This window comes from Pelodiscus sinensis, chromosome 23 (assembly GCF_049634645.1).
Source record: "Pelodiscus sinensis isolate JC-2024 chromosome 23, ASM4963464v1, whole genome shotgun sequence".
NCBI lineage: Eukaryota > Metazoa > Chordata > Testudines > Trionychidae > Pelodiscus > Pelodiscus sinensis.
The window spans coordinates 1,773,793-1,844,896 of NC_134733.1; the positions used below are offsets into that span (position 1 = coordinate 1,773,793).

General features: G+C 50.1%; 1 protein-coding gene across 1 annotated transcript; it reads left to right on the forward strand.

The window, feature by feature from the left end:
* Positions 1-17,945: 17,945 nt before the first annotated feature.
* On the forward strand, positions 17,946-47,340 carry LACTBL1 (lactamase beta like 1). Its single transcript, XM_025184961.2, has 6 exons — positions 17,946-18,121; positions 19,441-19,550; positions 24,042-24,199; positions 31,124-31,371; positions 37,168-37,273; positions 44,262-47,340. Exons 1-6 carry the CDS (start codon positions 17,962-17,964, stop codon positions 45,238-45,240), a joined length of 1,761 nt encoding a protein of 586 aa, XP_025040746.2. The 5' UTR covers positions 17,946-17,961; the 3' UTR covers positions 45,241-47,340.
* The last annotated feature ends 23,764 nt before the right edge of the window (positions 47,341-71,104 follow it).

Sequence of the window (71,104 nt, forward strand, 5' to 3'; positions counted from 1 at the left end):
GGCCAGCTCAGAATGCTGCTTCCCACGGCCGCCTTTCCCCCCAGCGAGCAGTGACACTGGGTGCAGGGCCAGGCGCTCCGGGAACCCAGCCTGCCGCTTTCAGGCCACTGGGCGCTTTCCCCTGGGATGCAGGCCATGCTGCCGCTCATGGCCGACATGCCCACCACAAGGGTGCCAAAGGCTCGCCCTCTGCACAGGCAACACAGTGGGAGCAGTAAGACTGGCGTAGGCTCTGGAAAGCGATTAGTCCCCTTTGTTTGCCACTGGGAGGCCACATCTGGAGCATTGCGTCCAGTTCTGGGCCCCCACTACAGAAAGGGTTGGACAGAGTCCAGTAGGGGGCCAGGAAAATGACGGGGGCTGGAGCACATGACCTGCGAGGAGGGGCTGAGAGCGTTGGGCGTGCTCAGTCTGCAGGAGAGCAGAGGGAGGGGGGTTGAGAGCAGCCTTCGCCTCCCTGAAGGGGGGTCCAAAGAGGCTGGTGACAAACAGAACAAGGAGCAGTGGGCTGACATTGGTCTAGGTTGGAGATCAGGAAAAACGATTTCCCTAGGAGAGTGGCGAAGCGCTGGAACGGGTTCCCTAGAGGGCGCTGGAATCTCCACCCCTAGAGTAAGGGCGCGCAAGAGGCTGCCAGCAGGCTGGATCTAGCCTGCCAAGCCACCAGATCTGGTCTGCTGCTGCCACGCCAGAACGCTCAGGCAGAGATCAGCTCATGTTTTAAGAAGCCAGCTGTTCTCTGCTCCTATGGCTAGGGAGGGAGGAGGGAGACTTCTCATGCTATCCTCTTCCCCGCCCCCCAACAAAATCTCTTAGCTCCCGTTGGCCAAGCTCTCAGTTTCTGGCCAATAGGAGTTGAGATTTTTGCTGGGAGCAAGGGCAGTGTACAAAGCCTTCTCCCTTCCTCCTTGTCCCCCTTCCCTCTCATGCCCAGAGTGGAGTCACGTGGAGCTGCGAGCAGCCTGCAGCAGACAGTCTGCCTCCGGTTCCTGCTGGTAAGTGCCTCCCTGCCAGAGCCTGCCTCTGGCACCTCACCCCTCCCTTCTCTAACCCTTCCCCCCACATATCCAAACTCTCTGCCCCCTTCTACGCCCATAGCCCCTCCCAGATCTCCTGCCCCAGGTCACAATCCTCTCCTAACCTAGGTCACATCCCAAAATCTTGCATCCCAGGCCCCTGCCCTAGATCATAACTCCCTCCCAGAGCCCATTCTCCCGCCTGCACCCCAAGCTCTCTCCTTATCCATCCCACCTCCTCCAGTAAGAGCACAGCCCTTGACCACTTTTCAAAATCTTGTAGTGGCCTCTCGTCAAAAATGATTGCCCACCCTTGCCCTAGAGGTTTTTAAGTCCCAGCCCTGGCTGGGATGGGTCCTGCCTTGGGCAGGGGGCTGGACTCAATGACTTCTGAGGGCTCTGCCAGCCCTGCTGTTTCATGATTCTACGATTTAGGACACTCGACCTCAGTCTGTCCCTGACAGAGACCGGGAGGCTGAACTGTGCATGTGAATGCTATTGGGGGGCCTGCACCTCCCCATGGCCACCTCTCAGAACTGGCGCCTTTGTGGTCGGAGGCCCCTGAAATATTGCTTTGCCAACTGCTGTCTGGCCTTGCTGCTGGGAGGGCTGAGTCAGGAAAGTTCACTGCAGGTCCTGGAAGGTGAGAGGGGATTTGGTATGAGCAGCCCTCAGAAGGGGCCTCCGAGCACAAAGGAGCCAGTTCTGAGAGGTGGCCACGAGGAGGTGCCCCCGCGTGTCTCCCAGTGCAGGCCCACCAATAGCGTTCACACGGACCCCGGCTCCACCGCCTCGCCTTGCTGCTACAGAGGGCGTGGCGTTCTCAGGGGCCTCCCTGTCCTCTGCTTTGCTGAATGTGCAGCCTGGGTTATTTTTACTGTGAATTGTGGGACATTAAGTGGGTCCCAGTTGTTTTAACAAATCCTGCATTTCCCCAGTCTCCACCTCGTGCCTCCTTTCTGGGCGGGTTCAAGCTATTCTCAAGTACCTGTCGGCCAGCATGGCTGTAGCAACGCACACACCACCATGGTGACAAGCTAGAATATGCAACAGCTGCCGAGGCTGTATTACAGCAGTCAAACCAGATTAATTCGGCATTGGACTTTGGCTCACGCCACCGAGCATATGACGCAGCAACAGCAGGCCCGGAAGTAGGAGAATACACTGAAGCAATGGAGGCAGGACAAGACAGAAGAAAATGAATCAAGCAGTAGAGAAGTCTCACCAGGTCAGCCACGATGTTTGCATCCATCTCTGCAACCTTGGGCGGTGGTACTTGGCACAGAGCCCATTCTGCCACTTGCTGCTACTCTACTGCTGTTAGTATTCAGGTGGCTGCAAGCTAGTACGCATGTGTCCATGCAAGCTGGGAATCGCCGCAGCTGCAAATGCAGACAGAGCCCTCGACTGGTGAGCCAGGGATTTTTTGATAAAACGGTTTTCATTGGACCGTGCCAATTCGTCAACGTCGATTCTTCCTGCAGGAACATGTTAACTTCCGTTCATTTTTCCACTCGTAAATATTTTTAAACAGCACTTTGGAAATGTCCTGCGTTGACATTTTCAGGAGAACAACGTTTGCTGTTTCAGGCCAAAACAACTTTTCATTTTAATACTATGAACAAACAGAAATGTAAAAAACCAGCAAAACTTTTCGTTTTACCCGCTACATGTTCTTTACTCAGAACACGGCCCGAGATTCGCTTTGTCCCGATTTGTGACGAGAAGAAATTGGAATCTCTTGACAGTGTTCCTGGAGCAAGCAGCCGCGTCCCGCCGGTTCAGGGGGAGAGTAAGCAGACAGGGAGGGTGGGTCTGCTCCATGGCCCGTGGGAATGAACATGCAGAGGAAGGCCTCTTCCTGGCACTGATCCAGCCAGGCCCACCAACGGGGGTAGGGAGCAACGGCTCCAGGGCCTGGCAATTCGAAAGGGCCTGGCGCTCCTGGTCACCACAGCTGCTCCTGTGGCAGCGGCAGCAGCCGGAGCCCTGGCACCTTGAGAATCACGACTGAGCGCTCCCGAGCCCTGCGGAAAGGGGAGGGGAGGGACGCTGCACTGCCCCTTCCAGAGTGCGTAACTGGGCTTCCCTCGCCCCACATTGCCCAGGGGCCTGGCAATCCCGTCGGCTCCCCGGGGTGCAGCCCGTCCCTCCAAGATCATCGGGGGGCCCTGTCAGTGGAAAGTGATGGCAAGTGCAGTCCAGGGCTCCAGTGTGAGGCCTGCTGCATCCAATGGAGGCCAAAGCTCCAGGCAAACACGTGTGCTGCTGCCAGTGCCGGGGGCCGAGGGGCTGTGGGGCTGCCTGCAGAAGAAGCGACGGAGGGCCCAGCCCCTCCTGGCAATGCGCCGCGAGCCCTTGGCCTTGTGGAGATGCACAGGCCGAGAGGCATGGACCAGACAGCACCTGGGAGATGGCTCTGGAGCGCAGATGGTGCTTGCCAGTCTGGCCTTCGTGGGATCAGTGAACTTGCACAAGTGCTGAAGAGCCAGACCCCTCAGCACGCTCCAGTGTCAGTCGCCCCCTCCGGTACTTGTGTCATTCACTGCGTGGCAATGTAGCCCCGTCCTCACCGAGCGCCTGAGGCTTTCACCAGAAAAGGAGAGCCTGAGTGCCCAGGGGTGATGCTTAGTTGGGGAGCCCCCCTCCACCCCCTTGCTCCTACAGGGATGTGCAATGGCAGTGCCTCCGCCTGGCTGGCCCCGCACACATTTCATGCTGTGCCCTGGGAGCCTCCAGGAATAATCTGGATCTAACCCCGAAATAGCGAGCTGAGAGCAACAGTGCCCAGGGCACAGGATGGTGATGCCCTGGGAGAAAGGCCGACAGCAGGCCCCATCTCACAGGGCCCAGAGGTCTCCCCCCACCCACCCCACAGACAAGCAGGCAAGGGAAGCATCCAGCCACACTGGGATCCAATGGCTGGGAGAGGGGTGTCGAGCAGCCTGGCCTTCCATAGGAGCCTCACACACCTGTGCCTGGCAGCGCTGCCCCTGAGAGCGGGTGGTACCTCAAGCGTGCAGGCCTGCCCGCGTGCAGCACTCGAGTGTGTGCGGATGGGTGTGCCCTCATCCCCAGCCTCCTTCCAGCAGTGGCTGGGGGTGGGAGGGGTTCTCCAGGGCTGCCTCCTGGGGCCGTGCACTGCAGATTGCCGCTGCACGTGCGTCCACATGCATGGACTGCAGCGCGAGGGCCAGGCCGAGAAGGCCGAGCGACGATCACACACAGCCCCTCAGTGCTGACCATTTCCTCCTCCTAGGCGTTCCCAGCCCCGAGTCCACCACCAGGGGTGGGAAAAGGGTGCACTGCCCCCCAGAATGTGGTGCAGAGTAGGGGCAGGAGTGGGGCCCTGCCCCGGAGTGGGAGCTGCAGTCCCTCACCCTGGCACAGGCCTGCTGGAGCTCTTTGACCTCGCTCTGGACTCGCTTCAGGCTCGTGCTGTGGCCCCTCGTGGCGAGGCTGTCAGCCCTCCAGCCATATAGATCAGCATTACACTGTCTGGAGCAGAGATCCTCCTCATCACCCCACACCTCCAGGAGGGCCAGGATCTCCACCCCTTTTGCAGCCCCAGCAGGCTCTTGGGAGCCCTGTGCATGCGCCCTGGGAGAACCAGTGGGCTCTTAGGGAGGCTTGTGGCTGGGACAGAGTGCCCGCATGTCAGGTACCGGCAGGGGCACTGGCTCTGGAAGCTCGCAGGATCTGCTTCCCGCCAGAGGCTCTGTCCCCCTGTAGACAGGAAGTAGAGCGCTGAGATGAGTGTGGACGGAGTGGCCAGCAGGGCATCCCTGTTATTCCTGGAGGCCTTTTTTTGCAATAACCCTCTTCCGCAGCCACACACACCTTCTTCCAAAAAAGCTTTGTCAAGTTTAGGCTTATCCCTCATAGAATGAGGTTTACTACGGTCAGGAAAAGTCATCGGTTATTCCCTTTTTCTGTTGAAGTAACATGATTGCAGTGTGGACGCTAGGGCTGTTTTTCCAGAATAGCGGCCTTTATTCCAGAAAACCAGTGCCGTGTCGACGCACCCTATGAAAGAGCCCATGGGTGGGGAGAGAATGCAGCTTCCAGGGCATGGCCTATGAGGAGCTGTCACTGCTGAAGGAGCAGCATTGCCAAAATCATGAGTCAGGCCACTAAAGTCGTGCACGTGGGTGAGCCATAAGATTTTGAAATGAGGCATTTGAGCTGTTTCCAGGAAGGCTGCTCATTGAGCTGCCTGGCACCACATTCTCCAGCTCTTCTTTGCAACCAGCAGAGCCAGACTATGTCTTTTTAAAAACTCCTTGCAGGAGGCATACAGGATCTGTCGTAAAAGGCTTGCTTTCCCCACAGATCCCCCTCTAGACTGCCGCTTTTTGCTGCCAATGCGCTGAGTCGGCAAAACGCGGTGGCCATTTTTATGCAAAGTAGGCGTGGCATATTTAAATCCCTGCCTCATTTGCAATGTCGACCTGCCTCATCTGCATCCCTCTGCTGACAGAGGGATCCAGTCTAGACATTGAATTGGCAGCACTGAAAGGAAGAGGCACTTGAGGAAGAGATGCATGTGAAAACATGTATACATGTGTATGGTGGCTGTTGGCCTGTTACTAAAACTCAGTAGGGTTTTGGCTGGCTAGCTGCAGGACAATAAGCAGGGAAGAGTCAATAGGAAATCAGGATCCTGGACTGACAGTTCCCAGGAGCAATGGAAAGAAGCCAATGCTCCAGGTCAACCTGATTGACAGGATGGGCAGGTTGAGGAGAGTCAGGAAGCCAGTGGGTCCCGTCCTCCATAGGAGCTGGATTTCCTGAGTCAGCGTCAGCAGGGCCAAGGTAAGGAGAAAGCAGGGGATACGGATGAGCTTTGGAGCAGAATCGTGACAGCTAGAGAGCAGCCCAGGGGGCAGAGCCATTCTGATAGGAAAGCTGCAGCCAGCTGGAGCTGGAGCTGGAGCTGGATCCGGATTTGGATCCGGATCCAGATCCAGTGAGCAGCTGGGAAGTGAGGAGGGCTTTGGGCTGAGGTCCAGTGCCAGGAGACAAGTCAGCCAAGAGGCCGTGCAGGCCAGCTGTGGAGGGGGCCTGTAACCCTGACTCTGGGACCGACGCTGGGGACAAGGGCTGTGCCACTCAGAGCCTGAAGGTGCCTGGCCACTACTAGAGGAGGGTCTGATCTGCAGCATCCCTGCGGCACAGCCAAGGCCTGAGAAGGAGGCCTGGGGCGCAGGAGGACCGGACTGTGAACTTGCCCTGGCATTCCAGGGATGCTGTTTGTGATGCCTCCTGCCACAGTCACGTTTTTCCTTTAACTTTTCCCATTTTTCCTTATTTTTCGTTCTACATTGATGGCCGTTTAATATTTTGTATTTGCTGTGAGCTGCAGGCAATGGTCAGTGGATCAGGGAAGCGTCTGGCGTGGAGAGACAGACCCTGCCCTAGGGGAGCACAGCACCAAGGGTTGAGGAATCCTGGGCCCCGCCAAGGGGCCGGCTTGAGCCATTCCTGCGCCCCGGGCAGCAGGCGCACAATGCCTGCGCAGCCCCGCCCCCGGCACGCTACGCACCTTCAGCTGCAATCGGGCTCACGGCGCCTGATGGCAGCTCTAAGGGGCACCATGCGGCCCCCGGCCCCGGGTGTGCCGCGCCCCTTACAGCTGCCATAAGGTGCCACCCAGAGATTGGTGCCCTGGGCAGCTGCCCAACCAGCCCCGGCCTTAATCCGGCCCTGCCCAGCCTTGGGGCTATGAGGACTCTGCCACACTGCAGGGTGGGAGGGGGGCCCTCGAGGTCAGGCCGGCCTCCGGGTAAAGGAAGTAGGAGTGGGGACCCAGACCCTTTCGCTGGCCCGTTCTCCTGGGGCAGTATAGGAGCCAGGGAAGTTCCCCTCAATAGGAGGCATCCCCTCGCTCACACTGGGCATAGGGATGTGCATGTGTGAGAGCGAGCTCAGTTCTTGCATGGGGAGGGGAGTCCCAGGACTGTTCCCAAGGGACTTTTCCAGAGGCGGGAGTGGAATGCTAACGCCACGTCTTCCATTCAGCTGCCAACACATCTCCCACGTCCCCAGATGAGGGAACCTGCTGCCAGTGGTCATCTTGGGGCAGGGATGACTTCAGAAGGACTTACGTGCACAGAAACCCCTCTCCTACAGCCTGCAGGGCTGGCCTGGATCCCCCGCTTGAGCATTGGGAGCTGGAAGCATTGGCCACTCACCCATTATTCTGACCCCCCACCGTAACCCCAACTTGGGGCAGTGGCCAGGGTAGCTCCCTGCCGTGGGAAAGGAGCCACAGGTGCAGGGAGCAGGCGGGATGGTCCTGAGCCCCACTCCCACCCTCTCTCTGAGGACTGCTCTGTGCACTGGCGGGGCAACCAGGAGGCAGCAGGGACATGCACGACTGAATCAGCAGGATCTTTCTGCCTTTGCTCTGCACACTAATGACCTCATCCCCACCAAGCCCCTCCCAGGCCATAGAGAGCTCCTCCTCCCACACCAGGGGCAGTGGGACTTGTTCACACCTAGACTGACCAGGGCCCACGCAAACCTTGACAGTGAGCTCTGAGCTGTGCCCCAGTGGCAGACGCTGCCCGGACCCGGGCTTTGGCTCCTGTGTTCACTCCTATGCTAGTGCCCCCCAGTCACCTTCTGCATCTCCCCCAACCAAGACAGTTAATCTTGGCAAGCGCCTCTCAGCACGCCCCAGGATGGACTCACTTTTGCCTTCCTCCCCCCCCACACCCACTCCAGGAAACTCTCTCTCCTGCTACGCCCTGCTGGAGAAAAAAGGTCCTTCCCCCGCAGCGGTCAAGGGCCTGCAGAGGGATTGTCCCCATGCCTAGCAATGTGCATCCCAGGTTGTGCAGGGGGTTAGGAATTAAAACTCCAGGGGGTTTGTTACCACAATCCACAGTCTTCCTAGAGATGGTGTTTGCTGCTCTCCAGCCCCCGCTCCCTTAGGGGAGACCTTAGAATCACAGTACGCTGGGGCTGGTAGAGACCGCAGGAGTCATCGAGTCCAGCCCCCCGCCCAAAGCCGGACCCGCCCCAACTAGCTCATCCCAGCCAGGGCTTTGTCCAGCCACGGACATGACACCTCGAGGGATGGAGATTCCAGCACCTCTGTAGGGAACCCAGCCCAGTGCTCCCCCCCCCCCCCCGCCAGGGAAATCGGTTTTTGTAATATCCAACCTAGACCCCCCCCGTAACTTGAGCCCATTGCTCCTTGTTCTGCCACCTGCCCCCACTGAGAACAGCCTCTCTCCTGCCTCTTTGCAACCCCCATCAGTAAGTTGAAGGCTGCTCTCAAATCCCCCCTCACTCTTCGCTTCTGCAAACTAAACAAGCCCAAATCCCTCAGCCTCTCCTCGTAGGCCATGTGCTCCAGCCCCCTCAGCATTTTGGTCGCCCTCCGCTGGACCCTCTCCAATGCATCCACATTCTTCCTGTAATGGGGGGCCCAGAACTGGACACAATACTCCAGATGTGGCCTCACCAGTGCTGAATAAAGGGGAATAATCACTTCTCTGGATCTGCTGGCAATGCTCCTCCTAATGCACCCTAATATGCCATTCGCCTTCTTGGCTACAAGGGCTCCCTGTTGACTCATCTCCAGCTTCTCATCCACTGTAACCCCCAGGTCCTTTTCTGCAGAACTGCTACTTAGCCAGTCGGTCCCCAGCCTGTACCAATGCTTGGGATTCTTCCGTCCCAAGGGCAGGACTCTGCACTCGTCCTTGTTGAATCTCATCAGATTTCTTGTGGCCCAATACTCTAATCCAGGTCACTCTGGACCCTATTCCTGCCCTCCAGCGTATCTACCTCTCCCCCTAGCTTAGTGGGGCATCTTTCAGACTCAAATAACCACCGTGGGAAAATAAAATGCATGTCTGAGGCAATAACTTGCCCTGAGCCCTGAATATCTGCCTCCAGACTGTTAGAGAAGAAGCAGGCGACCCAGGAGCGATGGGTAAAAGGAATTGCTTTATTGCCTCTGCGTGTTTACCTCGGACATTCAACACAAAGTCCAAGTGGCCCCAAGCTGGCATTAGTCAAACCCTTTTCTCTATTTTAGTACGTTAATTCCCTGGTCTATCACTACTTTTCCTAAAGCCTCATTTAGTAATGTTAACTCCCATGCAATGAATATTAATAAGCAAATAATAAATACAATTATACCCACCCCTAATTACTATTTACAGAATTTCTAATTGAATCAACACTTTAAGTCAGCAGGTTACAGATTCCAAGGGTTTTGACCCTGAAGATATTTTAGACAGCGCCAGTGAGGAGAAGCAGAAGACACAAAGGAGAGCAGCTGGATGCTGATTGATTTTTCTAGGCTGCAGACACAAAGGGAAAGAGCACGTCCAAGGGTAATGCCTGCTGTGCTGAATCCCTCCCACCATCCAGACCTGTGTTCATTTTACACAGCCCAACACAGACATCCGGCTACAGGAGTATGGCAGCTCCTGGCACCCTGACCGAGCTAGCACCACCGTATCACTCTGGGGCAGTTGGTGAAGGCGTGGCTGGCAAGCCCCCAGCCTGACCCCTTCTTCTGAGGCCCCGCCCCCTCCGCATCTTCATGGGATTGTTGTGTGCTGTTTTTCCGGAAAGGGGTGCCAATGTAGACACAGCCAGTGTGTGCGACATTAACTCGGAGGCGGAGAGGCTGGGGGAAGCGTCCCTCTCAGAGTTCCCTCCCATGAGCAGAATCAGTTGCGTTGTGCACCAGTACTGAGTTCATGTGGCTTGTCTGGATGTGCCACTGTGGCACCCAAGTTATTAATAAATATCTTATAAACCTCGACCTTTTCCCTCTGCTGCCATGTCTCCTCCCCTTGCTCCATCAGCTCCCCTGGTGCCTGCTGCCCCCAACGTAAGAACATAAGAACGGCCATACTGGGTCAGACCAAAGGTCCATCTAGCCCAGTATCCTGTCTGCCGACAGTGGCCAGCACCAGGTGCCCCAGAGAGGGTGGACCGAAGACAATGATCAAGCGATTTGTCTTGTGCCAGCCATCTCCAGCCTGACAAAGAAAAGTCAAACCATTTCTATCCCCTGGCTAATAGCCTTTTATGGACCTAACCTCCATGAAATTATCTAGCTTCTCTTTAAACTCTGTTCTAGTCCTAGCCTTCCCAGCCTCCTCTGGCAAGGAGTTCCACAGGTTGACTACACGCTGTGTGAAGAAGAACTTTCTTTTATTAGTTTTAAACCTGTTACCCATTAATTTCATTTGGTGTCCTCTAGTCCTTATATTATGGGAACTAATGAATAACTTTTCTTTCTTCACCCTCTCCACACCACTCATGATTTTACAGAACTCTATCATATCCCCCCTCAGTCTTTTTTCTAAACTGAAAAGTCCCAGTCGCTTTAGCCTCTCTTCATATGGGACCTGTTCCAAACCCCTAATCATTTTAGTTGGCCTTCTCCGAAACCTTTCCACGGCCAAAATATATTTTTTGAGATGAGACCACATCTGTACACAGTATTCAAGATGTGGGAGTACCATAGTTTTATACAGGGGCGGTAAGATATTCTGTGTGTCTTATTTTCTATCCCTTTCTTAATGATTCTTAACATCCTATTTGCCTTTTTGACCGCCGCTGCACACCGTGTGGAAGTTTTCAGAATTATCCACGATAACACCAAGATCTTTCCTGATTTGTCGTAGCCAAATTAACCCCCATCACCCTCCTCTACTGTCCTGACTCCTGCCGTTCTCACTGCCCTCAGCCTTCCTGAGACCTGCCCCCCTCCACCAGCCCTTCTCTCCCCCCTGTGCCCACTCCTCCAGTAGCCCCACTCTGATCATGTGAGCTACCCCTCCTCATCCCCTCTCCTAACACCTCCCTCTACACACCTGCCCTGCCTCTCTCCTCTGGTGCTGGTCCCTCCCCTGTAGGTATCTGCCTTTCTGCTTCACCCCCAGAATCCCCTGGCACCTACACCTTCCCTTACCCCTGCACCCTCCTGGTGCCTCCCCCTTCCCTCACTGCCCCGTCCCCTTTTCCCTGATGCCCCCCCCCCGCCTCTCAGGGGTGATCTCCGGGGGCTGCTTCCATGAGTAACCCCCGCTGCTGGGGCCACTGAGACCCGTCACAAGAGAGGCCCAGGGTGTTCTCTAGCTGGCTCATGCAGGCTGCCGCAGAGAGCCCAGGTTGGGGGGCCTTGCCCACGCAGGCGAAGAGCGAGGCCCTGGGTGGCTCGGGAGTGGGGGGGAGGGTGTGCCCCAGGAAGGTTCGTGGCAGAGGAGGAATTGGATTCCTGGCCAGACCTTGCCACATGTGGCCAAGCAGACCAACCTCGGGGAAGCACAGCCAGGAGCTCTGGCCCCAGCTCCACCACTGGCTGTGGGGGAAGGCGCATGGTTCTGCCTCACGTTGTGCCTTGGTTTCCCTGCCTGCCAAGTGCTCCATGATGCAGGGTTCTGATGGAGGCGAGGGTCTCGCCTGGAGGTGCCTCCTCTGCAGAGAGCCCAGAGCGCTCTGCCCCTTTAAGAACGGCTGCGTTACCTGGCTCTGCCCCCTCGCTGCCAGCACCAGGCGCACGCTCATGCACAGGATCCCGACCCGGCTGGGCTCCAGACAGGATGCGCTTTCACTGTGGCTCCCTCCATTGCCTCCTGGGTAGGATTGTCAGGTGTCTGGTATTCTACCGGAAATCTGGTTTTTGGGCCCTCTGTCCAGTAAAAAATTCCCCCAAAATACCGGACTCCTCTGCTGATGTACATTGAGCTAGTGTCAAGTATCAGAGGGGTGGCCGTGTTAGTCTGGATCTGCAAAAGCGACAAGGAGTCCTGCGGCACCTTATAGATGTATTGGAGCATAAGCTTTCGTGGGCAAAGACCCACTTCATCAGATGCATGGATGAAGTCAGGTGCATCTGACGAAGTGGGTCTTTGCCCACGAAAGCTAATGCTCCAATACATCTGTTAGTCTCTAAGGTGCCCCAGAGTCATTGAGCTAGTGGGCGCTATTGTCACAGTGCAGCAGTGACAACGCACAGGCAGGGGCATGCCCAGTACATAGCCACCAGTTTCAGGTTGTGCCCATAAGCCAAAAATCACCCCCCAAGCCTGCAGAGGCACATTTCTCAAGAGTGAGCACCAGGGCTGGGGAATCACACCTCCTGGTTCAGGTTCTTGCTCTGCCATTGATCCTGCGTGTGGCCTTGGACAGGTCACTTCCTGCCCCTCTGCCCCAGTCCCAGGTGTGACTGTGAGCTCCCCAGGAGCGTGCTGTGGGGATTAATGACTCTTCCACCTGGTGGCATGGTAAAACCAGCCACTCCTGCAGCCCCCACTCTGCCCTGTGGTGCTTGTTGCATTCCAGGAGAAGAGCAGCACAGCTCCCCTGGACAGATGTTCCCCCCCTTACACAAGGGAGAGGCAGGGAGAATAATCTGTGCTGAGAGGCTGCCTACAGGGATTAGTGCTCCCGACACTCTTAACAACATCTGCGGCAGCAGGACTGCCCCAAATTCATCAGCCCTGGAAGCTGGAGGACGACAGCAGTGAGACTGGTAAGAGCTTCCCCAGGTTCTTTTAACCCACAGCTGAAATCATGGGAAAGAGGGAGGCTTTGGTGGCAGGTGGGGCAGTGCTACACGGGTCCCTTGGGTGCGTGGATCCCATGCCCGGAGTGGACCACAAATCAATGTCTTCATCTTGGCTACTCTAATCATTGGTAGCCCATGTCTAGATAGACTCATGTCTCTTCAGGTGCAGTGAGCCTCCAGCAGGGGGGGATTTTGGGGCCAGGATCCCAGCAGCAGGAGAGCAAGGGGACTGGACAGTTTGAAAGGTGCTACGCGTTGCTAGCTAGCTTGCTTATGGCAGCGGTTCTCAAGGAGGGGTAGGTGCACCGGTGGGGTATGCAGGGATCTTACCAGCTTATCTAGACATTTGCCCAGTTTTGCAACCAGGTCTATCAAAAACATTCTCAATGTCAGTGCAGACTACGATTTCATACAGACAATGACTTCTGTATACGGCTCTAGACATTGTACACTACATTGTACAAACAGCGTTTGCATTTTAACTGATTTGATTGTGTAAGTAGAAGGTACAAATGAGAAAGGAGGGAATTTCTCAGTACCCGTGCGCTGTGATGCTTTTGTCTGACGTTGTGAGTAAGCGCTTTTTAAGTGAGTGAACCTGGACAAATGAGACTCCTGGCGGGACGGTGGTCTGGAAAGGCTGGACTGCAAAGCCCGAGAGACGCAGAGGGTGGGTTGCTACTGTGTGTTCTCACGCTCTCGGAGCTCTGGCCTTAGGGTCCAGCTTCTTTCCCGGAGCCAGTCCATCTTTCCTGCTGGGTTGCGGGTCCGTGCGGGTAAGCTGCTTTTTTTATCAAAGTGGCACGGAGCCTGGCGGCGCTGTGGGTCGTCGTTTCCAGCCAAGGGGAGCTGCATGTAGCAGCGTGGCCCAGGCAGCTCCCCTTGGCTGGAAACAGTGAAGCGCAGCCAATGGGAGCTGCGAGGCTCTGTGGCTACGGACACTTAGACAAATGCCTCCTGGGCCCACCAGCGGCTTACCCGAAACCCCTGCCCTTGTCCTCAGCTCTCTGTCCCATTCGAACAGACAGCCCTGCCCCGTTCCCCACCTGGGATCCCTCCTCCCCTAGCTCAGGCTCCCCCGGCAATCCCTCGTTTCCTCGGGTCTAACCCTTTGTTCCCTGCTCATAGGGGTTTCCAGCCTAGGACTTGCAAAAGCCACCAGTCCTGATGAGAAGTGACGCCTAAGTGGCCATGGAAGGGTTGAAGACACAGGTAAGGCTGATCCTTCCCAACAGCCACAGCCTCTTGGCTGCTCCCATCCCCTCAGCTGCTGATTGCCAGGGTCAGGCACATCCAGTGCAGCCGGGGAACGGCTGGGCTCCATCCTCCTCTTGCTCACAGCAGTGTGACTCCATCTGGCTCTGGAGGGCGCCTGCCTCTGTCCTGCTGGGCTGGCCTCTCCTGGAGTTTGGGAATTCCCCACCCTGCCTGCGGCCTGGCTGTGAATGCGCGGGGGATGGGGGAGGGGGGAGGGAGCTGCACACCGCAGCCAGGGAGGTGCCGTCCATCACGCTGGTTAATCGCCTGGCTGTGCAGATGCCAAGAGGAGATGAAGCCGCTATAAATAGTTTGCAAAGCCCAGATGGTTTCAACCCCAACTCACACACATGGCAGAGGCATTAGGCAGAATTAATATTCAATCTCCCAGGCGCTTGCAACCCTGAGAGAGCAAAGAGCAAATGCCTCTGGCCTGTGGCTTTAATCTCCTCGCTGGAAGTTCTGCTTGGGACAGAGACAGACCGGGACAAAGGGGCAGGCGGTGAGGCTCACTCCAGACACTGCCAGAGGCCAAGCCGCCCGCACCCTGTGACAGGAGGCTGCAGCTTAGAGCACATGAGGCAGGGTGACTGGTGCTGCTGTTGCCGCACTGAGTACCACCTCGCAGGGACCAGACACAGCTGCACAGTTTGTGCTGCCTGGCAGTGACCGGTGCAGCCGAGCAGCGATGGGAGCGGTGAATCCTGGCGGACCGTAGTAACTTGCCAGAAGGTCTGTTACCAGCGGCGTGACGCACGGGAGTGTGAATGTCAGTCCGCTGGGAGGGGACCCTGGGAAATAGGACCTGGCGTGGTGGAAGAGAGGGATTTAACAGAGGGCAACGTATCTGAACCTCTCCCCAAACTTGGGGGCTGTGTCTACACTGGGCCACTTATTCTGGAAAATCAGCCGCTTTTCCGGAATAAGCTGCGAGCTGTCTACACTGGCCCTTGACTTTCCTGAAAAGCAACGATGCTCTACTGTACAAAATCAGCCGCTATTCCGGAAAAACTATTCTGCTCCCGCTCGGGCATAAGTCCTTATTCCGGAACGCTGTTCCGGAAAAGGGCCAGTGTAGACAGCCCAGTAATCTTTTCCGGAAAAAAGACCCAATCGTGAAAATGGCGATCGGGGCTCTTTTCCGGAAAAGCGCGTCTACATTGGCCACAGATGCTTTTCCGGAAAAGCAGCCTACCAATGTAGATGCTCCTTTTCCGGAAAAACTGAAAAGGGAATAGTATTCCGTTTTAAGCAGTTCCGGAAATCCATGCCAGTGTAGACACAGCCGGGGAGTTCAGAGAAAATGGGATGTGGGTCACAGGCAGCAGGCGAGCCTTGGTGGAGGTGAGCGGCAGAGGGCCCGAGACGGGGAGTGCTCTGTGCACGTTTGGGACGGGACCTGTGTGGAATTGCTCCCCCCTCGCTCTTTCTCCGTTGCCGAATAAGAAGCGAGGGGCACTAGGACGGGCTGCCAGTTGTTTCCGGGTATTTTATTTCCTGGGAGTCCTTTGGAATACTGAGCCCTGGGCAGCCAGGCAGGTTTAAGGGCTCAGGGACCCAGGCGAATGGTGAGAGGTGCCCGTGTGTTTCCCTCTGGAGTTGGGGGGCAGGGCATGGTCAGTGGGTCTGTGGTGGGACTGGGGATTCAGACTCTGGCCTGGCAAGGCAGAGACAGGCCAGGAGAGAAGGGGTTGGACCCCTCCATTCTAGACCAGTGTGCAGTGGGCTGGGAAAGCCTGAAGTGCGGGAAGCGAGCAGACTGGGGATTAAAGCTTAAACCAAGAAAATCCCTGGATTTCACTGACGTCAGGGCCCTGGGAGCCACCAGCAGCACTGGGGTGAGGAGGGAGCCAGGCGGAGCCAGGCTGGGCAGGAAAGGTAGTTTTACCATGGGGGAGCTCACAACGCAAAGCAAGGGCCCTGGTCCGTACTCCCAGGTCCCACAGCAGGAACACGGCATCTCCTTGCAGCTGTAAGGAGCAGCTCTCCAGTGGCAGGTAAGAGCAAGCTTTGTGCCTCGGCACTGCCGGGCTTGATGGCAGTGCAACCCGCACAACAGGCTGGGGGGATGGCAGCACAGGGTCTGGTTAATTCCTTCCAACCACACGAGTCTCTGCACCTGCCAGCTAAGGCCCAGCATGTTACTGTGGCTCTCAGGGCTCAGCTCTCTCTCTGAGCTAAGTGAGGCCTGGCTTCTCTTCCCTCCTGCTGCCATATCTGTTCATCCTCCCTCCATCACCCTCTGCCCTTGCCCTTTCAGATCAGGCCAGCTGGACTAGAGGCACGTTGTCCTTCGTGTATTAAAAAACATAGCTTAAAACACGAGTGGTCCTGTGTCATTTCCCTCCCTGTCCCTTCCTGCCCCTCACCCCCTCAGCCTCCCTCAGAGAGATGACCTGAGATTACTCTTCCTGGTACAGGCTGGTTTCCCACTTCCTGTGAGAAACTTGGAGCATGATACCTCCAGGACTTTTCTGCTTCATGCTGTGTTCCTTCATGTTGCCCTGAGGGGTGAGATCTGTCCTTGCTCAGGCAGCTGGAGCATGGGGAATGCAAGTGTTCTGGCTGTTGGCATGTTGGTCCATCCAGCACGCAGCAGGCTGGGTAATGTCTGGATACGTCTGATAGAAGGCAAGGCTAGACTGTGGGATTTTTTGGGGATACCAGAGGCAGTGCTTTTTTTGTGACGGTACTGCCCGGTACGCAGTACCAGCTCCTCCAGTCAGAGCTCAACAACTTTTCCCCTAGAGTACCGGCACTTTTTTTTTGAAAAAAAAGCACTGACCAGAAGTATCCCAAAAAAATTCCGCCACATCCAGGGAACACATTTGCTCTTCTGCTTTTTTTTGCGGAAGAGCAAACACGCTTTTTCGGAAGCCCCTGTATTCCTCCTTCTACAAGGAAGAAGGGGGCTTCCAACTGAGGGGTTTTTTTTCAACATTTGGCCCAGTCTAAACTGGCCAAATGTTGAAAAAGCCTCTTTCGACAAAAGAATCGGAAAAATGTACACAAACTGCGGAGCGCATTTTTCATACCTTTTCCCAACAGAAGCTTGTAGTCTAGCCATACCCAGAAGCAGCAAGAAGGGACAGGGGCTGCATCCCATGCTGGGGTGGAAGAGCCCAGAGTACCAGGCCGCTGCAAAGCATGCCGTGGAAATGTTTAAAATAGACCGAAAGGGTTCACAAACTATTTTGCCACACACATCTGTACCCATTCAGAAAGTACCCTGGGCACGTCGGACAGGGAGGGGCTATGTGCTGATGGATGCCTCAGTCACATGGGCCAAAGGAAAGGCATCTGCAAGCCTGGCCATGTATTTCTTAGCTCCCTTGTTCTATAAGAAACAGGGTTTGGGAGAAACCACGGACCAGACATTCTAGATCCCAGTCCTGTGGGGAAGGCCAGGCTCCACTATGCTCCCAGAGGTGTGGGTCAGTCTGGCCTGGCTGGAGTTACAGGAGAGTGCAGACGATTCAATTCAGCTTGCTGTGTGTGCTAGCGGCATCGCACCAGCATGACTCAGACTGAAGGTGGGGTGGGACGCTGGGAATGAGCCGTGAGAAGGTGGCATGTGCTCATCTACTGAAACCCAAACCAGTTTTAAGCAACCTCTAGAGCCAGCTGTATCGATGGTGACATTACGGCTGGACATATTATAAGCTCTCTAGTAATATGACACTGATTGCACTAGGCATGTCATTGCCTGTAATTTGACAGCATGGGAGGCAGTTCTCTCTGGCTACGTCTACACTCGCAGCTTCTTGCGCGAGAAATACGCAAATGAGGCTAAGTGTGGAATATCGCTGAGCCTCATTTGCATACCTAATGAGCCACCATTTTTGCATAAGAGGCTCTTGCGCCTGAAGGAACTATCTACACTGCCCCTTCTTGCACAAGAAAACCGCTCTTGAGCAATGCCGTTACACCACTTATTTTCAGAAATAATGGCATTGCGCAAGAGGGTTTTTCTTGTGCAAGAAGGGGCAGTGCAGACAGCTCCTTCTGGCGCAAGAGCATCTTATGCAAAAATGGCAGCTCATTAGGTATGCAAATGAGGCTCAGCGATATTCCATGCTTAGCCTCATTTGCATATTTCTCACACAGTGTAGACATAGCCTCTGTGTCCTTGAAACACCCATGTCTGCTTTGCAGCCAGCCTCCAATGGGCGAAGTCTGCTCAGGCTCTCCGTGATGGAAGTGAAGTGGATCCATGTGGCATTGATCTTCTTTGTCCTGCTCTCTGTGGCCATGACGGGCTGCTTCCTGTGGCAGTACAGTCTCCCCAAGGTGGAGCCCGGTGAGTATCCGGCAATCAGCCTGCACACAGTGGGGCTCAGAACCCAGAGGCCTGGTGCCATTGAAGTCAAGAGGTGCTTGTCTGCTGACTAGACTGCAGGATTGGGCACTGCAATTAGTTAACTGGATCCTGCCAGGGTGGTAGCAGATTCAGCCCTGCCCCCACCTCATGCATGGAAGGCTCTATATGGCATTACACACGGCTGAGTGATTGAACCCGTGGGTTCAATGAGAGGGGAGGATCTAACAGGTGTAAATGAGGTTCCAAATGAAAACCTGCCAGCGAGGATGGGAAAGGGTTGCCTCCAGAAGTCAGGGGCTCCATGCAGAAGCAAACTCAGGGGTGATGAGTAAGGTGGGGCCCGGTAAGACCCCTCCACCTTGTTAGATTCCGATATACCTGCTGAAACCAAGCTGGAGTCAGTTACACCCTCAGGAGGAAGTCAGAAGGTGCATGTCAAAGCTGTGGGTGGCTATTTCAATGCATCCCTTTGCACCTGCTGTTAGCAGTGTTACTTGCTACCCTTCCTTCTTGATCTCTTGCCATGTGGGTCATGCCAACTTAGACCCCACAGGCTTCCTCATAGTTACTGCAGATTCAGTGGGAAGATTCAGAGGCAGCATGTGCAGGGTGTAAGTCATACACTGGGAAGTGGACGTAAGGCTGAGAGAGTCCAGAGGGTTAGTGAGAGACTCTTAAGACATCAGAAGATGCCATGACACCAACACAGCCTCCTTGTACAGTCAAATGGACTCACCTCCAGTCTGGATCTCCCACTCTGCTTATGGGGTTGCACTGGTCCAACCGTCATTGGGCCACAATGGTTCCTGGCAAATGGTTCTGCAGTGACATTTCTCCTCCGCTACGCTGCACCACAACACGGCACATCCCACCCCGAGGGAGGGGGAATCAAGTCGTTTTCATCGTGTGCGGGGCTGGGGAGCTGTGCTCCAAAGCGCATTGAACGTAGAGCGGCGCATAGTGGCCCAGGCAGTTCCCCTCTTCAACTGCAATAAGCAAACAATGATCGGGCCCCTGGCGTCTCCCTGGCCTGGCTGTTTTCTGTGGGTGGCAGCAGCTGCCACGTGTCTCTCGGCAAGGATCTTCCTCAGTACCTTGCTGGGGCAGAGCTGGCCATGCATGTCACGTGCTGAAATTCTGAGAGTAGTAAGTCTGTCAGCCCCTCCTCTGCCTTACACAAGGCCTCTTCCTGGCTGCGGAGGGCCTCGTCCAGACCTCTTCATTCTGCGTCATCCTCGATTTACATATGTCAGCCAGCCCACCCACTCAACCAGCCTCCTCTCTGGAACTGCTTCCAGGCCCATCTGCGATGGAGGTGAGATCGGAAGCAATGCCGATGTGTCCCCGCTATCCAGAGCCTGTGCCACTGGACCACCCAATCCCAGTCCTGAAGGATGCACTGGAGAAGGTCTGTGGGGATGGCATGGATGGGGGTGGGTCTGTCTTTACCTCAGCGACCTGGAGGTGTAGGGAAGAGAGTCAAGGGATGGGGAAGGGAGCAGAGCTGTTCCCTCTAAGCTGTGCAGCAGCCCAGCATCACAGGTGATTAATCAGCCCTGCCCAGGTAGAGGCTCAGGGCTTCGTGCGGGGAGCTGACTGACTGGGCTGCCGTGCACCTTAGAGGGAACCCTGGAGCTGGTTCTTCAGTCTCCTGGGCTGCTCAGAACCACGGTGTCCTTTTAGGACAGCTGACTGCCTCAAGGGCATCCAGGAGCAGCTGAACTTTCTGCCTTCCCATAGTCTGGATTATCCGCCAAGTTACATGGTCACAACTACAGCCCGTCTGAGCGCACTTCCCAGAAGTCACTGGGACTTCATGGGGAAGGTGCATGGGAAGGTGAGCAAGGCTTTGGGAAAGAAGAGGGAAAACTACTAACAGTTTCAGAGGTCAGTGCACCCTTCTTATGGAACTCTTATTCCTAACTAGCCAATTAGCCCGTCAGAAGACGGGATTTTCAGGTCTCTCTTCCATGTCGGTCTTCTCTCCTGAGCCTCTGGTCTCTCATAGAACCATAGAATAGAATCATAGAATCATAGGACTGGAAGAGACCTCGAGAGGTCATCAGGTCCAGCCCCCCGCCCTCAAGGCAGGACCAAGCTCCGTCTACACCATCCCTGACAGATGTCTATCTAACCTGTTCTTAAATATCTCCAGAGAGGGAGATTCCACCACCTCCCTTGGCAATTTATTCCAATATTTGACCACCCTGACAGTTAGGAATTTTTTCCTAATGTCCAATCTAAACCTCCCCTGCTGCACTTTAAGCCCATTACTCCTTGTCCTGTCCTCAGAAACCAAGAGGAACAAATTTCCTCCTTCCTCCTTGTGACACCCTTTTAGATATTTGAAAACCGCTATCATGTCCCCCCTTAATCTTCTTTTTTCCAAACTAAACAAGCCCAGTTCATGAAGCCTGGCTTCATAGGTCATGTTCTCTAGACCTTTAATCATTCTTGTCGCTCTTCTCTGTACCCTTTCCAATTTCTCCACATCTTTCTTGAAATGTGGCGCCCAGAACTGGACACAGTACTCCAGCTGAGGCCTAACTAGTGCAGAGTAGAGCGGCAGAATGACTTCACGAGTTTTGCTTACAACACACCTGTTGATACAACCTAGAATCATATTTGCTTTTTTTGCAACAGCATCACACTGTTGACTCATATTCAACTTGTGGTCCATGACCCCTAGATCCCTTTCTGCCATGCTCCTTCCTAGACAGTCGCTTCCCATCTTGTATGTATGAACTGATTGTTCCTTCCTAAGTGGAGCACTTTGCATTTCTCTTTATTAAACCTCATCCTGTTTACCTCTGACCATTTCTCTAACTTGCTACGGTCATTTTGAATTATGTCCCTCTCCTCCAAAGAAGTTGCAACCCCACCCAGTTTGGTATCATCTGCAAACTTAATAAGCGTACTCTCTATCCCAATATCTACATCATTGATGAAGATATTGAACAGCACGGGTCCCAAAACAGACCCTTGCGGAACTCCACTTGTTATCCCTTTCGCTCCGTCTCTCTCTCTCTCTCCTCCTCCTACTTCCCCCCCCCAGCTCTCCTCCACCTTCTGTCTCTCTCTCCATCTCTCTCTTTCTATTCTCCCCCTCCTGCCTCTCACTCTCTCTCCGCTCTCCTCTGTCTCCATCGGGGATGCACGCTTGTCCAGGCTCTGCCCCCTGGGCGTGTACGTCACTGCCCCGCCCCCCTTTGCCTCCCGCCGTGGCACTCGGCTGACTTCTGCGTCACTCATCCGGGCCGCCGTGGGGAGCAAGTGGCGCAAACGCTCTCTCTCTCTCTTCTCCTCCTACTGCCTTGCCCTCTCTCTCTCTCAGCTCTCCTCCACCTTCTGTCTCTCTCTCTGTCTCTTTCTCTTTCTCTTCTCCCCCTCCCACCTCTCACTCTGTGTTTCTCTTCTCCTCCTCCTGCTGCATCTCTCTCACTCTCTCTCTCACTGTCCTCCACCTCCTCCGTTCTCCTCTCTGTCTCCTCCATGTCCTCTGTATCTGCCCCGCTTTCCTCCTTTTGAATCCAGCACCCTTTCCTGAAATCAGAGACGCATGCTCGTCCAGGCCCTGCCCCCTGGCTGTTCCCTCTAGGGGGCGCTGTTGCCTCCCGCCGTGGTGCTCGGCTGACTTCTGCGCTGCTCAGCCGGGCCGCCACGTGGGAGCAAGCAGCGCAAGCGGCTGTTTGGGCCCCATACTCCCCATGCAGCATCCCCGTGCGGCGGCCCGACTGAGCAGTGCAGACGTCAGCCGAGCGCCACGGCGGGAGGCAACAGTGCCCCCTAGAGGGAACAGACAGCGTTTCAGTGTTACAGAGTCACAGACAGTGGGCTATTATATATATGATTACATGGATATAGAAACAGAGGAGACTCAAGTAGGAGAGAGAGGTTATTTTACCTTTCTATGTGGTGATCAATTGGGGAGGGTTCAGAGAAGAGCCACAAGAATGATTAAAAAACTAGAAAACATGCCTGACAGTGATAGGTTCAAGGAGTTCCATCTATTAGTTTAACAAAGAGATGGTTAAAGTGTGACTTGATCCCAGTCTATAAGTTCCTCCATGGGGAACAAATATTTGAACATGGGCTCATTGGTCTGATAGACAAAGATATAACATAATTCAAGGACTGTAAGTTGAAGCTAGATACATTTGGATTGGAAATAAGGTGCCATTTTTAACAATGAGGATAATTAACCATTGGAATAATTTACTGAGCAATGTAGTGTCATCACAAGCCATTTTTAAATCACAACTAGATGTGTGCATTGTCAAAATAGAGATTCAATGTTAAATTGATGACAACGTGCTTAGTGTCTACACTTTATAAAATGCTTGTAGGATGCTGCATGTATTAAAATCTCTGTGGTCCATGGTATAAAGTAGTTTTGAGCATTTGTGTTGTAAACCTCTGTATGTGTGTAATTCACCAAACAGGACAAGAAGTGTTAATTAAGATAACGTGCTCACTGTGCATACAGGATGGCCCATGGAAGAAAGACTCTGAGGGTCAAAAATTTCTAAACATAAGAAAAAAGAGATGCCCATGCTGCTGGTTAGCCCTGAGATATGACAGATTACTACATTCCTGTCAACTTTTACACCCCAGACAAACTAATTTCTGTCCATGTGCTGCTAACTTTAATCCCTAAATAACTCTCTTAGGGTATGTCTACACTACCACCCTAGTTCGACCTAGGGTGGTTAATGTAGTCATACGAACTTGCAAATGAAGCCCGGGATTTGAATTTCCTGGGCTTCATTTGCATGTTGCCGGGCGCCGCCATTTTTAAATGTCCGCTAGTGCGGACTCCGTGCCCACGGCTACACGCGGCACGAACTAGATAGTTCGGATTAGGCTTCCTATTCTGAACTATCTGTACACCTCATTCCAGTCAGTTAGCAAGGCTCTTGATACGATCTCCCACAATATTCTTGCCAGCAAGTAAACAATGTGGATTGGATAAATGGATGGTAAGATGGATAGAAAGATGGCTAGAAGGTTGGACCCAGTGGGTAGTGATCAACAGCTCGATGTCAGGATGGCGGTCAGTTTCTAGCGGAGTGCCCCAAGGTTCCATTCTAGGAACAGTTTTGTTCAACATCTTTATTAATGACCTGGATGAGGGGATGGATTGCACACTCATCAAGTTTGCAGATGACACTAAGCTAGGGGGAGAGGTAGATACGCTTGAGGGCAGGAATAGGGTCCAGAGTGACCTAGACAAATTGGAGGATTGGGCCACAAGAAAGCTGATGAGGTTCAACAAGGACAAGTGCAGAGTCCCGCATTTGGGACGGAAGAATCCCAAGCATTGTAGAATCCCAAGCATCAAGTAGGAATAAGGGATCTTCTGGAAAAGGGCTTATTTTCCGCAAGATCCCGTCTAGACTGGAGCTTTTCTCCGGCAAAACCCCGAGCTGGAAAAAAGCGGCAGCCATGTTCATGCAAATGCCACGGGGGATATTTAAATCCCCTGTGGCATTGCAATTCCGAAGTGTCTCATTAGCATCCCTTTTCCGGAAAGGGGTGCCAATGTAGACACAGCCACTGTGTGTAGATTGCCTATTAAGCACTTTGAGATGGAGTGGTGAAAATCAATGAGGTGTATAAAAATGAGGTATTGTTATAGGGATTTCATGCTATTTAAAAACACATGAGATTTGCAGATACTCACAGGATGGGATCCCAGTGATAAGCAGTGAGCCAGGGTACAGAGCAGAGCTGTAGAACAGTGTTGAACCATTACATCAACGATGGGAAATAGCCTTAATGTAGAGCTATTTGCTCACCAGTACATAGCAGTAATTATCCGTGTGCACAGCGGCGCTTTATTCCTTTGTTCTTCTGGGCTTGCCTTCAAGCACCTCACCGCTTTCTAATCTTCTCGTAGGTGGACATGCTTCTGCGCCACAAAATCCATAGCCCAGGCCTCCCTGCCATGTCTGCCATCGTCATCTACAATGACACCGTGCTCTGGACAGGCAACTTTGGGAAGAAGAATGGCTCTGACCCCTTCTCAGCAATGCCCAATGAGTACACCATTTACAGGTGGGTTTGTGGGAAATGTCTCGTGACCACGGTCCCCCAGAGAGAGTGAGAGGGTTGGGTACAATTCATTGCAATTCAATTACTTAGGTACATTTTGAAATCTGAAAATATCCCTTCCTCTTCTGAATGTGGGGCAATAAGAATGGAACAGCCCTTAGGGAGCCTCCCTTGAAGGTGCACCAGGTGCAGTTACAAGGAGAGGTCTATTGTTTGCCTTGTTTTTGTGGTCGTGTTGGTCCCAGGACATGAAGGAGATCAGGCAGGGAGGAAAGTACCTTTTCTTGAGCCAAATGGAAAGGACGAGAGTCACCGGCCTCTTCCTCAGGTCTGGGAACAGTAATCCGAGTGTCTGTGCTATAGATGGATTGGAATGGATTGCGCAGCGAAAGTTTCCCACATATAGGAGATGACTTAAAATAAAGGGCTAGCAGCAGTAGGGTGCAATGTCTTGTAATGAGCCATAAAACTCACATCTCAGCTAAGGCCGTGTTTTTCGTATACAGCCAAAGTCTGTTCCGTATTGTTGTGCTGAGTCTCTGTTACATTGGCTTTGGAGGAGTTAATATTGTTGTAGGCTTGCATCTGGGCCAACCTAACACGGGCTCCTTCTGCCAGGCATTGTCCAAACAGAGTAGTAGACAGTCAGGGTACGTCTACCCTGCATGTGTATTTTGAAATAAACTGTCCCGGAGGAAATACTCCAAAATAGCTTATTTCCAAATAACATCTACACTACAGGGAAGCCTCCAAATCAGTCTGAGGCAGGCTTCCCCAATGTGGACACACTACCTCGATTTAGAAACCCAGGAACCACTGGGGAGAAGTTAGTTTGAATGGCCGGCCATGAGGAGGAGCTATTTCAAAATAGCAGCAGTGGAGCATCCACAGTACAGCTATGTTGAAATAGCCTTTTCAGAACAGGTGTTATTCCTCATGGAATGAGTTTACAGAAGTCGGAATAAGCCGCTCGTTATTTCAAAATAACAGAATTGCTGTGTGGATGCTCACGTTGTTATTTCAGAATAACACCAGTTATTACAAAATAACTGGGCTGTGTAGACACACCCTCAGACAGCCCTGCCCCCAAAGAATTGACAATCTAAATAGATCAAACAGACACAGGGTGCTGGAGAGTTAGAACACTCAACAGTGTGATGGCAGAAAATACCATGTTAGTTACACAATTCCTTTAGTGATTCAGGGCAGTTTAGTTTGAAACTGATAAGCCAAGTGGAAAGAAAAGGTGGGGAGGAGGGAAGGGCAGGGGAGAAGAGGGTTGGAGCAAACAGCTAATCAGCACAGGTCAGTGGAAGTCCAGCCTAAATTGTAGAAAGTTCTGCAAAAAGCTCCTCTCTTCAGTTCTTTCCCAAGTCCATGGGAAAGGGGGACAACACCTGGTTCCTAGAGGGCCCCCAGAGTGTGGGGGTCTCTCCTGCACAGCTGTGTCCTGGGGATGTTGGGTGCAGGAGTGTCCCCTGTTGGGTCTCATTTCTCCCCTTCCCCTATGCTACAGACTCTAGCATTACGGCTAGACAACAGCTTCTATTATCTTCCCATATTAAACATACTGGCTACGTCTCGACTACATCCCTTTTTTGTAAAAGGGATGCAAATTAGATGTATCGCAATTGCTAATGAAGCGGGGATTTAAATCTCCCCTGCTTCATTAGCATAAAAACGGCTGCTGCTTTTTTTCCGCACGGAGCTTTGTTGGAAAAAAGTGCCAGTCTAGACGCTGATCTTGCAGAAAATAAAGCCTTTTCCGAAAGATCTCTTATCCCTTATTTCAAAGAGGGATAAGGGATCTTTCGGAAAAGGCTTTATTTTCCGAAAGATCCACATCTAGACTGGTGCTTTTTTCTGGCAAAGCTCCTGGCCGGAAAAAAGCGGCAGCCATTTTTATGCTAATGAAGCAGGGGAGATTTAAATCCCCGCTTCATTAGCAATTGCGATATGTCTAATTTACATCCCTTTTATGAAAAAGGGATGTAGTCTAGACGTAGCCACTGTCTGCTCACTGAAGCATTTACCATTTGGGATGAAACTTTCAAACTTGGCTTCTGCAAATAGGTGGATTTTATCTTATTTTTTAAAGTGTAGGCAACACCAACTGCTTTTTAGTTCCATCCGAGAGAAAAGAGAAATGTTTCCACTGCAGAAAAACCTAATCATCATTTTCTGTGCAGATATCTAATGCCTGAAACTTGGCCTGTGCATAATCCCTACTGACCGTTAAGGATTTTTTTTTGTTTTTGGCTTAGGGAAAACACGGGGATCATTTAGCAAGTTATGAGTATTTGGGAAATCTACCCTGAGTGCCCAGTAGATAAAACCAGTAAGGACTTACTCCTTCCCCCCTGAAGTCAATGAAGGGTTAGTCATTCTCTTAAATGTGCGCTCAGTAGGTTCAAGCTCAGGCCCTTCAAAAGGATGCTCTGCACATGTCTGAAGCAGGTTTTTATCTTCTTTGCTACATTTAAGTATTTATCATTTTAAATCTATTGAACTGATTTTCCTCAAACTTGATATTTTGGTAGATCTCGTTGAAATGCTAAGGTTGATGAAAATCCCTAATAATTTTAAATTTTTGCACATTTAAAATTAGTATGTCAAAAATTTTGGCTTTGCTCTTAAAGTAGTTCAAAGCTCCAGTAGCTTAGAAAGGCTCGAGGTGCTGAAATTCTCCAGATATAGATGGTCCCAGAAACTGCTGAGTTAGAACACCGATCACTTCTACACTACTAACCAGACTCTCTCCAAATGTGACTAGTCTTGTCCGTCAGGGTAGTGAAGTTCTTCACATTTAAATGAAGCACAGCTTAAAATGGGATAATGTAAACTGAAGTCATCCTGAACCTGTTTTGTCTTGAACCCGGTCCACCCTTGCGTGGCTCTTCACTCTTACCACAAATCTACTTTCACCCTTCAGTTGTTTTTCACAATTTAAAGGGAAAACAACAGCTTTTTCCTTAGCAGCTCTGCTCCCTGTGGGCCCAGGACTGGAACCAACCCTCACCTTGGTGAGCACATTGAATTGGAAGCAACCCTATTGACTTCAGTGATGTTCTGTGCAGCTAGGGGCTTGCCAACAAGAATAAACATCCCCCACACCTGAGTCCTACACACACCAGGTAATAATATACCCAGAGCAGAATCCATCAGCAGCTTATCGTCTGCAATGGTGGTTGACACATGACGTGGCATACAGCTTTTTAGTGCATTCTTCTGGCATGTAAATATCTTTTGATAGCACAGAATCATAGAGTACTAGAGTAATAGAATCATAGGGCTGCAACAGACCTCAGAAAGTCATCTAAAAGCAGGACCAAAAAGCAGGACAATAACAGCACTGTACAAATGCCTGTTCTCATTTCCAGATGACATTGTCAACAAGAAGCCAGCAGCATTACCCCCCTGAAACTGTAAATAAACTTGTTTCTCTGCATTATTGGTGGTGTAAGAAGTAGGACTGAGTAGACTTGCAGAGTTTTACAGTTATTTTGTACATAATACTATAGTTATAATTTCAAATTTCATGATAAAGAGATTGTACTACCGTACTAATATAAGGTAAATTATAATACTATTGTTTTTACAATGAAAATATTTGCAATAAAAATGAATATTATCTTTGGGTATGTCTACACTTGCAGTCTATTTCAGAATAGGGCTGCAAATGTAGGCATTCGGAATTGCAAATCAAGCCTAGGATTTAAATATGGAGGAGAGTCCTGAAAATCCCATCTTATGATGGGCTAATTGGCTAGTATAATAAGAAAAGCCAAAGAGGAGTTTGAAAAACAGCTAGCCAAAAACTCAAAAAGTAATAGCAAAATGTTTTTTAAGTACATTAGAAGCAGGAAGCCGGCTAAACAACCAGTGAGGCCCTTGGACAATAGAGATGCTAAAGAAGTCCTCAAGTAAGATAAAGTCATAGTGGAGAAGCTAAATGAATTCTTTGCTTCAGTCTTCATGGCTGAAGATATTGGGGGAGATCCCCAAACCTGAGCCATTCCTTTTAGGTGACAAATCTGAGGAATTGTCCCAGATTGAGGTGTCCTTAGAAGAGGTTTTGGAACAAATTGATAAACTTAAAAGTAACAAGTCACCGGGACCAGATGGCATCACCCAAGTTCTGAAAGAACTTAAATGGGAAACTGCAGAACTATTAACTGTGGTTTGTAACCTATCCTTTAAATCAGCTTCTGTACCTAATGACTGGAAGATAGCTAACGTGATGCCAATATTTAAAAAGGGCTCTAAAGGTGATTCTGGCAATTATAGGCCGGTAAGTCTAACATCAGTACCGGGCAAATTAGTTGAAACTATAGTAAAGAATAAAATTGTCAGACACATGGATGAATATAATTTGTTGGGAGAAAGTCAACATGGTTTCTGTAAAGGGAAATCATGCCTTACTAGAGTTCTTTGAGGGGGTCAACAAACATGCGGACAAGGGGGATCCAGTAGATATAGTATTCTTAGATTTCTAGAAAGCCTTTGACAAGGTCCCTCACCAAAGGCTCTTAAGTAAAGCAAATTGTCATGGGACAAGAGGGAAGGTCCTTTCGTGCATTGATAACTGGTTAAAAGACAGGAAACAAAGGATAGGAATAAATGGTCAGTTTTCAGAGTAGAGAGAGGTAACTAGTGGTGTCCCCCAAGGGTCTATCCTGGGACCAATCCTATTCAACATATTTATAAATAATCTAAAGCAGTGTTTCCCAATTTTATTTGGCCACGGAACCCTTTTAAACTTGAAAGAATTTTGTGTAACCCCTAATAACAATCTTATCTATGGAGCTGAAAAAGTAGACCACAAATAAATAAGGATAATAATAAACAAATGCTAAACAAGGCCATTAGATCAACATTTATTTTAATTGCACATATTTAAAAACAAAAATCACATTTAATGTGTACAAAAAATAAAGCTAAAAAACAAATATGCATTCAATATTAATTATTGTTTTTTAAAAATCATAAAATGTTATTGTAATGTAATTTTCTCATGGAACCCTTATTTTCACTTCGCAGAACTCCGAGGCTCCACAGAATACTATTTGGGAAACAATGATCTAGAGAAAGGGGTAAACTGTGAGGTGGCAAAATTTGCAGATGATACCAAACTGCTCATGATAGTTAAGAGCAAAGCAGACTGGGAAGAGCTTCAAAAATATCTCACCAAACTAAGTGACTGGGCAACAAAATGGCAAATGAAATTTAATGTTGATAAATGTAGAGTAATGAACATTGTCAAACACAATACCAAATATGCATATAATATGATGGGGACTAATTTGGCTACAACTACTCAAGAGCACGATCTTGGGCTGTGTCTACACTGGCATGAATTTCTGGAACTGCTTAAAACGGAATACTATTCCGTTTTCAGTTTTTCCAGAAAAGGAGCGTCTACATTGGCAGGCTGCTTTTCCGGAAAAGCCCTTTTTCCGGAAAAGCGTCTGTGGCCAATGTAGATGTGTTTTTCTGGAAAAGAGCCCCGATCGCCATTTTTGCGATTGGGTCTTTTTTTCCGGAAAAGACTACTGGGCTGTCTACACTGGCCCTTTTCCAGAACAGTGTTCCAGAATAAGGACTATGCCTGAGCGGGAGCAGAATAGTTTTTCCGGAATAGCGGCTGATTTTGTACAGTAGAGCATCGTTGCTTTTCTGGAAATTCAAGGGCCAGTGTAGACAGCTCGCAGCTTATTCCAGAAAAGCGGCTGATTTTCTGGAATAAATGGCCCAGTGTAGACACAGCCTTGGAGTCATTGTGGATCGTTCTCTGAAAACATCCACTCAGTGTGCAGTGGCAGTCAAAAAAGCAGATAGAATGTTAGGAGTCATTAAAAAAGGGATAGAGAATAAGACAGAGAATATCTTATTTCCTCTGTATAAAACAATGGTACCCACATCTTGAATACTGCGTACTGATGTGGTTGCCTCATCTCATAAAAGATATATTGGCATTGGAAAAGGTTCAGAGAAGGTCAACAAAAATGATTAGGGGTTTAGAATGGGTCCCATATGAAGAGAGATTAAAAAGACTTTAACTTTTCAGCTTAGAAAAGAGGCGACTAAGGGGGTCTATGATAGAGGTCTATAAAATCATGACTGGTGTGGAAAAAGTGAATAAGGAAAAGTTATTCCCACAATATAAGAACTAGGGGTCACCAAATGTAATTAATAGGCAGTAGGTTTAAAACAAACAAAAGGAAGTTTTTCTTCACTCAGCACATAGTCAACCTGTGGAACTCCTCGCCTGAGGATGTGGTGAAGGCTAGAACTTTAACAGGGTTTAAAAAAAGATCTAGATAGATTCCTGGGGGCTAGGTCCCTTAATGGCTATTAGCCAGGATGGGTAGGGATAGTGTCCGTAGCCTCTGTTTGTCTGGAAGTGGGTGTCAGGGAGACGGATCATGTGAGGATTCCCTGTTGTATTTCCTCCTTCTGGGGCATCTGACACTGGCCACTGTCAGCAGACAGGACACTGGGCTGGATGGACCGTTGGTCTGACCCAGTGTGGCCGCTCTTATGTTCTTTTGTTCTTAAATATACACAAGTGCCTCAGGGGTTGTAGAAAACCCTGTACTCTCCTGTATTATTGCTATGTGAGTTCATGAGTGAAGGTTTTACTCTAATGCACATGGGCAACTGGGCCAGAGTTATAAAAGTTCAGGCTTAACTTTCATTCTTCCGACTTTTGGTCCCTTTCGGTTGCATTAATGCACGTTTTACATTTAATGAAGTGACATATAATCAGCAGCCTGAGCAATGAGACGCTGAGCACCCCTGCAATGCTTTCCCTGTTTGGATATGATTAGAACAGCTGACCAGTTCAGGGAGAGCTTGGCCCATGGCCTAGTTCATGCTAGACCAGAAGCTGGTGGTGAAGCCATGTAACTATTTGTCCCGTGACAGGATTGCCAGCATCTCCAAGATCTTCCCGACCATCATGCTTTACAGACTGTGGGAAGAAGGGAAGGTGACATCTCTGGACGACCCTTTGGAACGCTATGCCCAGAGCTTCGTTATTAAAAATCCTCTGGGGCGATTCAAGGAATCTGAGCAAAGATACACAGCTGATGGGCTTATCTTCCTGGAGAAGGGGTCGCTGCCCCTCAAGCCATCTCTGGTTACACTGCGCAGGATGGCTAGCCAGCTCTCAGGTGAGAGAACCCCCCTCCTCGAGTCTTCAACCCTCACCTGTTAAAATAACTCCACTCCCTCTAGCCAGAGAGCAGGTCACAGCAATGCAAAAATCTCTACCTGTGCATTTGTCAGACAGGGCAACAGTCCCCTCCTGGTGTGAACCAGAATCCTCTAGCAGCTCCAACAGGCAAATCAAAGGAAAGCCTCTCTCCACACCAGCTATTAGGGGTATGTCTGCACTGCACACTAATTTTGAAATAAGCTGTTCCGGAAGAGTTATTCCAAAATAGCTTATTCCAAAATAGCACGTCTATACCGCAGGGAAGCCTCAAAATGAGTCCAAGGCAGTCTTCCCTACTGTAGATGTGCTATCTCGATTTAGAGCTCCAGGAGGCACTGGGGAGGAATAACTTAGAATGGGCCTGGGGAGGGGCTATTTTGAAATAGCAGCAGTGGAGCATTTACACACACCTTATTGTGACATGGCTATTTCGGGATAGGCGTATTCCTCGTAGAATGAGGGTTACAGATTTTGGAATAAGCCGTCTGTTATTATGAAATTATTTGGAAATAACGGAATGGCTGTGTCGACCTTCTCATGCTTATTTGAAAATAATGCTAGTTCTCTCGAAATAATGGTGCAGTGTAGACTAGGAGGTGCACTGAGTTGGTCTGTTGTCTGGTATGTGCATCCCACTGACTGAGCTGGTAGAAGCCACAATGAGCAGGTCTTCCCCTGGCCAAGCCAGTTTGAGCTACTGCTTCCTAGCAGAGTAACTTTGCTTTGCAATTCAGGCACCTGCATTAAAATCAGGGATTAAATGCAAGGGAGCTTCTCACAATGTTTCCCCTCAGTCCTGAGTGCTCTCTCTGTCTGAGGATTCAAAGGGTACCCGAGTTGGTCTGTAACTGGAAAAACTTAAAAAACAACAAATAGTCCAGCAGCACCTTAAAGTGTTCTTAGTCTTTAAGGCGCTGCTAGGCTGTCTGAGGAGTGAAGTGGGGAGGCAGAGAATTGCTGCGTGTTGTTGGTTTGAAGGGCAATAGCTTTTATACTCAAAATATAGCAGTGCAGCCTCCTGCTCTGGGATTCCGAGCGCTCACTAGCATGGTGTTTGTCAACTTGAGATGGCTCCTACTCTGCTGTTCTCCTACAAATGAGTCAGTTTGATAGTAAAGTAGCTAGAGATGGCAGGGCCTGCTAGAATGTGGAGATCCCTCACAAGGTTCGGCTATTAATGCCTGCTCTAAGCATGCCTTGACACTCCCTTAGAAGCATGTAGATTCCACTCGAAGCCCAGAATCGGTTGGCATCCCTATTCGGAGACCTTTTTGAAGCAGGCAAACTTGGCATAGAATCATAAAGCTGGAAGAGACCTTAGAAGGCATCAAGTCCTGCCCCCTGCCCAAGGCAGGACCAATCCCAACTAAATCAACCCAGCCAGGGCTTTGTCAAGCCGGGACTTAAACACCTCTTGGGATGGAGACTCCACTACTTCCCTAGGTAATCCATTGCAGTGCTTCACCATCCTCCTAGGGAAATAGTTTTTCCTAATATCCAACCTGGACCTCTCCCACCACAACTTGAGCCCATTGCTCCTTGTTCTGCCATTCGTCACTACTGAGAACAGCCTCTCTCCAGCCTCTCTGGAACCTCCCTTCAGGAAGTTGAAGGCTGCTATCAAATCCCCCCTGCTAGAAACCAGCCAATGGGAATGTACGGGGGGTGGGATGGCTCCTAAAACTTCCCCACTCCCCTCCAGTTTCAAAACAGAAGCAGAGCCCTGCATCTGCTTTTCTGCACGGTGTGTGGGGCTGCGGGGCAAGCTGGGGAGCCTGCCTGGGGCTCCCCACTGCCTCCACGAGCTGGGTCTGGGAGCTGGGCAGGCCACATGCAGCCCGCGGGCTGTATTTTGCCCAGGCCTGTCTTAGGGGAAGCTTTTTACAGCAAAAACAGTAATAGACGATGCAGCCTCTCCAGCCTACACGCCTGAGCTGCATGCTGTAAAAGCCACTCACCCCTCTGAGCAGAGACGGGCTGGGAGGGAAGTGCTACGTTGCTAAGATTTTATGATATTGAAATGTACTTGGACTTGAATTGTACTATGAGATGCTGTTTTAAACAATTCACACTCCACTTGTCATGTCAATCGACTAGTTATGTTGTGTAAGGCAGTGACCTTGGGTTTTCGGTTATGCTCATTCACTCCCCGACTTGGAGATTTCAGAACCTTGCAATGAACCTTCCAGTCAGTGTATCAGCCTGCAGAGGAGCTGAGTTTGAAGTCTGTGGTGCTGACTCCCAAGACGAGAGCGTTCAGTGTCTCTCTGAAGGCCAGTAAGTCGCACAAGAATAGAAAACACTTCACTTCTCAAGTCAGCTATTCCAGCAGCAGCTCCCTGGCTATACAAGAGGTCGTGGGTCTCAGCCCAGGCCTTCAGAATCGTATGCAGGCCTCCGACCGCAGCCACCACCAGCAGCTCATTTGGGTGAGGGGAGAAGCCCAGTGGCGTGCTGCCTTGCAAAAGGCCCCGCCCATAACACTCCTGATCTGCTGGGAACTTGACTTGACCAGAACATTTGAGTGATCAACTGAGAGTGATTCTTGACTGGCTGTGACCAGTGTCCCTCTAACATTCTCCATCCCTAGGCGGGTTGAGTTTTCTTTTGGGTGCTGAAATTGCTTATGTGCACCACCAATACTGAGGCTGTGTGTGGATGTGCAGTGTCCCGGTACAAACAAAACCTAGATACAAATATCTATTTTAAATAGTCCATACTTCCATAGGTATAAAAGGCAACATATTGTAACAAGGTATAATTAACAAGGAACAATGCTTAAGATGTTTATTTAGTATGAAATCAAATAAGGAAAATTAACACTACCCGGCTACGTCTACACTGGCATGATTTTCCGGAAATGCTTTTAACGGAAAAGTTTCCCATTAAAAGCATTTTCAGAAAGGTGCATCTAGATTGGCACAGACACTTTTCCGCAAAAGCACTTTTTGTGGAAAAGCGTCCATGGCCAATCTAGATTTTCCGCCAAAAAGCCCCGATCGCCATTTTCGTGATTGGGGATTTTTTGCAGAAAATAAATCTCTGCTGTCTACACTGGCGCTTTTGCGCAAAAGTTTTTCGGAAAAAGACTTTTGCCCGAACGGGAGCAGCATAGTATTTCCGCAAAAGCACTGACAATCTTACATGAGATCATCAGTGCTTTTGCGGAAATTCAAGTGGCCACTGTAGACAGCTGGCAAGTTTTTCCGCAAAAGCAGATGATTTTGCGGAAAAACTTGACAGTCTAGACACAGCCCCCTTGAAGTACATGTATTATCATCCTTTCTAACAACTCAAACTAGTAAACACACCAAAATGGGGCACTTTGTGTGTGTCACTAACTCAAATAGTGGAAGCTCCGGAGAACTTATCAGGAATCCAACTCCAATTGAAATGTCAAACAAATTTGACAGGATCCACAGTAAAGTTCTTCCAGTGTTAACAATTTACCAACTAGTAACACAGGATTTTAAAAAATCATTGAGATTGGTTTGCAGATGTCTACAATACTAAAAAGAATCTTTTCTTTCTTACCTTAAGCCAATAACACCTGTGTAAACTTTGTTTGAAATGTAATCATGCAAATGTCATCAGCTAGGTCTTTTGCTCCAGTATTAAAAGTAGCCTAAAAGCTTTTAAGACACCTGAAATTTTGGTAGCACCCCATACAGCCTGCCCTAGCTGTGCAGAGACAGAGAGGGTCTGACTCTTGATGCCTGCAGTCCAGATGGAAGCAAGTTAAGACATCCCAAACAAACTCCTTTCTATCCCCACCTCACTGCACAGATCCCCACCTACCCCCATGGAATCTGCTTTTCCCCCCAAGCCCTACCTAGATGGGGTAGAATCCTGTCTCTCAGACTACGTCTACACTACAGGGCTGTGTCTACATTGGCACCCTTTTCCGGAAAAGGGATGCTAATGAGACAAGTCGGCATTTGCATGAACATGGCTGCCGCTTTTTTCCGGCTCAGGGCTTTGCCAGAGAAAAGCACCAGTCTAGACGGGATCTTTCGGAAAATAAAGCCTTTTCCGGAAGATCCCTTATGCCTCTTAAATTCAGGAATAAGGGATCTTCTGGAAAAGGCTTTCTTTTCTGAAAGATCCTGTCTAGACTAACGCTTTTCTCCGGCAAAGACCCAAGCCAGAAAAAAGCGGCAGCCATGTTCATGCAAATGCCGCGGGGGTATTTAAATCCCCCGTGGCATTTGCAATTCCGACTTGTCTCATTAGCATCCCTTTTCCGGAAAAGGGTGCCAATGTAGATACAGCCCAGCAGTTTTGTGCAAAAACCCATGGGCTAGGTCTACACTGGCCCCTTTTCCGGAAGGGGCATGTAAATTTCATGAGTCGTCGTAGGGAAATCCGCGGGGGATTTAAATATCCCCCGCGGCATTTAAATAAAAATGTCCGCCGCTTTTTTCCGGCTTTTAAAAAAGCCGGAAAAGAGCGTCTAGACTGGCCCCGATCCTCCGGAGGCTCTTATTCTTACTTTGAAGTGTAAGGGGCCAGTGTAGACGTAGCCATGGAGTGTACACACTTCAAGCACGTTTTTGCGCAAGTAAATTTATAGTAAATAAAAAGAACAGAGGGGTTTTTGCGGTGTAGGTATTCCTCTGTCTATGAGGAATAACTCCTTTTTGCACAAGAACTCTTGTGCAAAAAGGTGTGTATACAGGCAAGAGGGGAGTGTTGTGCAAAAAGAGCCAATTGAAAGAAGCACAGGTGCTCTGGTGGCTAGTCTGTGAATGGAAATCAGACCTTTCTTTTGAGAGAGCATCCATGCAGTCTTTTCGCTCTCTTGCACAAAACCACATTGCTTTTGTGATGTGCTTTTGTAGTGTGGACACGCTCTTGTGCAAGAAGTTTTTGCGGAAGATCTCTTCTGCGAAAAGCTTCTTGCACAAGAAGCCTGCAGTGTAGACATAGCCTCAGAGTTGCAGGCATTGGCAACTTCAAGACATATTACCGAAAGGAAGTAGAACAAGTTTGACCCAAAAGTATAGGACAGTTCTTACCTTATTACTCTGGCTGATTCACTTATCCCCAGGATAGTTCTGTACAGCAGGGCTACGTCTAGACTACATCCCTTTTTCGTAAAAGGGATGTAAATTAGACGTATCGCAATTGCTAATGAAGCGGGGATTTAAATCTTCCCCGCTTCATTAGCATAAAAACGTCTGCCGCTTTTTTCAGCATGGAGGTCTGTCGGAAAAAAGCGCCAGTCTAGATGCTGATCTTGCGGAAAATAAAGCCTTTTCCGAAAGATCCCTTATCCCTCTATGAAATAAGGGAGGTAGTCTAGACGTAGTCTGGATGTTTCTCCTTGGACCAGGCTGGCAGAGATTCCGGGGGAAGGATTGCCTTCCTCTGCAGCATGAGGCATGGGTCACTTGCAAGTTAAACTAGTGTAAGTGGTGAGTTTTCTTTAAGCCATTATTTGAGGACTTCAGTAACTCAGCCAGAGACTGAGGGTCAGGCACAGGAGTGAGGAGATGAGCTTCTGTGGCCTGAATCATGCAGGTCAGACAAGATGGTCATAATGGTAGTTTTTGATCTGAAAGTCGATGAGTAGTAGCACATTGGCTGTGTCTTTGGTAGATGCTGTAATTAATCATGGCTGTTCTCCTCTGCCTTTGAATCTCCCGTTTTGGATCATTATTGACCAGAATCAATGGGCGATTCTTGTTATCCTAACAAAAATCAGTGTTTGCCTCTTGCTGTTTGAAGCCCTTTTGTTCCCATTGCATAGGGCTTCCCAGGAGACTGCGGTCCACCAGCCTGCTGTGGAGAGGGAGCACACAAGATGCCCTTGCGCTCCTGAAGGATGATGTTCTGGTAGCTGACCCAGGAACCAGGTCAGGAGTATTTACCTTCTCTCAGCAAGTATCTGGTGACTAGCAATGCTTACCTGCTAGACTCAGAACCAGAGCTGTGAGTGATGCAGGCAGCTCTATCTGCTACAGTACAAGCCCCCGCAAATCTCGTTCCCTGGAACATGCCATTCACTCATGGAAAATCATTGCGTCATAAGCTTGGAAGAGCCCTCAGGAATCATCACGTCCAGGCCCCTGCCCAAAGCAGGGCCATCGCCAAGGAAATCAACCCAGCCAGGGCTTTGTCCAGACAGGACTTAAAAACCTCTAGGGATGGAGATGCCACCCCTTCCTAGGGAACCCGTCCCAGCGCTTCTCCACCCTCCTAGAGAAATAGTTTTGCCAAATATCCAACCTAGACCCCCCCCCCCCACTGTAACTTGAGACCATTGCTCCTTGTTCTGCCACCACTGAGAACAGCCTCTCTCCAGCCTCTTTGGAACCTCCCTTCAGGAAGTTGAAGGCTGCTCTCAAATCCCCCCTCACTCTTCTCTTCTGCAGACTGAACGAGACCAAATCCCTCAGCCTCTCCTCATAGGTCATGTGCTCCAGCCCCCTCATCATTTTCATTGCCCTCCACTGGACCCTCTCCAATACGTCCACATCCTTTCTGTAATGGCAGGGCTAAAATTGGAAACAATACTCTAGATGTGGCCCCACCAGACGGGAATAATGACATCTCTGGATCTGCTGGCAATACTCCTCTTAATGCAACCTAATAGGCCATTAGCCTTCTTGGCTACAAGGGCACACTGTTGACTCATCTCCAGCTTCTCATGCACTGTAATCCCTAGGTCCATTTCTGCAGAACTGCTGCTTGGCCAGTCGGTCCCCAGCCTGTAACAATGCTTGGGATTCTTCCATCCCAAATGCAGGACTCTGCCCTTGTCCTTGTTGAACCTCATCAGATTTCTTGTGGCCCAATCCTCCAATTTGTACCATTGGATACAGAGCAAGAAGACAAAGTGGAACAGTTTGAAAGTCAGCATTCTCAAATAGTGGTAGCCCAGACAGCAGGGAGGCAAGGCCATTCTCCTACATTAACCCATGTCCCAGGGCTGATCTATGTCTGGTGCAGAGGACAGAATTTGCACCTGCAGTTTAGAAGGCACAGGCTGAGGTCTTAGTGATGCAATCCAGAAAAAAATCCAGTTGTCAGATAAAGAAATTCTATGCAATGAGCACATGGCAGTAATATCTATATTACTGTTACGAGCCCATTTTGAAAGTCAGGCATTTTGCAGTTAAAAAATGCCAAATTGAAGTTGCTAGATAATAGAGACAAATGCAGAACAGAATCAGTCTAGAAGACAGAACAGAATCCAGAGGCTGGACACGGGACAGTAGCCAAATTCAAACTCAACCTTTGCATATTTTGTAGTCAGGATAATTAACCCTTTGAACAACTCACCTAGGAACGTGGTGGACTCTCCATTCCGTGGATTAGTCACCTAGGGTGTGTCTAGACTACATGCCTCCTTCGACGGAGGCATGTAGATTAGCCAGATCGGAAGAGGGAAATGAAGCCGCGATTAAAATAATCGCGGCTTCATTTAAATTTAAATGGCTGCCCCGATCTGCCGATCAGCTGTTTGTCGGCAGATCGGGGGAGTCTGGACGCGATGCCCCGACAAAGAAGCCTTTCTTCATCGACACAGGTAAGCCTCGTGAAACCAGGCTTACCTGTGTCGATGAAGAAAGGCTTCTTTGTCGGGGCATCGCGTCCAGACTCCCCCGATCTGCCGACAAACAGCTGATCGGCAGATCGGGGCAGCCATTTAAATTTAAATGAAGCCGCGATTATTTTAATCGCGGCTTCATTTCCCTCTTCCGATCTGGCTAATCTACATGCCTCCGTCGAAGGAGGCATGTAGTCTAGACACACCCATACAGGATGGACACCTTTCTCTGAATGGCCTACGTCCACCTGAAGTTGTGGGATTGGTTCAGGAAATGTTGAGGGAAATCCTGGCCACACAGAGAACACGAGTAGAGTCCTGCACAGATACAAAAATGTGGATTTGCATCTGATCCCCATCCACCAAGCTCAACTGCTCATCTGATCCGCCATCTGCATCCACGTCTGCACTCTCAGCGCAAGCCATTGGAGGGCAGGGGGAAGGAACACGGAGGAGCAAGGGGACAGGGTCCTGCAGGGAAGAGGCAGGCAGAACAGAACTGGGGGTAGGAGGCAGCTCAGGGGCAGGGTGAGTGTCTCGTGGTGGGGAAAGGAATGGATCATGTGTTGCTGGGGGCTCATGGGTGATGGTCCCCTCTGCAGCAGCTTCTGCCTTGTCACAGCAGAGCAAAGGGTTAGAGCATCAGGACCCTGCCCTCTCCAGTCCTCATGGCAGAGGGTGGGCCCTGATGTCCAGGAACTGACCCATGCCCAGGCTGCCGCCTCATTTCTCCTACAGCTCAAGCTCCAAGAGCGCAGCCCTGGGCCCTCCTCTCTTGGGGTGTGTCTAGACTGCAGCCCGCTGTCGGCAGAGGGATGCAGATTAGGCAGGTCAACATTGCAAATGAGGCAGGGATTTAAATTAGCATAAAATGGCCGTTGTGTTTTGCCAACTCAGCACTTCGTCGGCAAAAAGCGACAGTCCAGAGGAGAATCTGTTGAGAAAGAAAGCCTTTTGCGACAGATCCCTTATGCCTCCTGCAAGGACAGGTACTGAGTCGGCAAAACACGGTGGCCATTCTTATGCAAATTAGGCACGGGATATTTAAATCCCTGCCTCATTTGCAATGTGGAGCTGCTTAATCTGCATCCCTCTGCCGACAGAGGGATGCAGTCTAGACATACCCTGCTCCTCTCCCAGAAACCAGCCACCTCTCCCATGCATGCTTCCAATAGCCACAGCGCCAGGACAGCGGTGGGGGGAGGGCGGTGCATCTGGAATGTATCTGTACAGGGGCCAGGGCTCCTGCAGGTCAGTGCTCACTAGCTGGGGGACCCCTTGTGCAAGGAGGGGGGGTTTTGAGTGAGCAAGGGGACCCTGTTTGCCCCTTCCCTCCAGCAGCAGGGGGCTTTCCCAGAATCCCCTCCACCTGCACAGGTATCTGCATCTGCTCCACTGCCTGTGAATGGCCTGTGGATACGAAGCAGATATCTGTGGATATGCAGGGCTCCCCGCAGATCTGTCTGTTTCATCCTCTTAAGGCTCCGGGGTCACTTGCTGGTCTCTGAGCACCGTGGTACCCGAGGTGTCAAAATGATTTGGATCCTTCCCCTTGTTCGCAGATGCCCATGCCATTCGGACATGTGGTCTTTTCCCAGCGACATTCCCCGTCTTGGCACTTCTGGTGCAGTGGCCGCTGTCTGGGAACTTCAAACCCAATATTTTCGGTCACTTTTCTGATACAAATCTAGGGAGAGACTAAGCATCTTTTCCCTGCTGCTTAGAATGATCATCGTGCTTTTTTCTCAGCTAGCTCAAAATGGCTGAGCTTGGTCTAGGTGGTGTGGCCACAGGGAGCTCTGGCCCTGCCCCAGCATGGAAATAAAACTGATGATTATGAATGACTTTGTGACTGGTTGAAAAAGCTCCTAGAGAGACAAAGCCCGTGGGCTTGGCTCCAAAGTGTGAACTTGTCCCTTGTATGTGCATGGACAGTATTCAAGCTTAAGGCTCAGAGCTTATGGACTTACAGGTATCAAACACTTATGTTTCCCTAAGGACTTACCACTCCTATGATGCTGCCTTGCAGACTCAAAGTAATTGAAGTGCTTTTGCCACCTTAGTGTGGGTTAAATGCTTGTGCCAGGTTAAGTCTGCAAAGCAGCTTAGCTGAGACTTTTGTGGCCTGTTCCTGAGAAGCACGGTGCACTTCTGCATCTCCAGGCCTGCAGCCCTATTCTTCCTTTAAAAAAAAAACAGTGAAGAGAAAGGAAATTCAGAAAACTTCAATCACTGTCCCATGAACAATTAAAAACAGCAAGGTAGGGAGAGCAGAATTAACTGTTCTTGCAGTGATATCTCTTGGCTGTTTCTGAATGTAGAATTTCCAGTCTCTATTGCTGAATATGGGCTGTTAGATCTACTGGTCCCATATCAAGATATATTTTTCTAAAAGACATGCTCTAGGAATTTGGACGGGGGGCGGGGGGTGAGTTATCTGGCTTGTGTTATACAGGAGGCCGGATTAGATGATCACAATAGATCACATCTGGAGTATTGTGTCCAGTTCTGGGCCCCCCACTAAAGAAAGGATGTGGACACATTGGAGAGGGTCCAGTGGAGGGCGACCAAAATGATGAGGGGGCTGGAGCACATGACCTACGAGGAGAGACTGAGGGACTTGGGTCTGTTTAGTTTGCAGAAGCGAAGAGTGAGGGGGGATTTGAGAGCAGCCTTCAACTTCCTGAAGGGAGGTTCCGAAGAGGATGGAGAGGCTGGTCTCAGTAGTGACAGATGGTGGAACAAGGAGCAATGGGCTCACATTTGAATGGGGGAGGTGTAGGTTGGATATTAGGCAAAACTCTTTCCCTAGGAGGGTGGTGGAGCACTGGGCGGGGTTCCCTAGGGAGAGGGTTGGAATCTCTCTCCCTGCCGGTGTTTAAATCCCGGCTTGACACAGCCCTGGCCTGGATAATTGAGTTGGGGTTGGTCCTGCTTTGGGCAAAAGGCTGGACTCGCTGAGGTCTTTTCCAGCTCTGGGATTCTAGGGCTGTGTCTAGACTACATGCCTCTGTCGGCAGAGCCATGTAGATTAGGGTTGTAGGCAAAGGGAAATGAAGCGGCGATTTAAATGATCGCGGCTTCATTTACATTTACATGGCTGCCGTGCTGAGCCGACAAACAGATGATCAGCTGTTTGTCGGCTCGTGCACTAGTCTGGACGTTCCCCCTGTCGACAACAAAGCCCTTTGTCGGCAGCCCCGTTATTCCTCGTGGGATGAGGTTTACCGGGGCTGCCGACAAAGGGCTTTGATGTCGACAGGGGGAATGTCCAGACTAGCGCACAAGTCAACAAACAGCTGATCAGCTGTTTGTCAGCTCAGCGCGGCAGCCATGTAAATGTAAATGAAGCCACGATCATTTAAATCGCGGCTTCATTTCCCTTTTCCAAAACAACAAATCTACATGGCTCCGTTGACGGAGCCATGTAGTCTAGACGTACCCTAGGATTCTAGGATTCCTTTTGGCCTGGGACTCTGTGATTATTTGAATCACTGTTGCTAAATTAATGGTGCTGCAGGAATCCTCCCTTCAACATTCCCAGTAATTCCAAATGGCAAAACCTCTGTTCTCCTTGCTTTCTGCCATTGGGCCTTTGGAGTGAGCCTGGGCTCTGAGTGCCTGTCTCAGGGCAGACATGTCACGACTGTTCCCCACTCTGGCACGACAATGCAGAAGTGGGGGCCTGCAGAAGCACCCCAAAACCTGCTCTCTGCAGGCTTTGGGACAAAAACTTCCCCCCCAAATCCTACAACCTGGGGAATATCCACTGCCACCACTCAGGTATTCCAAGAAAACCAGGGAACAGACCACTTGGGAAACCTCCTCCCTAAAACCTCAGCGGTATCTCAAGCTCAAGACAAAAACAAGCTGCAGTTTGTGGTGGCTGTCTCCTTATCCAGCCAGATGGCCAGACCTTACAGGTTAACCTAGGACGCCAAAATGAACCAATACCAGGTTAATTAGAAGAAAAAACCCTTTTATTATCAAAACAAAGCCATAGTTGCAAGCACAGCGACTAGATGAAATTAATAGACTCATGGGGGTCCCCCCCAAGGGCTCAAAACTTAGTTACAAAAGAGAGAAAAACCACTTTGAATAGCACAGACATCATTTCCACATTCCCAAACCATCATATCTATAGTAGCCCTGTGTCTGAGAGTCTGTAATGCTGAAATGCTGGCTGTTCCCTCTGGACGGCCTGTGCTGCATGGGGAGTGCGGGGCCCAAACGGCCGCTTGCTCTCCCACGGCGGCCCGGCTGAGCGGTGCAGAAGGCAGCCGAGCGCCACGGCAGGAGGCGAAGGGGGGCGAGGCGGTGACGTGCAGTGTGACAGCGGCTCCAGTGGCTCCAGCGGCTCCAGGCCCCGCCCCCTGGCCGTGAACGTCACTGCCTCCCGCCATGGTGCTCAGCTGATTTCTGCACCACTCACCCAGGCCGCCGCATGGGAGCAAGTGGCACAAGTGACCGTTTGGGCTCCACCATCCCCCGAGTGAGAGGCAGGAGGGGGAGGAGAAGAGAAAGAGAGAGATAGAGTCTCTGCCTCTCGGCAGGGGGCAGGGGAGAGCTGAGAGAGAGAGGGGAAGGTTGTAGAAAGAGGAGAGAGAGACACAGAGTGAGAGACCGGAGGCTCAGGAGAGAAGACCGACGTGGAGGAGAGACCTGAAAATCTCATCTTATGATGGGCTAATTGGCTAATAAACCAATAAAACCTGACGGGCTAATTAAACTTTGCCCTACTTACATATTGTGAAAAGACTTTTCTTGGAGAGAGTCACGACTTCCCATCTCCCCATTCCTTGGAGGAAACCTCACTGATTCAGACAAAGGAGGGAAAAGATAAAAATTCCTTTGTTCCAGTTTGAAATCGCTACCTGCATTACTATTGGCTACAGATACCTGGCTAGGGACAGTAGACATAGTTAACCCCTTAGTCCCCAGGTGCTAGCCAGCCCTCATGGTTATGACACACCCCAATCTGGGTGTAGGTTCTGGAATTAGATTTCACCAACCTGGTGCAAATGTGAACTCCCAAAGTACTACAGAAGCCTTATGATGGGGTCCTATAGCATTGTGTAAAACACTAAAAACCTTCTTATCAGCTTCACATCTAGTGTCCATGCAGGTGATGCTGACAGTCAGGCGAGGTTAGACTAGTTTCCAGATCTGCATTTGTACGAGTTCAAAGAGGCCTGGTTCCTTGGCATAAGTGGGCACCTGATTTGCCAGTGTCGCAGTCGTCACCCTTTGCTGCAGGTGACACTGAGATGCCTTTTTCTTTCTCATTTTAGGTGCCATTACAGTAATTTGGCCTTCTCCCTCATGGCCCATGTGTTGGCTGCTCATGCAGCTGAAGGGGAGTACCAGCGCTGGGTCTCTGAAAACATCCTGGATCGCTTGGGCATGGAGGACACTGGCTTTGATATCACACCGCCAATCCGTTCCCAAATGGCCATCGGGTTCTATAGCAGTGGGCAACCTGCCCCTCTTTATGACTTGGGCTGGTACAGGCCCTCTGGCCAGATGTACTCCACCGCTGCTGACCTTGCTAAACTGGCAATGGTCTTCCTAGGCACCTACCACCGGCGCCTGCTGGAGCCTGACACCGTGAAGACGATGCTGACACCTCTTCTGAAGTGCTCCAGTGAATACTTTGCCAACAAGACTGGCACGCCCTGGGAGATCAACGAGCAGCTGGGCTACGATATTATCAGGAAGGATGGTGATCTTGACGGCTACTCAGCCACCTTTTCCCTTGTCCCCAAGCTCCGCTTAAGCTTCATAGTGCTAATGGCAGGGCCTAGGCCCCAAGGGGGAGATATTGTGACTCAGACATATGAGTACCTTATTCCAGCCATGGAGACTGCGTTCCGGGAGTCAGGAAAGAGCCTGAACCCTCCCCCAAATCCCACCCCTTATGTTGGCTATTATACTTATGCCAACCTGACCTTCTATGAGATTAAAGTTGGGCCCACTGGGGTTCTGCTCATGCAACAGTTTGGACCCCATATTGAAGAGCTGATCCCTGAAAACTACCGGACGATCATGCTCCATCATTTGGAAGACCGAGTCTTCCAGGTGGTTTTTGACAAGGAGTTCCCCTGCATTCTACAGCTGGGCTCTGCCTCCGTCTCCCTGGAGACCCAGGATGGGCAGCTCTTTAATTTCTATCCTTTTGATCGCAAGGGTTTGTCTCCCGGCTTTGATGCCCCGGGACTAAACACATACAATGTGGTGCGCATACACAACAAGCCCGTGTTCTACAGCTAAGTGCCCCTGCTCCTGTGGGACCAAGGGCAGAAGTTGTTTCTGTTCTGTGTACCCCTGACTCTTTGGTCCCCAAGCCTTTGGGGATGCATCTTGAAAGGGAAAGACATCAGCAAACTGACTGCTTCCTCCAACCAAAGCTCTCTCTTCTGAAATGACCCTTGAGCCATGGGGGGCTGGGCTGGCTGCTGCGGGAGCCTGTAGAAACTCCCTGCTGGTGATGCTGGATACACAGGTCACCACTTAAATCTTTCAGTGCTACAGCTGCCCACCATCACAAAGCCTGGCTGGCTTCAGTGGGCCACGGGAATCTCCTGTGCTTTAGAGCAGAGTCTGTTCTGGGATCCAAGCTAGCCCAGCGACCTGCCGATCAAACTGCCTTCTCCTCTGGGGTTCGCCATAATCTGCATCCTGCCTGCTTTGTCCCGTCTAAGGGGGGTTCATCTCCCCTGTGTGGCTCAGAGGGATAGAGCGAGCAGTTTGCACCAGGGAGCAGGACAGTTTCCCTATGGGCCAGGTGGGGGTTCTGCTGCAGCTGCTCGTTCACTGAGGAAGTTGTAGGGCTTAGATCCAGAAGATCAAAGAGAATTAGTTGGGGGGGCAGGAGCTGTCTGAGTGCCTAGCTAAGCAGATGTGCTCTGAGTGCGTGTGGGAATGGGAGGGTGCAGGGCACCAGCAGACGGTTGGTTCCAGGGCCTTGCTTCTCTCCCCCATGTCTGGGTAGATGTCTGGCTGTGCCGTGGGCCCCGCAGTGGGGAGGTAGCTGTGAGTACTGCGTGTTGGCCTATGTTGTGGCTCAGGGCTGAGTACAGATCCCTGGTGTTCCTCATGTGCAGAAACTGGCCCTGCATCAGGACTGGGCTCCAACCTTTCCGCATGTTCCATGCGTGGTGGAGAAAAGCTTCCTTGCTGTCGGGGAGCATTAGCGCTAGCGCAGACGGACGTCACATGGGAGGGCACTAGCTTGAAACCTGATCCCTTTCCATTAGGGTCCCCTTTGGGAGCTTCCTAATGCTCCTCAGGCATTTTGCTCCTTGCTTGTACCCGCCTGGAGGCCTCGGCAGGAGATCACACGACACAAGTTGCCGCGTCTGGTCATTTGCTTCATCCCCCCGGGGTAAAACATCCCCTCAGTGCAAGGGTGTAGGGAGGCAACTGTCAGCAGAGAAGGATTCCAGCCCCAGAGACCTTCAGCTGCACCAACATCTACCTGGTGCTTAGGGCAGCATCACTGGAGCCTGAGTCCAAAGCAATCAGCAGCCGGGGCTGGGTGGATGTTACCCGGGCGATTAGTTACCCTCACTGCTGAGAGCTGGCTCAGACTTGCCATAGGCTGTCTAGCCCTGAACATTCAATCCCTGCCTGTGGTGCAGGGCGGGGGCAGGCTAAGAAAATTGTTTCAGGTCAATGAAACAGATGTTCCGACAGCAGATGTTCTCTTGTGCCAGCTAGGGATGGAAAATCCCGGCTAATCAGTTAACCGTTCAACCAGAGGTTGAACTAGTTAACTGATTAAGCAGGATCCCACTCTCCCCACCATGCAGGGGGACCAGCTTCTACTCTCACCCCCTCCCTCTGTGCACAGGGCAGCCTCTCCAGCTCCCACCCCCCACCACTTGTACGGGTTACCCCCCTCACATTCCTTGTGCCAGCCTGGTCTCTTGTGGCTGGTTAATTTCCTCCAGCTGGTCATAAGCCCTTGTTGGCAGCCAGCAGCGATTGCAAGGTTCAGCAGCTGCTCACCCTCAGGAGCTGCCAGAGCTGGAAGATGGACTTCTTGTCTTCCCGGCCTCTCTTCAGCTGACCTCTGGTCCCCCTCCTTTAAGATCGCTGGGGAAAAGGAGGTGAACAGATCCTAGAAATCTGTGACTTACCCCGTCTCCACCCCCATCCTCCTACATCTAAGCTGCCCATTAAACGTAGGATAAGATGTAAGGACTCCTCTGCTTCATCCCGTCCCTGGGATCACAGTTGGTGCTGCAGTACAGTCGTGGTCCCATTGGTGTGTAGGTGATCACGGCTGTTGCTGCAGTACAGTCGTGGTCCCATTGGTGTGTAGGTGATCATGACTGTTGCTGCAGTACAGTCATGGTCCCATTGGTGCGTAGGTGATCACGGCTGTTGCTGCAGTACAGTCATGGTCCTATTGCTGTGTAAGTGATCACGGCTGTTGCTGCAGTACAGTCGTGGTCCCATTGGTGTGTAGGTGATCACGACTGTTGCTGCAGTACAGTCATGGTCCCATTGGTGTGTAGGTGATCACGGCTGTTGCTGCAGTACAGTCATGGTCCCATTGGTGTGTAGGTGATCATGGCTGTTGCTGCAGTACAGTCATGGTCCTATTGCTGTGTAAGTGATCACGGCTGTTGCTGCAGTACAGTCGTGGTCCCATTGGTGTGTAGGTGATCACGACTGTTGCTGCAGTACAGTCATGGTCCCATTGGTGTGTAGGTGATCACGGCTGTTGCTGCAGAACAGTCATGGTCCTATTGCTGTGTAAGTGATCACGGCTGTTGCTGCAGTACAGTCGTGGTCCCATTGGTGTGTAGGTGATCACGACTGTTGCTGCAGTACAGTCATGGTCCCATTGGTGTGTAGGTGATCACGGCTGTTGCTGCAGTACAGTTGTGGTCCCATTGGTGTGTAGGTGATCACGGCTGTTGCTGCAGTACAGTCGTGGTCCCATTGGTGTGTAGGTGATCACGGCTGTTGCTGCAGAACAGTCATGGTCCTATTGCTGTGTAAGTGATCACGGCTGTTGCTGCAGTACAGTCGTGGTCCCATTGGTGTGTAGGTGATCACGACTGTTGCTGCAGTACAGTCATGGTCCCATTGGTGTGTAGGTGATCACGGCTGTTGCTGCAGTACAGTTGTGGTCCCATTGGTGTGTAGGTGATCACGGCTGTTGCTGCAGTACAGTCGTGGTCCCATTGGTGTGTAGGTGATCACGGCTGTTGCTGCAGTACAGTCGTGGTCCCATTGGTGTGTAGGTGATCACGGCTGTTGCTGCAGTACAGTCGTGGTCCCATTGGTGTGTAGGTGATCACGGCTGTTGCTGCAGTACAGTCGTGGTTCCATTGCTGTGTAAGTGATCACGGCTCATACCTTGAGCATCTTCAAATATTCACACTGTGCAATAACAATATTAAACCTGTTTAAATCCTGTGAGCATTGGTGCCTTGACCACGTGGCTGCAGCTTGAGTAAGACTGGATGTGTCTACAACTGACTGCAGTGCTCCTCTGGGCACTCCCTGCAAAATGCAGCCTTTGGGATTTTGAGCTGTGTCTTTTGCTCCTTACATAACACCTGGAATAGGAGGAAAACATGCACAGCGTAGTGCAATCTGAGCAGGCACACGGCTGCTGTGGCAAGACTCTACCTGGAGCACAGTGAGGTTCACAGACTGGTTAAAGGAACATTACCCAGTGCCTGGGCACGACAGTAAGGAAAGTCTGATGTTGCTGTGTGACAAGATTGACTACCCACGGATTCCAATATGCATAATCTGCACTGGCGAGACCTTGCAATGCAAATGCTTGATCCTCTCATTAACCCACCAATCAGTGACGAGGGTTACTTGCACACTTCCTCCGGGCACTGGTAAATGGGCTCCCTCGATTTTAATAGTTTGGTATAAACAGGACAAGCATAAAATAACCAAAACGATTGTTTAAAGTTAATATTTTAAATCTCTCGGGCAACTTTTCTTGGACTTACAGCATTAGTCAGTGGGCAGGGAGGCTTCCGCATGGGGCCAGGCCACGCCTCTAGCGCTGTGTGCTGTGTAGTGGGATTGTCTCGCATCTTACTTCATGTCCAGCTGCTGGCCATGGCCAACGGGAGGCAGAGTGTGTGAGTTCTTCCTCTAACCATTCTGCTCTCAACTCTTTCTTTCTTTATATTAATAAACCTTCCGATTTCAGAAGCTAAAGGACTGGCCCCGCGAGCTCTCTGGGTACGTTCCGAGGTACACAGCGACCTGGGAATGTGGGATCAGAAGAACCTGTTTGGAGTTGGCGAGACTGGGTTTCATCACCTCTCGCCTGTGTGCGGAGCGGTGCTGGTTGTGGCACAGGTACAGCTGGCGTGTCAAAGGGATTTGCTCGTGTAACTTCTTGGTGGCCAGAGTGGCAGCTGAAGTGCGGCTGGTTTTGTGCCTTTCAGAGGAGGAGCCCAGTCTTGGGCTGTAGGTAGCCCAGGTTCTAAGCAATTTGCCCTGATTTGACCCTCACAGCAGTGCCCCAGATCCCCTGTTATATTACGGTGGTGCAGTCGTGCCTGGATCCTCAGAACCATGGCAGCTGAGCTTCGGCTCGGAACCCCACCCTAGTCTAGATTTGGATTTTGGGATCGAGAGTTTGGTTGGTTAAAAAGCCGTTGCAATGAGCCAGCAATAACGTGAAGATCATTGCAAACAAGGCCTTGAAGATTTGTGCTCAGAGAAAGGAAGTTGCCTTTAGAAAGAAAGCTACTAAGCAAGAACTGAGATCTTTGCTAATGATCAGTGACCAGCAGGCAAGAGAGCAGTCCTTATCCAATGTTCTAGGGGCAGCGGAAGCAGTTAGTGTGCAGCCAGCACTGAAGAAAATGGAGCTTGCCTATGAACAAAAACTTGCAGACCTTCAGCAAAAGGCGAAAGAAAAGGGTGCCGAGAGAGAGAGAGAGAGAGAGAGAGGGAGAGAGGGAGAGAGAGAGAGAGACGGAGAGAGAGAGAGGCTGCTGAAAGAGAGCAAAAGGCCAGAGAAAGGAATGCTGAACTGGAGACAGAGGCCCACACCAGGCAAATGGTATTTCTGGCTGCTGAAGAAAGAGCTAGGCAACAAGGGCACCATTTCAGGCACGGGGCGGGGGGAATGGGGAGCGTCCCAAAGCGCACAGCTGGGGCTGGCTTTTCATCCTGGTCCCCGGACCCTAAGGGAGTGAGGGGAAAGTGCCTCTCTCCAGGCTTTCATACCACACCCACCTCTACCCCAAGGGAGAGCCAGGGTGGGCCCTGGTGGTGGGAGGGGTACTCAGGACTCCAGAAGAATACAGCCGTCCAGAGAGTCCGTTTATTTCACAAGGTGGAGCCTGCTAAGGGTATGTCTGCATTGCAATTAAAAACCCGTTGCTGGCCTGTGCCTGCCCACTAGCGCTCACAGAACTTGGCTGCACTGTTTAATTATGGGGCAGGCATTTGGGCTAGGGCTGGTACTTGAGCTCTAGGACCCTGCAAAGTGGGAGAGTCCGGGGCTAAGGCTGCAGCCCTCGCCAGACCCTTTACACTGCAATTAAACAGCCCTTGCCGGGAGCCTGCAAGCCCGAGTGTCTTGGTGCAGTGTGGACACAGGCTTAAGGTAAAAGAGCAGGAATGAGGCTCTGCTGGACTCTTGGTAGGGTCACGGATTTACGTGGCACCAGCACCAACACTACTCACTCAGCAAACATTAAACAGTGGGCGTGTCCCCGGAGCACAGTGCTGCATTGTATTACGACGAAGCACCGTCAATTATTCTATTTGCTTTAAATTACTTATTAGTTGAAATATTCTCCATCTGCCTTGGCATATCCTTACTGCAGTGCACACACACGTATCACGCAGGCAGGAAAATATCTAGGCCGTATTCTGGTAGATAGGCACTTTCCAGGCTAGACATTCACATTAACACCTGATCCAAGAGAACCCTTTTTTGTACACTGCGTAGCGACACTTTTGACCTCAGTTGCACAGGACCATGAGGCCAGAATCTGTGCACTGGATGGCTGTGTCTAGACTGGCCAGTTTTTCCGGAAAATCAGCCACTTTTCCGGAAAAACTTGCCAGCTGTCTACACTGACCGCTTGAATTTCCGCAAAAGCAGTGACTTCCTACTCCATCCTTGGCTGCAGGGATGCGCGTGCCGGCAGCCAGGATAAGTGAGCAGCCAGCAAGCACTCTGACCCTGCTGCACTGCCGGCAGTCCCCCCCCCACTCCTCCAGGATGGCAGGTGGGGCTGGAGGATGTGTGGTGGGGAGGGAGAAGCTTTCTCTCTCACAGGGCTGAGGGTGGCAATATTGCACAAACCTGAGAACCTTCAGTGACTCTCAAACCCTTTGAACAATAAATCACGATCCCTAATGGAAGGAGGTTCCTAGTGGGTGTGTCTAGACTACAGGGTTTTGTCGACAAACGTGGACTTTTGTCGACAAAACTATACCTGCGTCTGCACTACTCGTCAGTTTTGTCGACAGTGGTAAACCTCATTCTGTGAGGAATAACGCCTTCTGTCAACAGAAGGCATTATTGCATCTACACTGTCCTTTGCGTCTACACTGTCATGTCGACAAAGTGGCTTGCTTTGTCGACAGAACTGGCTGTAGTCTAGACGCTCTTTGTCAACAGAAGCTTTGTCGACAGTATCTGTCAACAAAAGACTGTAGTCTAGACGTACCCAATGTGTTGTTCAGTCATTTATTTACTTCTAAACATTCCTGGAAGAAATTAACCCTCTCGTTCTCCTCTTCACAATTTGTACCATCGCACATTTAATAAATAACCGTAATTACAAGGCTAAGCAGATTTTAAGCAGATCTTATTGACATTGTGAAGACCAGGACTTTAACAGGGTTCAGAAAAGAGCTAGATGCATTCATGGAGGTTGGGTCCATCAATGGCTCTTAGCCGGGGGTAGGAACGGAGTCCCTAGACTGTTTGTCAGGGCCTGGAAATGGGCAACAGGAGAGGGATCATGTGAGGAGTCCCTGTTTCTCTTCACTCCCTCTAGCATTGGCCACTGTGGGCAGACAGGACACTGGGCTGCATGGACCTTTGATCTGATGATTGTTCTACTAAAGATAATGTACAAAGTATCAAACTTATATTAAGGTTCCAAAATTGACACCTCAAGATTTGGGATTGGAAATATCTTGCTGTGGATTGCTCTAAATTTACAACGAAACCAGTTTTCTCAAAGCGATCTGCTAAACCCCTTGGAGAAACCTAACTGGCCCCACTGGGTTATTTACCGGCACTGCAGCTACGGAGCTTCACGGCTCCCGTTGGCTGGTTCACCCTTCGTGGCCCAGGGGAGCCACGGGAAGCAGCATCCAGCCCACGCTCCCCTTGGCTGCAAACGGCAGAACGGAGCCAGTGGGAGCCGCAAGGCTCCGTGGCCATGGGCCGGTAAATAAACAAACCGGGTGGCCACTGAAGAGGTTTTCAGAGCGATTTCGCAGTACACGTATCATGTGGCTTTGACTGGTATTCGTTAGGAACAATGTTCCTGCCTGTTCACTTCCAAGTGCAAAACCCAGGAGTTTTCAGGTGCCTAAGTAGCTCTGGTTGGAATCATGGTTAAAGCTCCCCCCGTCCCCGTCCCCAAAACGGGACTCCTGCGTGAAGGACAAGGCAACTCCTGGTGCCCGTGTCTGGTGTTCAGGTGATTTCCCACCACCAAAGCCTTGAACTTGGACCCGGGCAGCTGGACAAGAGGTTGTTGCATGAGAGCAGAACTGGGGTGCTCTGGTGATCTCTAGTGCTTTAAGGTGGGAAGGGCACCTGGTCATTAGTCAAAGGAAGGTGGTGACCAGCAACCCGAAGGAATGGAGGCTAATAGGGTATGTCTAGACTACATGCCTCTGGCGCCACAGGCATGTAATTTACACTACCCAACATAGTCAATGAAGCGGGGATTTAAATATCCCCGGCTTCATTATTCAAAACGGCCACCGTGCTGTGCCGGCTCAGCTGATCATCGGCACAGCGCATGAGTCAAGACATGGATTGGTCAACAGGGAACGCCTTTGTCGACCGCTCCCTTATGCCTCGTGAATTGAGGTTTACAGGCGCGGTCGACAAAGGCGTCCCCTGTTGACCGATCCGTGCCTTGACAATCGGCTGAGCCGGCACAGCGTGGCGGCCATTTTTATTTTAATGAAGCTGGGGATATTTAAATCCCGGCTTCGTTGACTATGTCGGGTAGCCTCTGTCGGCAGAGGCATGTAATCTAGACATACCCATAGATATTGGTGTGTGATGCATGATCTGATCCTCATTGTGTGCCATTGTTAGTAACCTGGTCCCATAAGAAGCAGCAGTGGAGGTGAATGCCTCAGTGAAACATACTGAGACTGATGGTGGCTTGGGAAGGTAATGAGAGATCGTCCGAAAAAACTTCTTCTGAAATGAGCGCGTCCACACCGTCAAAGCGCATTGAAAAAGTGATCTGCTTTTTTGACAGCACCCACCCTGACAGGACGCTATCTCGCATTTCTTTCTTCTTCTTTCGAAAGAACGCCCTCTTCCCCGTCCACACGCCTTCCTCATAGAAAGAGGTTCACCAATGTCGGAAAACCCCTCTGTTCTTTTGATATTTTTTTGAAGAAATGTGGACCCGAGTGAAGTTTTTTTGGAAAAGCGGCCTTTTTTTCCAGAAAAGCCTCTGTAGTGTAGAGATACCACAAATGTGTTGTCATCGCGTTTGACAGCTGGTTGGCTCCATGGAGCCAAAACAGCCACTTCAGAAGGAGCTGGATTTTATTTTGATTCATGCATCACAACTCAATAGTTCACTCCTGAAAATTCCTTTATCAAGGTTGAACTTTTTTAACTGGTGATGTCAGAACCAGAAATGTTAGTCCCACAATGAGATCTGCCAGTCATTGAAAGGGCGCGCACAGTGAACTCATACCTCAGCTGCCAGTTTTAGAATGTCGGTGACTGGATTTTAACTGAACAAAATGCCAAGACCAAGATTTACTGTTTTATTTACACAGGTTGAACCTCTGTGGACCGGGACTCTCTGGTGAGGCAACATCCATGGTCCTGATGTTGCCGGACTAGAGAGCCCCAGCGGCAGAGGTTGCCGACGGCTCAGGGTGGAGTCCACCGGTGGTCCAACCTATGGCTGATTATGAATGAAACTTCAATTTTCAGTAATCCAGTCCTCATGAGCAGTCCTGAAATAACAAACCAGTATGCACAGTCCAGGACACAAACACTATCTGACACTGTAGAAATGACACAACATTTCTTAACCATTAGATACACTGGAACCTCACAGTCAAGAACATCTTGGGAATGGAGTTCTGAAACGTCTGGAATGCTGAACCAAAGTTTACCAATTGAACATTGACTTATACAGTTTTGAAACTTAACTGTGCAGGAAAAAGTTGTTGTTAACCATCATAATTTAAATGAAAAATCACAGAAACAGTTTCCTTACCTTCTCGAATCTTTTTTAAACTTCCCCTTTCTTTAGTAGTGCACATTTCACACACTACTGTATTGTCATTGGGTTTTTTCGGTGGGGTGTTTTGTGTTTTGTTTTGTTTTGATGTTTTGTCTCTGCTGGTGCTGGATTAAGTTGTTCTGGTTCCAAAGGAGGGGCGTGGTTGACCAGTGTTTGTAACTCTTAGGTTCTAATGTAAAAGCATTTCCTCTTTTCACTCTTAGCTGATATGTCTCATAACGTCATCATACTGGGAAACTCGGTTCTATAAACGCAGCTCTTGGCAGGTAAATGGAGTGATTTAAAACTGAACTGCAGTTCCCAAGCAATCTTCATTTACTGTCAAAGTTGCTGAGTAATTCTTCCCTTAAGCAAACAGCTATAAACTGTCCTAGATCCATTCTCAAACACGTGTGTTGAGATATTTACCTTTATGATTATCAGGATCTGATTATTTCTGTTAACTCAGAACAAATGTACCCACCAAACTCTGTAAAAGAGACCTTGACCGGCAGAGTTCTATGAGGACACCTTGCCAGACTAGTGCTGTGAATCATCCACGTGGAAGCAGTATCTGAAGGAATGCTTCCCTTCTAGCTAGCTGGAATGGGGGAGATACGATGTAAATAGAGTTTGCTCCTGCTTTACTTAGATTGTTAGATATTCAGCAGGCACAGTGCACCAGCTAGGTTTGTATTAAATGAAGGGATGGCTAAACTATGGTTACCAATGTTTGTAATTTTGTGGCAATATGGAAAAGCAGGACTGTGCTACATCCCAACTATAATACAGAAATGGTGGGGTCTAAAATAGCTGTTACCACTCAAGAAAGATCTTGGAATCCTTGTGGAGAGTTCCCTGAAAACATCTGCTCAATGTGCAGTGGCAGCTTAAAAACTAAAAAGCCAACAGAATATTAGGAGTCATTAGTGAAGGAGACAAATACCATATTGCCTCGCTATAAAATCCTTGTATGGCCACATCGTGAACACTGTATGCAGCATGGGCGGTGAGTTCTATGGGCTCATGGTGCCCATGCTCCAGCAATATTCAGATCCGGGGGCCCTGCTCCACCAATATTTGGAGCTGGGTCTCTCCAGCCCTGCTTGGAGCGGGCCCCGGCCCCCCCGCGTGTCCTTCCACCCTGGCCCCAGAGCATCTCTCCCCCAGCCCCGGCCCTGGCCCTGTCCCGGCACTGCCATGCACAACTTTCACTCAGCTCCCCCTTGCCGGCTGCTGCTGCCATGATCGGCGTGCTCAAACGGCGTGCTCAAACAGGTGGGCAGGGAGATGCCCGGGCGTGACGTGACGTCATGGCCCGGGACTTTAAAACTGCTCGGCGCCACGTTGCACCGTGTGATTGAGTTGCGGGTTCAGAGTTCAGGGACTTCTGGGGAGGAGCGCAAAGTGGAAGGCAGAAGGTAAGGGAGGGGGAGGGGAAGTGAGAAAACTTGGGGAATGGCTGGGAGAGGAAGAGGTTTGTAGGGGAAGGGTAGAGGAGAGAGACAAATGCCAGGGGGCCAAGCGCAGACAATGAGGAAAAAGGCAGGAGGGGAGGTGTCAGTAGGAGAGGGACAGGGTGATGCGGAGAGGGGAGAGGGTAAGAGCATTGGGGACTGGAGGGGGAGGTGCTGGGAGAAGGCTTGAAAGAAAGAGTGGGCACAAGAAAGGTGAGGATGGAGCAAGACATGTGAGGGCACAGAGGGGCATGAGGGGAATGGGGGCAGAGGGTAGTGAGGGGGTGGGCATCCGGGAAAAAGAGGGCAAAGGGGGCAGGGGCAGTGAGGGAAGGGGGAGGCACCAGGAGGGTGCAGGGCTAAGGGAAGGTGCAGGTGCCAGGGGATTCTGGGGGTGAAGCAGAAGGGCAGACACCTGCAGGAGAGGGACCAGCACCAGAGGAGAGAGGCAGGGCAGGTGTGTAGAGGGAGGTGTTAGAAGAGGGGATGAGGAGGGGTAGCTCACATGATCAGAGAGGGGCTACTGGAGGAGTGGGCACAAGGGGGGAGAGAAGAGCTGGTGGAGGGGGGCAGGTCGCAGGAGAGCTGAGGGCCGTGAGAAGGGCAGGAGTCAGGACAGCAGAGGAGGGTGAGGAGTTGGGGGGCAGCAGGCACCAGGGGAGCTGATGGAGCAAGGGGAGGAGACATGGCAGCAGAGAGAAAAAGTAAAGGTTTAAAAATATTTATTAATAACTTGGGTGCCACAGTGGCACATCCAGACAAGCCACATGAACTCACTACTGGTGCACAACACAAATCCATTCTGCTCATGGGAGGAAACTCTTAGGCTCTGTCTACACTGGCAGTTTCTTGCACAAGAACATCTTGCGCACGGATTCTTATGCAAGAAGTCTTGTGCAAGAACACGTCCACACTGCCTGTGTGAGCTGTGCTTTTGCACAAGAGCATCCATGGCAGTGTGGACACTCTCTTGCCCAAGAAAGCTCCAATGGCCATTTTAGCCATTGGGGTTTCTTGTGCAAGAAATCCCTGCCGAGCATCCACACTGCCCTCTTGTTAAAGAGCTTACAGCTGTTAGAAAAGAGCGTAGCTCTTGTGCAAGACACCCTCTTACCACGCCGTACTGTAAATTTCCTTGTGCAAGAGCAGGCGGGCAGTGCGGATGCTCTGTGGGTTTTTGCACAAGAACAGCTGTACTTGCGCAAGAAGCCGCGAGTGTAGACAGAGCCTTAGAGGGAACATTTCCCCCAGCCTCTCTGCGCCCGAGTTAATGTCACACACATTGGGTTAATGCAACTACATGATAGTTGCGTGAGTGTTTGGTGGGGGCCAAACTAATCCCTGTTGGTAGGAGGATGGTGGGAAAAGCTCTTCAAGAGGAGTGACATGACACCTTTTACCTCTGGTCATGTGTCCATCTTGCCCTTGGCGTGTAACCTCCAGAGGTGTGGCTAACGGGGGCCAGGGGCCGTGGCTAACGGGGGCCAGGGGCCGTGGCTAACGGGGCACCACCAAAAAATATACAAACCTGCCACCCATGGTTTGCAGATCTGGTCTCCCCATCTAAGAAAAGATCTATTGGCTTTGGAAAAGGTACAGAAATTGCAACAGAAATGATGAGGGGGTAAGGAACAGCTTGGAAAAGGAATGTCTGAAGGGTGGGGGGATGTGCTAGAGGTCTAGGAAAGCATGAATAGTGTGGGAAAATAGAATCAGGAAATGTTAGTTGTTCCTCCACTAACATAACACAAGCAGCTGACCCAATTAACTGTATAGAAAGCAGATTTAAAACAATCAAAAATAAATTATTTTTTCACAGTCAACTTGTGGATCTCTTTGCCAGGAAAAGGCCCAACCTATAACAGTGTTCCAATAAGAACATAATAAGTACCAATGGCTACGAGGCAGACTGGGCCGGGATGGTGCCCCTAGCTCCTGTTTGCCAGAAGCTGGGGATGGATTATGACAATTGCCTCTTCTGTTTATTCCATCGGACGCACCTGGCATGGGCCACTGTCAGAAGACAGGTCACTGGGCTAGAAGGACCTTTGGTCTGACCCAGTCTGGCCAGTCTGATGTTCATATAGAGCTGAAGTGTATCTGCTCCCTGCTGTACCCACTAGCCCCCACTCGCCTCCCAGAGCTGAGAGCGAGCCCAGGAGACCTGACGGGGTCTGTTTGTCTCCACAGAATTAGTACCAAAGTAAGAATGAACGTGACCTTTTTAAGGTTAACCAGTGTCCCTTAGGTGACTTGCCACACGAAGTCAGACTGTGGGGCTGCATCTAGACTGGCATGATTTTCCGCAAGTGCTTTTAACAGGGCCATTTTCTAAGTTATCTGCAGAAACACCCTTTCTGTGGGGTCCTTAAGTATCCCCTGGAATCATGGTAAAATGTTGACTTCCCCACCCCCAAATGGCACCGCTGACGAGCCAAGTAACTAGGGGGCTATGGGAAGGCCAGGGGCTCTGCCGTGTGACAGTGTGAAGCCCGCCTCGAGCCACACATGGCGCACCAGGCGCCACAAGCAACAGCCGCAGCACAGAAGTAAGGGTGGCAATACACCACGTACTAGGCCACCTTTACATCTGCACTGCTGGCCGTGAGGGTGTTGTCTTCAGAACTGATCTCAGGTCACCTAGCCAAGTTTAAGGGCCTGATTGAAACTGTAAATTATAATCCCAGTACAGTCTCTAGGCTACAAGGCCAAATGGGACCCTAATTCTGTCTGACTACCTGCACATCTCAGTCCACAGATCTTCACCCACCCCCTCCTGCTACACACCCAGAACTACGGAAGCCCTCAAATCTTGATTTAAGAGACGTCAAGATACAGAAAATCCACCACTTAGGTTAGTTCAAATCAGAGAGCAACCTGTGCTCTATGCTGCTGAGGAAGACAAAAATCCAGGGTTTCTGCCAATCAGACCTTGACACATTCTTTCTAGTCCCCCCCTTCTCTCCCCCGATGATGATAATCAGCCCTTTGGAATTGTCAGGCCCCAAGGCAGTTGCCTCCTCCCCACCCCCCATTGGTGGGTTGGTTTGTTTTGTTTGCTTGATTTGTGGGTGGATCCTCTGGTGATGAAATTAGCAAAACGAAAAGGCCAAGGAAGACGAGTGCCAATGAAAGGGGGGTGCACAGAAGAGGCCTGGCTGGAATGATTTAGTTGGGGCTGGTCCCGCTTCAAGCAGGGGGTGGGACCAGATGACCTCCTGAGGTGGCTTCCAACCCTAATCCTCTATGATTCTGTGATGGGGAGGAGGAAGGAGGAGTTTTGCTCTCTAGTGTCTGCCAAAACGTTCTGAATTTCAAATCCCAGTCCTGAACTGGCGAGCCAGGCCATTGTGAGGCTAACCTGTGCATCCCCCTCTGATGCTCTGTTCCGAGTGGGGATACGGCCATGGCAGAGACAGAACAAGAACCAGTGGCGGGAAGCTGAAACCAGACACATTCCGATTCGAAATGAAATGCAAATTAGTATCATTGGAACTAGCTACCAGCTCCAGGCTGGACACTTTCCTTGAGGTTTTAGCCAAACTCAGGTTGTCGGACTCCCTACAGAGATGATTTGGTGAAATTCAATGGCCTGTGCTGTACAGGTCAGACAAGAGGATCTAACATCCCTTCCGGCCGTGGACTCCATGCCCTGCGAAGTATCCCTGCTCCTCGGGGCGAGTCTGGCAGTTCCCAGGCCTGCCCGGAAGGGGATCAGCTCTGCTGCCTCCCATCCATGTGGAAGCAGGTATCAAGTCGTCTTTCTGTGGAAACGTCTGAATGTCTCAGTGCCACATACAGCCCCTGCCTTCCCCAGGGTAAATCTGTACTAAGTGTGGGACAGTCAGACACCGGGGGATGGTAAACACAGAGCTACTCACAGCAGGACGTGTTAGTGCCCTATCCTAGAAGGACCTTCAGTGCACTTCCTGACATTCCACTATGAACTAGACTCATAGAAAGGACCCGCCTCCCCCCCCCCCCCCGCACCCCGCAGGCCACAGACCCTCCTCTCCCCTCCTGAGCCAGACCCCTCCCCTCTGGCTGAGTTACCCAAGTCCTCAAATCATGGCTGTCAAGTTATTGAAAGCTAAAGCTCAATGTTGCACCCACGGGGGGGGGGGGGGGGGGTGCCCCAAAAGTTGGTACAAAGGGGGCCAAGTGAGGTGTCACATGAAAGCTTCTGTTCTACTGACTCTGTAGATGCTATTCATGTACGTGTATAATATCTGGATGTGGAGTTATAAATATGTACTCTATGTTGATGCTGGCTAGTCAGTTTCCAAAATGGCGACCGGCCAGGAATATGCTAATCAAGCATGGGATATTTAAATCCCGTGCTTCATTAGCAATTTTGATCGCCCTCATTAGCCTCCCTAGTTCGAACTAGGGGGCTAGCGTAGACGTGCCCTTACAGAAAAAACAACCAATGGGCTGGTAGCACTTTAGGACTAACAAAACGTATTGATGGGATCACGAGCTTTCGTGGGCACAGCCCATTACAATTCCCTTCCCTTCATTCCTAACAAAAGGATCCGAATGGATATGAAATGGATAATAATAAAAATTAAAAAGACCAGAGGCAGAGGCCTCACAGCCTTGTGTCATCTGAGGGCCAATACCAGCAGTCTCTGTATTACCTCAGAAATGAGTGAGACTCTAAGGTAAGTGCTGGCCTCACTTCAACTCCTGCGACCTCTGTGAGCTCTGAGTGACGCACTGAAAAGTGACCCCACAGAGAAGGCAGCAGCCAGGCGGCTTAGCAGGCCCTGATGGAAAAAAAGGCTTAGTCCTTGAAAGTAGGAATAAGGGATCGTCCAGAAAAGGGTTTATTTTCCGCAAGATCCCGTCTAGACTGGCACTTTTCTCCAGCAAAACCCTGAGCCAGAAAAAAGTGGCAGCCATGTTGATGCAAATGCCGCGGGGGATATTTAAATCCCCCGCGGCATTTGCAATTCCGAAGTGTCTCATTAGCATCCCTTTTACAGAAAAAGGTGCCAGTGTAGACACAGCCAAAGAGTAGACCTTTAGCTAAGAGAACAACACGTCCAGGGCTTCGAGGCAGATTCCAGAGAGTCCTGTTCCTGTCTGGATCATGCTCTGAACTTATTTTTATTTTCAGAGCCAGCAGTGGCCAATCCTCAATGTTTAAAGCAATTTTTCTTTCCCAATCTCAGTTTTTATCAGCTCTTTATTGCTTATCAATCACACCCACCTTTTCTGTAGCTTCCATTGCCCTTTGCTTGAGTGAAAATGTCACTCGAATGGCAGTTACACCTTGGTGTGCTCAGTTTTTATCTTACTATCATTCATCAGTGAACCCTCCATCTTTATAATAGGCAGGGACTGGCAGCTGGAGAGGGAAACAGGAGAGCGGGATCTAGGATCCGTGAGTCAGGGCAAGGCTGATACTGGATACGAAGACAAGAGGGAAAACAGGGACTAGCTGGAGTATTGCATCCAGTTGTGGGCCCCCACGATAGAAAGGATGTGGACGCATTGGAGAGGGTCCAGCGAAGAGCAACCAAAATGCTGAGGGGGCTGGAGCACATGACCTATGAGGAGAGGCTGAGGGGTTTGGGCTTTTTTAGGCTGCAGAAGCAAAGAGTGAGGGGGGGTTTGAGAGCAGCCTCCAACTCCCTGAAGGGAGGTTCCAAAGAGGCTGGAGAGAGGCTGGTCTCAGTGGTGGCAGGTGGCAGAACAAGGAGCAGTGGCTTTGTTAGGCAAAATTCTTTCCCTAGGCGGGGGGGGGGGGGGGGGGGGAGCCCTGGGCTGGGTTCCCTAGGGAGGGGGTGGAATCTCCATCCCTAGAGGTTTTTTAAGTTCTGGCTTGACCAAGCCCTGGCTGGGCTGATTGAGTTGGGCTGGTTCTGCTTTGGGCAGGGGGCTGGACTCGGTGCCTCCTGAGGTCTCTGCCAGCCCCAGGATTCTGGGATTCTATGAACAGTGTGATACAGTTTATCATTCCATTGTTCTTCCTTCCTACCCTTTACCATAGTTCTGTTATTGTTGAGATTCAATATGGATCAGTCTGTTAAGTGTCTCTGGGTACACACCTGGGCAGGGCGCACTTCTTAAGGTCCCCTCTCTAATTGAAGAGCCACCGCCTTCCATGATGTGCTTTTTGGTCACTAGATGCGATGCCTAACTATCTCCTGAGCACAGCTGCCTGGCTGTTCTCTGCTGGAACAAACATTCACACTTGGAACCTTCCATTATGTGCAGCAGGCGAGGACTGGAGACGCGTGGTACGCCGAAGGCAAATCAGCCATCTCCAGTCCTCGCCTGCTGGACAGGAGTGAAAGAAGCCCTGTTAAAATGAGACCGCTCATAATCCCCGTCCTCCTGGAGAGAAGGGCCTGTGGAAACCATTCCATGTGCATTGCATGCTGATGTGCCATGGCTTTCCAAGGGGCTGCCTAGCATGTCAGACATAGCCAGTGTCTGTAACGGAAACCAAATAACGGGCACTGACAAAGGCCTCAGCTTCTGACTTGAATTCAAGCAGCCCCTTTGACCGAGTGAGAATGTGTTTTATCACCATCAGACCGCAACGTGCTCTTTCCTTCTCAAAGCCCCCACCCCCACCCCCCGTCATAGGGTACATGGCACTGGGAGCCGGGGGCTGAACCACGGACTGCAGCCAAGAAGAAAGTCTGAGATGAGCTGAGGAGCAGCTGTGGCACAAACGAACCAGCAGGGCGAGCGTTGCAGATGAGCTAAATGGGGATCAAAAGGCTAAGGCTGTAAGAAGGGTGGAACTTAGATGCACTCTGGACGCTGGGTGGCCAGGCCAGCCCACCATGTGCAATGTGGCTGACCTTGCGATTTTAGCATGCTAACTTGATCCAGGCTAGCAGGCGTATGTCTCCTTGAGCTGGAAGTTACATTCCAACTCCGGTGTAGGTGTCCCCTAAGTCTGGTGCACCAGAGATGAGGAAAGCTGCTTAGATGCTCACAGGACACGAGTCTAACAGTGTGTTCAGGTCCTTCGCTCTGTTCACTGCACTGCAGTTAGCATCTCTAAGGGTCTGTCTACACTACAGCACTAATTCGAACTAACTTAATTTGAATTACTTAATTCAAACTAAGCTAATTCAAATGTTTAGCATTTTGCTAATTCGAACTAGCATGTTCACATTGAGTGGACCCTGAACCGAAGTTAAGGCTGCCCAGAACCAGTGCCAGCAGGGCATCAGGTTAGGACTTAGAGTATGGAGCTGCTGTCTCAGGCTAGCCGAGGGCTGTGCTTAAAGGTACCCGACCCCCACCCTGGACAGACAGTTCTCAGGGTTCCCGCTTGCTTGTCTAACTCGATGAGGGACAGCTAAGCAGTCCTGTCTTGGATTGCCCTGAGTGCCCACACTCGGCACATCACAGCACTCGGCCATCAGCCCGGCTGCACTTGCTGCAGGCTGCCAACCGGGGGGGGGGGGGGGGGGGGGTTAATTGGAGGGCTGTCAGGATCCAGGAGGCCCTGCAGGAGAGCTTCCACCCTGAGGAGCCTGGAGAGCCACCCCACTCCTCCCCATCGGCTGCTCGTGCCCCATTCCTCCCTCACCTTCCACTTACCCCTCCCTAGCCCCCCTTCCTGATGTAAAAAATAAAGGACACATGTGTTCAAAACTAGAAAATCTCTTTATTTAACAAAACTGGGGTGGGGGAGATTAACCCCTGGAGAGACTGGGAAAAGGAGGTGGGAGAGGGGAAGAGAGAGGGTGGGAGAGGGGAGGAGGAAACCTGGGAGGAGGGAGCTGGAAGGGGGAAGCCAGGGGTAGAAGGAGGAGGGGAAGTATAAAACTATGGTACGGCATATCTTTAGTACTGTGTACAGATGTGGTCTCCTCACCCCAGAAAAGATATTTTGGCCTTGGAAAGGGTTCGGAAAAGGGCAACTAAAATGATTAGGGGTTTGGAACAGGTCCCATATGAAGAGAGGCTAAAGAGACTGGGACTTCTCAGCTTAGAAAAGAGGAGACTGAGGGGGAATATGATAGAGGTCTATAAAATCATGAGTGGTTTGGAGAGGTGAATAAAGAAAAGTTCTTCATTAATTCCCATAATATAAGGACTAGAAGACACCAAATGAAATGAATGGACAGCAGGTTTAAAACTAATAAGCAAAAGTTCTTCTTCACACAGCACATAGTCAACCTGTGGAACTCCTTGCTGCAGGAGGCTGTGAAGGCTAGAACTAGAACAGAGTTTAAAGAGAAGTTAGATAAAGTCATGGAGGTTGGGTCCATGGAGTGCTATTAGCCAGGGGGTAGGAATGGTGTCCCTGGCCTCTGTTTGTGGAAGGCTGGAGATGGATGGCACGAGACAAATCGCTTAGTCATTGTCTTCGGTTCATCCCCTCCAGGGTACCTGGTGTTGGCCGCTGTCAGCAGACAGGCTACTGGGCTAGATGGACCTTTGGTCTGACCCAGTACGGCCATTCTTATGTTCTTATGTTCTAAGCTCAGGGCTCAGGGTTGGGGGTCTCACTGGATCAATTTGATTTTCATACAAACCTGCTCCTGGGTTTGCATGTGGTCTTTGGTGGCCAGGCTGGCAGCTATCCTGCCCTAGACGGCTGCATTCCTGTGCCTAGTGCGCAGGTCGTGGACGTTGGAGGCCTCCCCCCAAACCTGGATGAGGTCCATGATCTCCGCACTAGACCAGGAGAGCGCCCGCCTCTTGCGGCCCCGGGCAGGCTCCTGGGAGCCGCCAGCGTGGTCCTGGGAAGAGGCGGAGGGTTGGGTGGCAGCGGGTGGCTGGCTCATGCCGTGCCAGGTGCAGGGTCTGCTGGCTGGGTGCTGGCAGGCTTGCAACTGGCACGAGCACTGTAGCCAGAATCATGAGACATGGAAGACCCTTTCTTGTGAGGCTGGCTGGGGCTCGATGTTCATGCCGTACAAAAAATAATGGATTAAAAGAAAAGAAAGGCCCAGTGGTTAGACCCAGAGCCTCCAAACCAGCAACCTTGGTTCAGTTCCCTTGGGAAGCTCACTTCCTACTTCTACTGTAACTTCCTTCGGGGAGGTAGAGATATGACCATAGTGTGGCCATCCGAGACTGATGGATGGCTAGATAGAAAATCCAGCCAAGGGAAATGACATTGCCCTTGTGGGAAAAGTCAAAGAGAGTTTTGTGTGACGTTTGGTCCATCTCTGGCTGGCACCACTGAGAAGACGCAGCTCCCAAAGAGAGTCTCAGATTAAATGACCAGAGTGAAGTGCTTGCTTGTTACCTTTGGCAAAGATTATAGTGAACCAGAAACATTTATCCCTATAAACCCGCAAGAGCAGAGCTTGATTTCCGTCAGTAACTAGTAGGAGGTTCCCCTTTTACGCTGACAAATTTGACAAACTGCATCACTCTGCCCCTGCTTTACACAAACACGGAAGCCATAAATCAGGTTAATAAAGAATCTATGAAACTAAATATTCAAAACAATTATCTTGAAGGCTGGAATGTCCCAGAATGCTGACCTAGAGACTGAGTCGATTTTCCAGGAAAAAAAATTCAGAGATGAGTGAGAAGTAAAGAATCCAAACAAAAGGATTAGCAAGTAGTTTTGTCAATAAAAGAGAATGAACAGGTTCTCTAAGATTTTCAGGGACAACCGTTTTGTTATTCATAAACACTTGGACAACTCCTAGGAATGACTGAAAATATCCCTGAATCCAGAACACATACCTGTCTTTCCAAACATTCACAATGGAGAGAGCAGTATTCCTATTTTTTGTTCTCCTCATAGACTCATAGACTCATAGACTTTAAGGTCAGAAGGGACCATTTTGATCATCTAGTCTGACCCCCTGCACAGTGCAGGCCACAGAATCTCACCCACCCTCTCCTAAAATAATCTTCTCACCTATATCTCAGATATTGAAGTCGTTGAAATAATGGTTCAAAGACCCCAAGATGCAGAGAATCCTCCCGCTAGTGACCCGTGCCCCATGCTACAGAGGAAGGTGAAAAACCACCAGGGCCTCAACCAATCTACCCTTGAGGAAAATTCCTTCCCAACCCCAAATATGGCGATCAGCTGAACCCTGAGCATGTGGGCAAGACTCACCAGCCAGACACCCAGAAAAAAGTTCTCTATAGCAACTCCTATCTTCCCACCATTGGCCTATTTACCACTGATAGTGAAAGGTCAATTAATTGCCAAGATCATGTTACTTCATCAAACCATCCCCTTCAGAAACCCATCTAGCTTTGTCTTGAAGCCAGATAGATCTTTTGCCCCCACTACTGCCCTTGGAAGGCCGTTCCAGAACCTCACTCCTCTAATGGTTAGAAACCTTCGCCAAATTTCGAGTCTAAACCTCCTACTAGCCAGCTTATATCCATTTGTTCGTGTGTCCACATTGGTATTGAGCTTAAATAATTCCTCTCCCTCCCTGGTATTTATCCCTCTAATATATTTAAAGAGTGCAATCATGTCCCCCCTCAGTTTAATCTTGAAACCAGATAGATTTTTTGCCCCCACTACTTCCCTTGGAAGGCCGTTCCAGAACCTCACTCCTCTAATGGTTAGAAACCTTCGTCTAATCTCAAGTCTAAACTTCCTACTGGCCAGCTTATATCCTACTAGCCAGCTTATATCCATTTGTTCTTGTGTCCACTTTGATATTAAGCTTAAATAATTCCTCTCCCTCCCTGGAATTTATCCCTCTAATATATTTAAAGAGTGCAATCATGTCCCCCCTCAGCCTTCTTTTGGTTAAGGTAAACAAGCCAAGCTCCTTGAGTCTCCTTTCATAAGACAGGTTTTCCATTCCTCGGATCATCCTAGTGGCCCTTCTTTGTACCTGTTCCAGTTTGAATTCATCCTTCTTAAACATGGGAGACCAGAACTGCACACAGTATTCCAAATGGGGTCTCCCCAATGCCTTGTATAACGGCACTAACACCTCCTTATCCCTACTGGAAATACCTCGCCTAATACATCCCAAGATCGTATTAGCCTTTTTCACGGCCATGTCACAATGGCGGCTCATAGTCATCCTGTGCTCAACCAGGACTCCGAGGTCCTTCTCCTCTTCCGTTACTTCCAACTGATGTGTCCCCAGCTTATAACTAAAATTCTTGTTATTAATCCCTAAATGCATAACCTTACACTTCTCACCATTAAATTTCATCCTATGACTATTACTCCAATTTACAAGATCATCCAGATCTTCCTGTATGATATCCCGATCTTTTTCTGAATTGGCAATACCTCCCAACTTTGTGTCATCCGCAAACTTTATTAGCACACTCCCACTTTTAGTGCTGAGGTCAGTAATAAAAAGATTAAATAATAATGGTCCCAGAACTGATCCCTGAGGAACTCCACTAGTAACCTCTCTCCAGCCTGACAGTTCACCTTTCAGTATGACTCGCTGTAGTCTCCCCTTTAACCGGTTCCTTATCCACCTCTCCATTTTCATATTGATCCCCATCTTTTCCAATTTAACCAATAATTCCCCGTGTGGTACTGTATCAAATGCATCACTGAAATCGAGATAGATTAGATCCACTGCATTTCCTTTATCTAAAAAATCTGTTACTTTCTCAAAGGACATCAGGTTGGTTTGGCACGATCTACCTTTTGTAAAAACATGTTGTAATTTGTCCCAATTGCCATTAACCTCAATGTCTCTAACTACTTTCTCCTTCAACATTTTTTCCAAGACCTTGCATTCTACAGATGTCAAACTAACAGGCCTGTAGTTCCCCAGATCACTTTTTTTCCCTTTCTTAAAAATTGGAACTATATTAGCAATTCTCCAGTCAAATGGTACAACCCCTGAGTTTAGAGATTCATTAAAAGATTTTGCTCCTATTCTGTTTAAAATGTGTCAGTCCTATATCAGTCCTGCAGCAGGAACAAAACAATGGGACTGTCACAGTCACAAAGACAGTTAACAGTGCAAGGTCATGTGCATAGGGACCAAACTCAACAATTGTGCAATAAGATGGGGACTTCATAGTTAGAAACAACAGAGGAGGAGGGAGACCTGGGCATATTGGTTGATCAAAGGATGACTATGAGCCACCAATGTGATGCAGCAATGAAAAAAAGCTAATGCAGACCTAGGAAGCACCAGGCAAGGTATCTCTAGTAGATACATGGAAGTGCTAGTACCAGTACACAAGGCACTGGTAGACCTCATCTGGAATACTGAGTGCAGATCGGGTCTCCCTTGTTTAAGGAAGATGAATTCAAATGGGAAGAGGTGCAGAGTAGGACTTAGCAGGAAACCTACTTGGCTGAGGGGAGATGTGATTTCCCTCTAGAAATACATCAGAGAGGAGATACCAGGGAGTGAAGTCAAGAGGCCATGTGCAAACAAGAACAAATGGCTATAAACTGTCCATCAACTAATTGATCTTGAAATGAGATGAAGGGTTCTAACCAGCAGAGGAGTGAAGCTCTGAAACAGCATCTGAGGGCAAAAAAACCCAAACTGGCTTCAAGACTGAGCTTCACACATTTATGAAGAGGATGGGAAGATGAGCTTGCCTACTATGGATTGTAGATGAGATGCAACTGCTAGTAGCAAATATCTCCAATGACCAGTGATGGGTTACCACTTGGGGAGGCCAGGGGCCATTTCAGATTTTGGTAGAGGAGAGTGACCCAAGCATGCCGTGAAGTGGAGGGAGAGCGAATGAGCGCATGGGAGACAGACCGAAGACAGCGGTGTCAGCAGTGTTACTGAGCATGCTCACCAAAAGCCAAGCACCAAGGCTATGTCTAGACTGTCGTCAGAGGGATGCAAATCAAGCACATCGAAATTGCTAATGAAGCAGGGATTTAAATATCCCATGCCTCATTAGCATAAACATGGCTGCCATTTTTTTTTGAAACAGTTTTTCGAAAAAAACCTGGCAGTCTAGACAAGGATCGGTCAAAAATAAAGCCTTTTTCAACAGATCTTGTATTCCTCAAAAAATAAGGTTTACAGGATCTGTCAAAAAAGGCTTTATTTTCGACAGAGACGTGTCCAGTCTGCCATTTTTTTCGAAAAAACTCCGTTTCAAGAAAAAGTGGTGGCCATGTTTATGCTAATGAGGCACCGGATATTTAAATCCCTGCTTCATTACCAATTTCGATGTGCCTAATCTACATCTCTCTGTCGACAGAGGGGTGTAGTCTAGATATACCCCAAATGAGAGGGGGAAGCAATTCCTACTGTCCCCCTTTCTCCCCTCTCCCCCCTTCAGCCCTACATCATCTCTATGCCAGGACTACTAAGACACTGGAAAGCTCTGCTTTTCTTTGGCAGATAACTTAGCAATTAGCAGGAGCACTGTATCCAATTCCTATATAAAAGAAAGAAAATTAAATAAGTATTAGTCTCACTCCACTGTAACACTAGTCTATTCTGACATCTTGTAACAAGTCACCTAAGGGACACTGGGTAGCCTTAAAATATGAATGTCTATTCTAACTCTATTACTATCTCCAGAGAGAGAGACCCTCCTGTCTGGACTCCTGGGCTCTCGCTTAGCTCTGGGAGGCGAGTGGGGGCTAGTGGGTACAGCAGGGAGCAGATACACTTCAGCTCTATATAAGAACATCAGAATGGCCAGACTGGGTCAGACCAAAGGTCCTTCTAGCCCAGTGACCTGTCTTCTGACAGTGGCCCATGCCAGGTGCTCCAGATGGAATAAACAGAAGTGGCATTTGTCATGATCCATCCCCTGTCGTCTGCTTTGTTTGTTTTAAATCTACTGCCTATACATGTAATTTGGCCATCTTCTTGTGTTACATTAGTGAAGGAATGAATAACATTTCCTGATTCTATTTTCCCACATTGTTCATGATTTTCTAGACCTCTAGCATATCCCCCCACCCTTCAGTCATTTCTTTTCCAAGCTGAAAAGTCCCAGTCTTGTTAATCTCTCCTCCCATGGAAGCTGTTCCTTGCCCCCTCATCATTTCTGTTGCCCTTTCTGTACCTTTTCCAGACCCAAAAGATCTTTTGTAGATGAGGGTGACCAGATCTGCACACAGTATTCAAGATGTGGGCATATTTTATAAACTTAAAAAACCAAAAACTGGTCTGGTAGCATTTTCAAGACTAACAAAACATGTAGATGGGATCACGAGCTTTTGTGGGCACAGCCCAGTGCTTCAGATGACCGGAGTTTTGAGTTTAGGATGTGCAGACCTAAAATAAATAGGGGAGAAGGAAATAGAGGCAGTTATGAAAATATCAAAGGGAAAAACAGGAAGGCAGAACGGGCCATCAGTAAGCACCTGAAGGCTGGATAGTTAAAACGAAGCTGATAAGGATCAAAGTCAATAGATAGGGAGGGTACTAACACAAGAATCTACACAAAGAGCTGTTTGCACTTTCATTGAATGATAAGTTGGTGATGTCCCAGCCATTCCTCATCCTGACTGAGGCCTTTAGCATGAGAATTGAACTTGCAGATGAATTGTAATTCCAACACTTGTCTGTAGTTGACTGCTAGAGTTTGTTTGTGACAAGACAGCCACCTGGAGATCTTTTAAAGAGTGATTAGGTAGATTGAAGTGCTCTCCAACAGGTTTCTGTATGTTCCCTTTACGGATATCTGATTTGTGTCCATTGATTCTTTCTCGTAGGGACTGTCCAATTTGTCCAATATCTATAGCAGTGGGGCATTGCTGGCATTTGATGGCATAGATCAAATTACTGGATGTGCAGTTGAATGAGCTCTTGATTTGGTAGCTTATGTTGTTGGCTCCAGTGATGACTTCACTTGTATAGATATGTGGGCAGAGTTGGCACCTCAGCTGATTGCAGGACTGGGTTCCTGGACACTTATGATGTGGTTGTATGGCCTGGTTACCGGAAAGAATTCGTTTCAGGTTGGGGGGGTTGTCTGTAAGTGTGAAAAGGCTTTTCCCCCAAGGCCTCTGAGAGTGAGGGGTCATTTTCCAAGATAGGTTGTAGATTGTGGATAATGCGTTGGAGGGGTTTAAGTTGTGGACTGTCGGTAATAACAAGTAGAATTCTGTTATTCTCCCTTTTGGGTCTGTCTTGAAGTAGTTCACGTCTGGGTACTCTTTTGGCTCTGTCAATCTGTTGTTTCACTTCTCCAGGTGGGTATTTTAGTTTTAGGAATGCTCTGTAAAGATCCTGTAAGTGTTTGTCTCTGTCTGTGGATTGGAGCAAATCCGGTTGTATCTTAGGGTGTGGCTGTATACTAGAGATTGAGAAATGTGTCTGGGATGGAAGCCAGAGGCAT

Coding starts and splice junctions, on each gene's coding strand:
- LACTBL1 (XM_025184961.2), top strand. CDS start 17,962: ATGTCTGCTTTGCAGCCAGCCTCCAATGGGCGAAGTCTGCTCAGGCTC. Junction 24,200..31,123: donor AATGAGTACACCATTTACAG/GTGGGTTTGTGG, acceptor GTCCCGTGACAG/GATTGCCAGCATCTCCAAGA. Junction 31,372..37,167: donor GATGGCTAGCCAGCTCTCAG/GTGAGAGAACCC, acceptor CCCATTGCATAG/GGCTTCCCAGGAGACTGCGG.